The sequence below is a fragment of the Thermobia domestica genome, chromosome 17, assembly GCF_964235325.1.
Source record: "Thermobia domestica chromosome 17, izTheDome1.hap1.1, whole genome shotgun sequence".
Taxonomy (NCBI): domain Eukaryota; kingdom Metazoa; phylum Arthropoda; class Insecta; order Zygentoma; family Lepismatidae; genus Thermobia; species Thermobia domestica.
In genome coordinates, this window is record NC_137470.1 from 36,373,793 (window position 1) to 36,445,881 (window position 72,089).

General features: G+C 36.7%; 1 protein-coding gene and 1 long non-coding RNA gene across 2 annotated transcripts; both read right to left on the bottom strand.

The window, feature by feature from the left end:
* Window positions 1-254: 254 nt before the first annotated feature.
* LOC145673912 (uncharacterized) lies at window positions 255-10,029 on the bottom strand. Its single transcript, XR_014128845.1, has 2 exons — window positions 9,633-10,029; window positions 255-5,478 (listed from the first exon to the last, which is right to left on the bottom strand). It is a non-coding gene; the product is annotated as an uncharacterized LOC145673912 (long non-coding RNA).
* Window positions 10,030-27,623: 17,594 nt separating this feature from the next.
* Window positions 27,624-38,410, bottom strand: LOC145673913 (uncharacterized). Its single transcript, XM_081743727.1, has 3 exons — window positions 36,319-38,410; window positions 34,430-34,584; window positions 27,624-31,018 (listed from the first exon to the last, which is right to left on the bottom strand). The coding sequence occupies exons 1-3, from the start codon at window positions 36,386-36,388 to the stop codon at window positions 30,623-30,625; spliced, it is 621 nt and encodes a 206-aa protein (XP_081599853.1). The 5' UTR covers window positions 36,389-38,410; the 3' UTR covers window positions 27,624-30,622.
* Between the last annotated feature and the right edge of the window lie 33,679 nt (window positions 38,411-72,089).

The window sequence follows — 72,089 nt, forward strand, 5'->3', positions numbered from 1 at the left end:
AAAAAAAAACTCTCACCTAAAACTGTCTTTTTATGCTTGCTCTTTCCTATCTATTGGTTTACGTTAACGTCACGTAAAATTTGAGTTTTATGTTGCGATAATCTGTAGAGCAGTTATAGTTGTTTTTTGCAATCCGCAAGCTCTGCGAATATTGTTATGTAATGAGGCACCTAGATTATAATAAAGATCCTTTATTCGAGTACCGAAGTAAATCATGATCAGGGGACAGGACCGATTGTAAAAAAGAATCAAAATTATCACAGTTCCTTTTATTTCACATTAGCACTACACACTTATTATATAACAAAAGCACTTTTAAAAAATATAGTTTTAAACTTACTTTTTACATATTACTGTTGGCTTTACTTTCCTTTATTCAATTTTACAGATACAAAATCTTTACATTATCTTTGATTATTTCCACCTGAAATTAAGATTGCAATACATATATAAATCTTGTTACAAAGGACACAAATCTGTAAAATCTACAAAGAAATATGTATACCAGGGTTGACTAAAACGAGGGTTTTTATTGAAAAGAACAAAAAACCAGGTTTTTTTGGTTTAAATAATTTACTCTATGTATTTATAATAGATATGGACAGAAATTAGTTTGTTTCGCCTCGGTGTTAATATGCAACAACAAGGTTATGCTGGAAGAGGTCACATAAGCTTAAAGCGGAATCCAAACCGCTTCTCGACTTACATCCAAGAGAAATTGTCCATTTGGACACGAAACCGGGACTAACTGGTTACAAATGCGATTGCCGACTCACTCACTAATGACTCCTGATAAAAATACGTTGTACTGATCTTTACATAGGCCTACTTGTTAATACAATTGTCAAGAGTCATTTCAGAAGGACAAAAAGATAAACAGTTACACACGTAAAAACATTATACCAGAATTATATATAAAAATCGGGAAACTCCCGCCTTCGCCATTGGGAAAATCCTGTTATTACTTTAAATGTATTTGTATGTGTAAAATTTTAAGGTCAACGTATCATAATTACTCCGCTAAATCTGAGGTATTAAATTACAAAATTGGTATGTAAATATCATTCAATAAAATTAAAACAAAGTCAAATCCAAGTCGATGTTGGAAGCTACGTAGGCAGTTGATAAATTTTGCCAACTTCTTTCAATATAATTAAGCAACCTTGGCTTCTTTATTAAACAACAGGCATTCATTCAAGTAGAAATATATAATTTGATTTCATTTTATGCCTAGGCTTAACATCCGTATAAAATACCAAGGTTATCACGGAGAAGACTTTCGCTTAAGGAACACCTCAAATCGCTACTTGAAAGATGGGTTGTGGTTCGACCGAGAATTGAAAACGGGACCCCCTGATTAAAAAGTGAAAAGTAGATAAAAGTAATGCGGATAGTTTGATATGTGGAAACGTCACCATGGAGTTCACACGATGTAAAGCATTTTTCGTTTTTTTTTTTTGGTTTAAACCAATTGTTTTTTCTTTAAAAAAAAAAACAAAAAAAAACAGCTGGTTTAAACCAGCCAACCTTGGCAAAAACCATGGGTTTTTATTGAAAAAACAAAAAACTTTTTTTTGGTTTAAATAATTTACTCTAAATATTTATATTACATATGAGCAGAAATAAGTTTATTTCGCCTTGGTGTTATTATGCAGCAACGGGGTTATGCTGGAAGAAATCACATAAGCTTAAAGCGGAATTCAAACCGCTTCTCGGCTTACAACGGAAAGAAATTGTTTTCCATTCGGACTTGAAACCGGGACTAATTGGTCACAAATGCGATGAGTCTGCCGGCTTTTACGAAGGACTCCGGATTTTAAAAAACTTTGTACTGATCTTTACATACCTGTACATTCAAGAGTCGTTTCAGAAGGACAAAAAGGTACACAGTTGCACTATTGAAACGATTACACAGAATTATATATAAATCGGGAAATTCTTGCCTTAGCCATTGGGAAAATCCCGTTATTACTTTAAATGTAAAGTAATAATGAAAAATCCCATTATTGCTTGGCATATAAAATTTTATGGTCAACGTATCATAAGCAGTACGCTAAAACTGAGGTATTAAATTACAAATTTAGTATGCAGATATCACTCAATTAAATTAAAACTGAAAGTCCAATCCCAGCTAATATTTGGAAGCTATAGGCAGTCGATAAATTTTTGCCAATTTCTACCTATACATTTAAGCAACCTTGGCTTCTTTATAAAACAACAGACATTCAGGCATACAATTTGGTTTCGTTATGTGTTTAGGCTTAGCATCCTAATGTAATACTGAGGTAAGAAGACTTTCGATTAAGTGACAACCGAACATCTACTTGGTTTACACTTGAAAGAAGGGTTGTGGTTCGACCGAGAATTGAACATGGGACGCCTTGATTAAAAGGTGAAAAGGAGATAAAACTAATGCACATGATTTGATATGTGGAAACGTCACCATTAAGCCCATACGATTTAAGGCCTTTTTCGTTGTTGTTGTTGTTTTTTTTTTTTTTTTGCTTAAACCAGTTTTTTTTTTTTAAAAAAAAACAGCTACTTCAATATTTTAAAGATATATAGCGTACAAAATACTGTATAACACTAAAAATCTATACTAATCAGTAGAAAATCGTTTAGAAAAAAAAATCAATACCTACAATATGAGAAGCAATGAAGAGAAAAATGTATACAGTGACGGGGACAAATATCCTTACTGCTGACGTCCCCATTAAACAACCAATTATCAATCAAAAACATATAAATTAATAATGAAGCTTTATTTATTTTTTAAGTAATATATTAGGTAGTCTAAAAAGCATTAAGCTTTCGGCACCGAGATCCCTAAAATCTCAGGATATATGAGTTGCAGTGGATCAGGCCTAACAATTTGACAGCTCACATTTGAAACTATAGATGGGTAAAAACTGTTGGAATTCTTATAATCAGGCGTAAGGCATAACACCGTGAAAATGAGTGAATTTTCCTCAGAACTGTGGTACATTTTAACGTTTTATTTCGATAGAAGTTCAAATGCTGAATGAAGAAATTTAATTGCTTATGGTCAAGATCTCTTATCAAAAGCAAATCAAAAGATGGTTCAATCGCCTTCGTTCTGGAAATTAGGCCAGCCAAGATGCTCCTCGCAGTGGGCGGTAGATCCCGGCAAAAGTGAATTGTATTTTTTTGGCAAAAGTCGAGCAAGATCGGCATGTAAGTAGTCATGACATCGCAATCATTTTGGATTATATTTACATGTCTCGGTATCCTTCCCGGTGATCCCGGCCCGCAGCTGAATGGGTTGAATTTGGAAGTTAATGCGATCGGAGTTTCACTGTGGATTTCAGCGACCGCGAAAACTGAAATCAACACTAATATCGGTCATTTTCTACTACTTTTACATGTCCCGGTAAACGCTTGCCGTGAGACCACCCCCGCTGTTCGAATTTAGAAGAAAGAAAAAAAAAACGCTTCGTCTGGTTCCCAGGTCACATACAGTCACACACATAGACTAACAAGCAAAGTCTTTATCTTATTTATATTAGATTATACATTTGGAAATATCAGAGAGCATTAATAAAATTAAACTGATCAAAGCACTAAATATTTAGTAACACTTGTGTTAGTTTTTTTATTAATATTAGAAAAATAAGAGGTAGAGCTTTAATAGTTTTCATTTTAAAGAACATTTTTAATTTGTAGTTAAATGACAAGTGGAGAAAGACATTTTATTTATTTCTATTAATATGTATACTACAAAAAGAAAGGAAATGGAACCTTTTTTTTTTCTTAGAGAGCACAATTGAGTAGTTACAACAAAATTGATCGAAGGCAAAAAAAAAAAAAAAAAACGTTAAGGATGGTTTTCACATCTTTTTCCTCAATAGTACTCTTTTCTATAGATCTCCTTATTAAATACACATTTTAAGCCGATTTTGAAACTAGACACGGGCTGAGAAACACGATGGGAGAAAGTAATTATAATCGCACTAAGGTTCTCATTTGAATATAAGTTTTGAAGTACATATTTGGAGGTGGTTTTATTGTGGTTGTTCTTATGTGAGCTTTACCCCACCCCGAAAGAAAATAAAAAAAGACGACTAGGTATTTTGGGGAAAATTCCAACAACCACGGTGGCAAATTTCACATGACCGCACATGAATGTTAAACTGTGCGTTTGTTGAGATTAGAACATCGAGCATCACGACCTGCTGCTGCTGGGTAGAACGATAAGCTCGACCTGTACTGTTGACAATTAACGCAATTATATCTAACAATTTACAAGAAACTGCTGCAACTGGTCAACAAACAGTGTACCGTATACAACGCTGACAACGACAGCGCATACATCATTAACAAAATCGAGACAACTTGGCTGTGAGTTTTTAATACCTCCTCCATATAGGCAGGACTTGGAACAGACAGATTATTATTTATTTTGATTTCTGCGGAACACTCTGAATGATGCCAAGTTAGCTTTAAAAGAGACTTGGGAAAACGACGTGTCACAATTTTATGACCAGAAACTATGGAACCACAAAGATAAAATTATGATGAGGAATGTTTTTTCATAAATCACAATAAATATCTTCTCAATCGTGGCCTTCAAAGGCTCAATACTTTTTAGACAACCAGATAAATTTAATGTTTTGTCTTATTCGGCTTCTTTAAATTAATCAGTCAAAATAAATACACAAAGGTTTTTATGATTGTATAGTTACGTACCCGTTACAAAAATAACTTATGGCACAGAATAAAACTGAAAACTATGCAGTGTCGTTTAAAAAGACGTTCTGCTCATCAATCTGTCTAAAAATCTTATTCTTACTCACAAGCGGAAGTAAAACAAATAACTTTGAAACTTGTTCAGTTGTTCTATAACATTTGTTCTAATTCTAAAATTTCTGTGCAGAAAATTACAGAAAAAAAGACTAAAAAACTGTACACATCATAGTTAACATATTTTCTACATTTACAAAATAAAAAAAAAAACATTATTGAAAACTACTACATTTGCACTGTACCTTTAATAAAAACGCCAATTAAAACCGTTAACGTCTTCTTTAAATGAAGGTCCAGCGGATGACCCTGGCTCGACTCCTAGCAGGATCTCAAGTGTTTCGAATCCCACGTTAAGCTTGTTGGACAACATCGTGTTCGTTGGTTTTCTCGGGGCACTCCTGTTTCCTTCCACATCTCATTCCACCAACTTCTCCATCATCATTTACTTGCTTAACTCAATTGCCTTAGCTTAAATAGTATAATCGTGGGAGTTAAACTGAAAAAAAAATATATTTTCCCCCACTTTAAGCTGTAGGTCCAAATGTGTCATATATTCTCACTGCTGAACGAAACCCTAAATCCCCATTCAACGCAACTAAATTAGAACATGAATTGACTACATTTTGAGCCTCCTTCGCTGCTTCTATACATCAAGCATTCTTCGCTGCTTCTAACCACCGAGAATTCTTCGCTGCCTCTATCCATTTTTGACACCTGTCAAAATAAAGAGACAACAAAAATATGGTAAGTGCTTAAAAAGTCATGGTAAGTGGCTTATTACAAATACTTTTGTTACTTGTAATATCATTACAATATCGGAATATGAAACAAGCCAAAACTTGCTATTATCACTTTAACTTATCACACAAAATGTACCCTGTTTAACTGTTCCAACTTATAAGATTATTGATCTACTTTTGACTCTCTTTGTTGATCTGAGTACCCGAAGAAAATAATTAAAGACATCAATCTCCATTCCAATTGATATATACGAGATGCGCCTCGTAAATATCCAGATAATCCAAACACATCAGTTACAAACACGCAACTATGCCAAAGGAAGCGTACACTTGTTAGTGGAAGCTTCAAATTTCAGCTATTCTCTCGTCATGTTTTCAAGATATCGGACGGTTCACAAGCTCACCAAACACATCAGCCAAAATTTAGACCTAACTTAGTTTCAAGTAAGTTTCACATTTTTTGCCCCATTCAAGGGAATCATACTCGATAAAATATTTTTTCCACTACTAGGAATAACTGGTACATAGGTCTCCGCTCATCCCGATAATAGGCGTATATCATCACTTTTCTTCGGAAAAGTTAATAGATCTAAAATTACAACAAGATGCTCGAAAGTATCAGGGACTAGTGAACAAAAATAGGGCTCCCGGAATATAGAAGCTTAAAGCCGGATAGTAAATGAATGTTGCCACCTACAATATTAGAGGACTACATAATATCTAATTTCGAAGTAATGATTAGCATTACCAGTACTATAATGAGAAAAACATGCTGGGTATGATTTGCTTATGCTCATAATACGAAAAAGAAATTAATTACAATGACCACTACTGGCTTCAAATATTTAATACGAATATTCTTATAATCCCACAAAAAAGTTGAATTTACACGTGCAATATTTTACTCACAATGTAATCTAAGTCGCGTAACAATTGAGGTGAACAAGACAGAGCTCAATCATAAGCGTCGTGGTGGCAATCACAAGTGGAGAATTCCCTTACAAAAGGATCACAACATCCCAATTTTACCATCTTGTAACACGTACTCTTCAGAAATCAATCCTAGTGAAGACAGCATACTTTTTAATATTCCACGATTATGCTCTGAAGCTAAGAGACAGTGATGATAGTGACAGAAATAGTGAAACGAAAAATGTGAAGGTGGGAAGAAACAGGACCACATCAAGAAAATCCACGCACACGGCGTTTGTCCATTACAAACCTCACTTGGCGGGAGGTAGGATTGAGCCAGGAACCCCACATGTCAATAGTGAGCGCTATACCAGTGCCACCAAAGCTCTATATATTTAATATGTGCTTGCAGCAGATAGTCTCAGCAGGTTACGTACGATGTGGCAACAGAAAAACACTTTTCAGCTTCAAATATCTATCGTTTCTAATTTTGCTTAATATATAGCAATAAGATACACAACAAACGTAACTTAAAATTTAGCTTGTTGAAGTTTGGCGCCCAATCAGCAGCAAGCCTCTGTGAGACGTGGATTTACAGGTGGAATCCACAACCACAATGAGGTATTCAAATTTTATAATGTCTCTCACAGAGAATCGAATCATGACCATGTAACTAACAGATCAAAGGAGAAGGCTAGTTTAGGTTATTTCCTATTCTCATTGTTCTTATTTGTTTGTTATTACTATACATTGCAGAATGAAGATGCCTTTCTCTAAATTCTAATTTATAATATTAAAAAAGGTGCATCACGAAATATGAATTGCAAAATCACTGTCATATTTTGTACATATAATGCAGAAATAGTTTTTACTACGTGTTTTTTTGCTTCAGAGTATACTATCCATTTCAGCAACTGGGCTACATGATACAAGCATCTATAACTTAACGTTAAATCAGAACCATATGAACTCACATCAGCAATCGAACCTGGACCTCTCGCGCCGAAGTTGCGTACGCTAACCGTATGGGCAGAATTAAATCCGATATACATAATTTGTAAGATACAAACTGATATACAGGTAATAAACATTAGACATCCATACGTTATGATCAATAATAGTTATTGCTTTCAAATATTTATTTTCTTTAAGTTGCCACTACATAACAGTTGTACTACATTATAATGAGAAAACAGGTTGACTTTATCGTTCCTGGATACCGTTTGGTCTTCAGACGTGTGAAGTTTAATTATACTGTTTGGAGCAAAGTGATAAGATGTGATCAAGATAAAAAAAAAGAAAGAAAATTTCCCATACATCTTACCAGCGTTCCCTACTAATCTAGTGGCTAACGTAATCTTTGGTGCATGTGCTCTCAGGTTCGATTCCATGTAAGAGCACTGAAATCTGAACGCATCATGGTGGTTCCGATTTCACCTTAAACTGTAGGTCCAAGTCTCATATAGCTTCGGTCTGAAAAGGTACGTTCAATTTTAACAAAGAAACGCTCAACACTAGAGAAGCACGAATTCAACTACTAGAATCTTGTAGTAATGATCTAACATTGGAAAGAAAATTGTTGCTTTTATTTATTAAAGTTTAACGTTAAGGTCAAGATGAAATCTGAACCACCACAGAGTGATCAATTTCAAGGCTAATCCGCCCAGAAATTGAACACAAAACTCTGTGAAAAAAAAAAAGTGTGCATACCAGATACTAGTCCACCTGGGAAGAAAAAAAAAATGTGAAGTTTGTAACTACCGATATATTATCTTCATATATGCACATTTTAATTTTTCACGCTCACAGAGACTTAAAGTGAATTCGATAAAATCCATATAGGTTCAGGTGAGTTATTTTTCTTATTGAGGTTTATTAAACCCTAATAAATACTACGTTTTAGTCCTCAATGCTGGTGTAGTGGCTAGCGCGTTCCCGTGTTTGATTCCTGGCTGAATCACAAAAATGTATTTCTACCATTCACTTTCATTAATCATCGGTCTCTTTAAGAGAATATTCGTCGGGTATTAAACTAAAATAATATTTTTAAACACGGCATTTTCTCGGCAAAGTTTGGTTCATAGTGATTAGAAGATTGGAACTAGGAGAATTATTTCTTGACGCAGCACGGGATCATAATAACCTGAAGAAATGAAGGCTGGAAAATAGTACGGAGAGTTATGACTCTAAAGGTACTGGGATGTGAGTTATTTACATTCAGTTTTGATTCAAATACATCAGTTTATCATACCTAAATTATAAGCAAGACTTTTTTTTTTGTCATACATATATAAAGTGTCTCAATTTATAACGGCCGCCTCAGATCCGTCGGCGGCGGGAGCTCATGTGGTCCGGATTCCACGTTAATCAGCAGGTCCACGTCTCATATAGCCTCGCTGCTGAACGGGACGTTAAACTCAAAATCAACTCAACTCAGATCCGTCGGCGGCCTAATTGAAAACACGCTTCAACTGCTTATCGATAAGTAGAGCCGCTTTGAAAATGTAGAGTAGAAGCGTTACGAAAGTTAGGACTGATTTTTTTAAAAATTGAATGTAATTTCTTCTCCAGCGTGCATTAGCGCCTAGCTTGTATCACGGAGCAAATCTCGTGCAATTAGTTCTTTAGGGAATTTGAGTAATGTTGCTCAAAAATACTGTTTATAGCTATAATGATTTTGTGCTCCTAAAGTAAACCAAATTAAGATTCTCTATTGGTACACCTATTCTTAACTTGCACTTTGAAGATGAAAGGGCCTGTTTTATATTTCCACACCTTTAAGCTTACATTTACACTAATCTTTATTCTACTGTGCCTTACACAACCATAGGGTTAACTTTACAATGCCCGCTCCAGCTAGTACAGTCACTTAGAAAAGAGAAATTATACTCTATTAATTTTACAAAAATAGGTCAAAACATGCCTAATCTTAAGCTAACCCATTTCTACTCTCACTGTACTTATCTTCTAACTTACTCTACCCTACCCTTCTACTATATCCTTTTAACGCGTGCCTACTTATCGATGCGCCGCTGGAGCGTGTATTGTAGAGTGTACCCAAACTGCTTAAAGCACACAGAACTGAAATCAACAAAATTTTGATAAAAGTTATTAGGATTAATTTTGTGAATACCGTACTGGTTATTGACTATAACCTCACAACAACAAATATAAATCCATGTATCTAATTACAAGTATTAAACTACAACTGCTTACCTTGCAATGTTCTTCGGGAACCGAAAAACCATAGTTTCTGGAAAAGTGCTGGTACATCCAAGCTGGTACATCGCAGCATTTTCTTCCTGTAAAATAGTGATCCCTTGACATACGATCTATACGCTGATGAAAGTCTTGCGCAGCGCTTTGATTCATTAGGCCCTATGAAATAAAATAAATTCCACGAGACGCTTACACACACACAAAATCCACGACCAGTTATTGTTCTGAAGTCGAAAAATTGTATTAAAATATTAAATTGTTCGCACTAATTATCTTAAGTCGCGGCACAAGTCACAATCAAAACTAGCACTTGACGCAAAAATAGCACTTGTATAAAATAAAATTAGTATACGAAACGGGAGTTCTACAGTAAACCAAACCGTAATCACATACAGGATTTGCTATTCCCGCTAAAACGATAAAGATGGATGGCTACCTTCTGAAACAAGAGAATAGCGGTATGCGAGAGTGAGCAACACTAGCGACAAAAAATCTCACATGAACAAAATCTGAACTAAAACAGTATTCATCCGGGTTCCATTTGAGTTTCCTGGGGCTGGTGTACACTATTTATTGTGCACTCCATTTGTAGACTTCGAGTGTGCATCCTCGAAGTGTGCACTATGCACTTTTGGACACGGCCATAGTGTGTGATGACGACATAAATTTAAAAAGATATTTTTTTGTTATGCCTATTCTTATTTTTTGGCAAATTTATATTTTGCATTCAAAAGGCTGAAATTTTGCACACTCGTTCAGTGCACCCCTTAGTATTTTTCAGATGTTTTCAGATCTCTGCGTGAAAACAGGGGGGTCCAGAGGGGAAAATGTAAAAAAATAAATAAATAAATAAATAACAAAATAGCTTTTTCCGCGATTCAGATGGAGACATACGAATGGTACCGTTTGAAAGGCTGTTCTATTCTAAAGAGAATGACGTACGAACCATGATCCTAGGATGAATAGGGATGTTTCAGGAAACTGTCACCTGATATCCTCTTTTATACTGGAATCTGGGATATTTGGGGGATATTATTTTTCGCGGGCTTACTTTTGCACCTAGAAGATTGAAATTTTGCACATTTATTCAATGCACCCCTTAGTATTTTTCAGTGTTTCAGATCTCTACCTTAAAACAGGGGGTTGGTCCAGAGAGGTAAAAACTAAAAAGGATATTTTTAACAGAAAATCCCTTTTTTCGTGATTTTTCCGCCCCAGATACACGATGGAGACATTTGAATGGTACAATTGAAAATCTTTTTTATTCTGAAGAGAATAATGTACAAATCACGACCCTAGGATAAATAGAGATGTCTGAGTAAATTTTTATATTACATGCGGGTTATTTGGGGCATTGTGGGGATGTTCTTAGCTCATTGTTAAATATTTTCCCCGCCCTCAGTATTCAAGATAGCTTGAAATTTTATACACACATTTAGTACAACCCTTAGTATTTCCCAGTTGATTTTGAGATATGTACGTTAACACAAGAGAGTCCAGAGGGGATGAAAATTTGAAAAAAAAAATCAGAAAAATCCCGTTCTCTCTATTTCCCGCTTCAGGGACATGATAGGGAAATGTGAATGATACCGTTTCAAAGGCTGTTCTATTCTGAAGAGAATGAGGTATGAACCATGATCCTAGGATAAATAGGGATAATGATGTAGCTGCTTGACTGAAAGTTCATAATTTCCTTTAAAAAAAAAAGCCAAAATTTAAAAGAGTTAAGAAACATTGTTTGGGATTAACAGAGGTTAACAACTGGAGATTAATTCAAAATTCAACCCTAATACTTTCATTTAAATGGCATAATTAGCATTTAATACTAATTCCTAATGCTTTTTCTTCAGTTTGCGACTTGTAACTTACGAGGAGAAAGGTTTGATTTAAATCAAAAAATCGATTTAAATAAAAAAATCAACAAAAATGTTTTTTTTTTAAATCATGATTTTTTCCACCCTGTTTTGAAATGAGGAGAACGAAATAACATTCAAGAGACATTTTAGATTGCTCTCCAGTAAAATTATAAAAATGAAGAACGCCACTTAGCCCCTTCACCGACGGTACACTTAACTGGCTCATATTAGCTTCACTATCCTAAACAACTCAAACTAGACAACAAAGCACTGAACTAAGCAACGGTTATTCGTTTGTTATGATTGGCTGAGTCCATTCTGACCAGCCAATCAGTGTTCTGAGGTGTGCGATAAAAATGGCAAGGTCATTTTCAGAGAGGAAAAGATGGCAGGCAGGAAAAAACAATATATAAATACGTAACATATACACGTAAGAAAGCATTTTCAAATATATTACACAAACTTACCTCCTGCATGTATTAGTTGAAGAACTTCTAGCCTTGTAGACGAATTATTAGTATTGGAACTTTCAAGAAACAAATTGACTATACTACACAATTTTTCAAACCAACATTCTTATACTTCTATTTCATTTTCATGGAATACTTACACTCTGTAAAGAAAAAATAGCGACACCTCAATTCTTAAACTAACTTACACAGAAAACCATAGTTGCAGCCCGTTAGAAGAGGAATAGAAGGAAATGAAGAGTGGGATAGTTCATTTGCGTTATCTGTGACACCTGTGGTGTAGGACATCGCTTGTCAATTGTTTGTGTATCACTAGTATTTTCGATAGATGGCACTGAGTGCGTCTCGTAAATTATTGTAGTAAGAATTCTGCATTGCATTTGTAATGTGTAGGCTGAGGTAAATAGCATTTTATGATTGTTCTTTGCTTTCTCATTGTTTGGACAGTGTGTCAAGTGGCAAAAGTTTTGTTGTGCAGTGTTGTTTGTGTGTGATATTGTTGCTACATGTGGACTGTAAACAAATAAGATGGGTAAGAAATGTGAGTTGTGGCAAATCACTAAAAGAATTGATGGAATTCTGAAAATCCATCATTCTACGGCAGGAAGAGTAATTCACAAGTGCAAACAGCATAACAAATCGTCCCTTCGTCAACAGTGTGAAAGAAAAAAGAAAGCATCACCCAGAGCAGATTGCTAAATGAAATCAATAGCACCGCAGATTTAATGAGTGATTTCCCAAAAAATCGCTTTTGTAGTTTGACATGATCTTGGAACTGCAGTTACTTGTACAACTGTATTGTCTTGACTGTATGAAGAGGATATTACAAAGAAAAAACCGCGTAGAAAGTCGAAACTGACAAAACACAGAGGACTTCAACATGTAGTTTTGTGAGTCGATATACAACTTGGACTTATGACAACTGAAAGCATGTCGTTTTCTTCATTGAAAAGAAGTTTAGAATAGTGGGAAACGATAGTGGTGTGAAGTTGTGGATACGAACAAGCAAGGAACTTGACAAGGATTTTGTTTAAGAGATTCAAATATTCAGTTACTGAGTGATGATATGGGCATGGTTCACCGTTAAAGACGTCAGAACGACGGATGGATATATGTGAAGGATCGTTTGATGCACGAAAATATCATCAAATTCTGGCACGTAAAGTTCTTACAACAGCTAAAGATGACTTTTCTGAAGAAGATATGGACTACTTCCTTTCCCAGGACGATAATGCTTCATGTCACCGAGCCAAAATTGTTAATACGTGGTTCAAGAATATGACTATTTAGAGACTCGTGTGGCCTACAAACTCACCCGACATGAATCCAGTTGAAAATTTGTGGATCAATATGAGTAGAAATTTCAATAGACAACTATCTCAAATAGAATGGAATTCAAGGAACAGATAATCCCTGTGTTATTCCGTGATATCGAGGTTGCATTTTGCAATAGCTTTGTTACCAATGCGGGAAGCCCATGGTGCACATACAAAATACTAGTTTGGTGTGTCGTACTTCTCGATGTTTGCACACAATATGTCTTACCCTAAAGAAATTCCATTTCTTGTTTTCTGCTATTGTTGTTGATCTTTTTCAGTTTTATGAATTACTCTTCCTACAAACGATTTTGCTCAAAACACACATAGCTACTTATATATGCATATAAATTCACCAAATTCATGTCAAAAGCCTGAAACTCTGACGCAAGTATTAAGAATGAACTGCTCATTAGGAATATGCCTTGTAATATTATCAGGAATTCATGTAAAAATTCATATTGATTAAAGTATGTTGAGAAAACCATATTAGAGCAAGTGTCGCTATTTTTTCTTTACAGAGTGTAAAACAGATAGCTCCTTCAGAATCAGAAGATCTCATTCATTATTTTGATTCAATATATGTATTCGGTTCATACAGGAGAGTAGGAGGGGAAGAAACTCTTGAGAGTAGGACACATTCCGCCACGGTTTCCTCACCAAAATTGGAATATGTATCAGGTTACTCTTGGAGAGAACCTATGCACATGCGAGGATTGGAACGTTAAGTTTTCCCGACTTTCTGAGTACAAGCATACAACAATATGGAAGTTAGTTGAGTGCCTGCGCCAGGACTGCACGGCAGTGGAGACAATGATCCTGCAGTGTGAAAGGGGGCAAGTGCCGAAAAAGAAGCGAGTGTATGTTGATTTGCACAATAGGCTGAGCTGAGGAATTTGTATTTAGATTACATTGACGGAAACAAATCCCTTGAAGCCTTTTTACGTACAGTCGCTCATAATTTGAGATTTTAAACATGACAGAGTACAAAGTTAAGGTACCACGTGGTTATTGTTGTTGCACGTAAGAGTAATTTATTAGCCTATAGTACAACGAACCTAAAGTTCATTCAACGAACCTTCTGATCCTGATGTAAACATTGCAGAATTGTATTACTCCGCCAGTCGTCGGATGATTGGCTATCGGTCAGCGCTTCTTTCGAGAAGCACGTGCTTGAACCCTGTCGATGTTTTACTTATTCTCCGCATTTGACCATATTGTTAACTGTGATTCGCGCTAAAGTTGGGTCAAAACCACTTTCAATGCATGCATATTCTCTTTTATTGCATTAATTCAATTTAGTTCTTAGATAAAGTTTTGTTTCTGTTGTCTAATTCTAAGGAATTCTGGTAATGAGCCTTATAAGCAAGGACTATTTTCTTCTGCCGCACGGGTGTTCTAAGGCTCTCTAACCAATAAAATCAAACAATCACCACGTGTATTTGTTTACATGAGGTACTGAACGTTTCTTGAATAAACTTTAACTGTGGATTTGCATTATACGAAATTAGACAATACAAAATTATATAATAGTGTAGTTATTATTATTGCATTTAAGTTATTCTCTTATAGTATTGTGAATTTGACTACATGATTTGCATTATAAAAATAATAATGTATTGTTGTTACTGTTGTTTCACGTAAATTATGTCCTGTATATAGCATAATGTCGATCCAGAAATAATAGAAAATGAAATAAAAGAAGTACCACAATATTCGTTTAAGTTGTGTAGTATAGGCAATTTCGTTCTCGAATGTTCCAGTACTAAAGGCTAGAAGTTCTTCAGCTAATACATGCAGGAGGTAAGTTTGCCTAATATATTTAAAATGCTTTCTTACCGTATATGTTACGTGTTTATATACTGTTTTTCCTCCATGCTATTTTTTCCGCCTGTCATTTTTACCGCGATTCGTGTTCAGAACCAGTTTCTGAGATCCTGTTATATTTAGATGCAACTCAATCTTGTTTTTGTAGTGTCTGATGATCAGTTAGTTGGCGAAATTGCTACACAGTTATTATTATTATTATTATTATTATTATTATTATTATTATTATTATTATTATTATTATTATTTTTGAAAAAAAAAAAGAAACGTTGCTTCGTTCAGTAATTTGTTTCCTAGTTCGACGTTATAAGGAAATTGAAGTTTCTGATAAGTCTCCTCTATAAAGCCCTGTCCTGGAATTCTTTCCCTGTTCGATTTTCTTAAAGCCATTCTTAACCATGTCCATTCATTTCCTCCTTGGTCTCCCTCTACATATCTTCCCATCCACTTCCACTGCCATCACTCTTCTGACCATATAGTCATTAGTCGTTTGTTCTTCCACATCGTGTGCAGATGGTAAAATATTTTATCTAGTTCTTAAAATGGACTTCCCTTCCAGATACCTTCTGTTAAATATCTAGGAATACTGCACGCAGAATATGAATTGTTATGGGTAGCATAGTAGCTAATGAATTGTTATGGGTATCTTGTGGTAAAGTGAATTGTTATAGGTGTCTTTCAAATATCTAGAATCAATATTATTCTAAGGCCGTCAAAACCTGAGCTCTGACAGATCTAACATTGTGTAAGTTGACGACAGTGTTGCGAACTGTCATAGCAAGAAGAATCAAAGTGACCACTTGACAGAACGACGAAGGAATCCAATTACTTTATCACTGATTGAATCAGATTATAAGTTGGAATATTTACAAACTAGATATATAAAAAATAATCTTACTTCACTTTACTCCTCAACATTCCAGCACAACGTAGTTCCACTAGGCCTAATGTTATTGCCACAATAATGAATATTTCTTTCTTTTTCTACTTATTGACACAACTCGGTCCTTTTGACAAGTTTGCTACATAAATAGAAGTGGGGTTATATGGAACAACAACCGGTCCACCTCCCTGTCGCCGCAGAGTGTATGTTTTCGTGGAAATGAAAGCAAACAGGGTAGCGAGTCTGTACTAAACTAACTAACTCTATGACCTATGGAACCCGGAGGTTCAATGCCGCGTTCACAAAAGCTCTTCACTGACTTCTATCCTTAGCTAACTGCATGCAGTTTCTACTTTGTATTCCAATCTCTGCGAGATCCATCTTAATATTGTAGCGAGTCTGCACGGCTCTTCTAAAGTTCACGGGCAATGAACCGTGATTTGGAATATCAGGCTGAATTTAGTAATGTTTTTTGTAGGAAATTTGCTGATATCGGAAAAATGTACATAGTCTATATATCACAGAGACCGTTATAATGAGCTTTTCATAAGGACTGATTTAGAAATTGAGTAGTTGGAAAGTAACGAACATGATCCAGCTATGTTTATCTTTTCCTAGAAGACATTATTTTCACCAATATATGAAGGGGAGGATACGTTTAGACCCACAAAAATACATTTGGAAACACTAGGTTGTTTCCATGGTAACAGGACAGTGATGTCGCATTTATACACTCATTACTGTGAAAGATTTGGGTTGTCAGGTTGTCTTGATTTCTTGTGCTATCATCTCAGTGCAATGGTGTGAATATTGTGGTGTAATCATTGTTATTTTCTTTCATCAGTGGAACATAGTTTGTATTCGTATTATTCACATAGTCCTAAAATATAAATTTAGTGTGTATATGTGTATGTGTTTATGAACACAATGCCTGAAGTGCGGAAAGGGGGTGCCCTTGACAAATCAGGCACGGGAATTTGTGTTTAATCTTAGGGAATATTTGGAAAAAGAACGCAATGACGGTCCTTTATTGCCACTGAATAAAGTGATTGAAATAGTAGATTCAGTTCTATACATTAGCCCTACAACTGTGAAAAGAATCACTAAAGAGAAGTGCCCGAAAGACCTCACTGAACTGACGGAAACTTTATCCACCCTAGGAAAAAAGCGTAGGATTTCTACAGTAAATGGAATTAAATTGTCTACAACTGAAACCCATTCTCTAACGTAAGTAGTTTCCATTAAATATATATATATAACAATATGGGTTTTACGCAGAGTCGTTCTGACGCGTGTTTAGTGTCATACTAAAGAGTTGAGTTGATTTTGAGTTTAACGTCTCTTTCAGCAGCGAGGTTATATGAGACGTGGACCTACTGATTAACGTGGAATCCGTACCACATGAGCTCCCGCCGGGAATCAAACCGGGGTCTCCCATACCAAGGGGCGTACGCTAACCGCTTAGCCACGAAGAAGCTCATGCTAAAGAGTTCGACTAAGATATGTTTCCATGCAGTATGACGCTAATCATACGTCAAAACGATTCTGCATAAGGCCATATGTAATTAGAAGTAACGGTTGTAAACGTTAACGATTTTGTGAACTATCTTAACGCAATACTAATTTGATTGTTTCTTTTGACTAATACTTTTGTCAGGAATAATGTTAAATAATATTTTTGTTGCAATACATAGGTGAAACTTTTCCCACAAAATGTGCCCCTTCTTATATTGTATTGTTACAGAAGATAAACGTGGTAACCACGCTTGATCGCACGTGAGAGTTGTCAGAGCTGCTCTTAGCGCGGCCTTACTCTAACAGACGAAAACCATCCATATTGACGAAGAAATGAAATGTCAACTAAAAGCAGGGAATTCGTGTTATTATTCAGTTGAAAATATTTTGTCGTCGCGAATTCTGTCGAGGAATTTGAAGCTTAAAATATATAAAACGATAATCATGACTGTTGTTCTGTATGGTTGTGAAAGATGGTCGCTTACTTTAAGGGAGAAACAAAGACTGAAAATATTTGAGAATAAGATCCTGAAGCGAATATTCGGACTCAAGAGGAACGGGAATGAAGAATGGCGGAAATTCATAACGAGGAACTACATAATTTATACCGCTCACCAAACATTGTTAGGACCATCAAATCTAGAAAGCTCAGGTGGGCAGGTCATGTAGCCAGAATGGAAGAATGTAGAAACGCTTTCAAAGTTTTAACTGGAAGTCCAATCGGAAAACGAACATTAGGAAGAACTAGGCGAAGATGGGAGGATAATATTAAGATGGATCTTGCAGAAACAGGAATACAAAGTAGAAACTGGATCCAGTTTGCTACGGACAGAAGTCAATGGAGAGCTTTTGTGAATGCGGCATTGAAGCTCCGGATTCGATAGGCCATAAAGTTAGTTTTTAATTTAGTTAGCATTAGAGCTTAAGACATACCGGAAAAACATAGTAAATTGATGAATTTAATACGCCACTTTAATATTTTGTAGACTAAATTTATTTATGTTATACGCAATATCTCTTACGTAAATGTCGAAAGATGAAAGAAGAAAGAAAAAGATACTTCACAACAATCAATTCATGCTCTATACCAGAGTTTCTTAAATTTTTTCCCATTTGGAACCACCCTTCATAGTTCCAATGTTCTGCAGATCACGCAGCTCTTGTCTTTTTCCACAACCAAATTAACCATTAAAAAAAAAAAAAACATATATCAATATATCAGTGTACTTGTATTACATATTTTCTATTTCAAGTGTACCCATGCTGCTGCTGCTGCCAATGTGTATTTCCGGTACCTCCCTTGAAAGAGGGAGGACAAGTTACTGTCTCCAATATCTTTTAATAGGTGGATGCGTCTCGCACCCTTTCTGCAGTCATCGATTCACTTATAGCTCACGGACCACAATTAAAAGACCGCTTCCCTGCAGGATACTTATCATAATATATCAAAAACAAAATAAAATAATTTTTAACACATATCGTATTAATATATTGTACCAAAATTTAAGTTTCGGTACAAATCAACACACAAAACGCATTGCTATAAAGATGCATTTCTCTATGTTTATATTTTCTCTGCGATTCAATGTGAGAGACTTGAGCACGAACAAAGTTTGACGAGCCTCGAGTGATCATAGAGAAGAAATGGCACACAACAGTTTACAACCACCATCAGTTCAAGAAAACTATGAAAGAAACAGTGATTTTGGCTCATCTATATTTACAAGCATTTTCACAGATTTACATGCATTATTCACAGTACACCACACACGGCAGATCATTTCGAGAAAAGATTGATCTGGGGAAGCAGGAAATTGGTGATCACTAGTGGGTGTTGTAGTTGCGGGGAGAGCAACGATTGAAAGACAAAACAGTTTTTGAGTAACGGTCGTATGAAAGAAGGATGTGTTAAAGTGCTCTCGTAGGGGGAAAAAAAACTGTGTTACAATATCACTTCAAAGTTAGAAGAAAGTGCAATGGACGTGTATAGATGATTTCAGAACAATAAATCGCACTTCCCGATAATCTAGTAGTTAACGCGTGTGCCTTTTGGTTTGATTCCAGCAAGAATAGTACAAAAAAAAAAATAAATAATTCCATAGTCATTCGTTTCCATTAATCACCCATGTCCTTTAGCCTAAAGAACACAACCCTGGGACGTCAAACTAAAATTGCATTTCAACAAGAAATCCGCAATTCCAGGTAACGCTTTGAAACATCCCTTCTTAATATCACCGATCAGAAAACACGAGCTCTCTTGTCTCCAGAAGTCATGTACAATCCGCGGCAAAAAACCTGCAACATTAGGATGTAAGTTTATTGTGAAACTACGCCTAACAGCACAGGGAATGAATATAACGTCTAAGTGGAACGAATCACGCCAGGATAAACCTCGGCCTCCTCCCGTGCACACTTATTTTGGAGCAAAAGACTTCGTCATTTCACAATGAACTTATATGCTCATGTTGCAGGTTTTTTGCCGCGGATTGTACATCTACATTTCCCACATATTTTTTTGTTACCTAATGTGGTTGGGAGTATGATGATAAACTTGGAGAAGGTATTTTTTCGCTCTACTCGAATGTCGTGAGAGAGTTCCTTTTCTGGTATTTTTATTATTCCTTATGTTTTTAACCTCTGTGACCAAGGCTGTAGAGAAGTATTTATATTCATTCTATATTCTTCAGAGCTAATCCTGAAGTTTTGTAAGATCTTTTTGATTTTCTTTTCAGATTCCGCAACAAGCGCCATATCATATGCAAACCATATACATATTTATTGAACACTGAATATACAAACATTTACAAATACCTTAACATTAAAACTTTCACGGTAAAACATTACTACAAAATGAAAGTGTGAACCAAAAGAGTGTTTTCTGTTCATTTATTGTGTAGGTGGATAACATAATAGTTTTACATATAAGCAAATATTTACGATAAAACTTCATTAAGGTATTTTGTAGTGAGAAGAAAACATGATCCAAAATACTGTCATTAACTCCATTAACTACTGAAAGCGATTTACTTACATTGATTACTCTATGGACTGTTATCATTATAATTCCATTGAAATACGTATCCTAAGAAAACGGAAGGAATGGATTCAAATACCTTCCATGAAACTATTTTCTCACGTGCGAAAAACGGATATTTTACCCAGTCCTCACATAAAACATCGCCGAAAGGCTAAGGTGCAGTGTTATTACCCGAATTTAATTCTATGATTTGGACATGTACAGTCATGTCCAAAATGATTGTCGCATATCTATAACTGCCTTGTTGTGAACACATAATTTGATAATTATTTTGCAAGGCACTTTTAATACTCTTACTATGAGTATGATCGGGAAATGTATATTTGTGGTAAATTTCATAGGAAAAGAATTATAAATACGAAAATTAGAATGAGTAAACCAAAATGTTGCTAAATGGACAAGAAAGCTTTTTTTTTCGTTATATTGTTCTTATTTACTGCTCTTTTAAGTTGAAAGTTACCACATACATGTCTTTACCAATTATACACATACTAACATTATAGGAAATACCGGCGAAATCGTCATCAAATCATATTTATACACATGCATAAATGCATATATACATATTTATAGACATGCGACAATCATTTTGGACATGACTGTAGAAAGATAAGCCGTAAGTCTGGCAATATTTTCATAACCGAAACAGCAGGCGAGTGTATACGCCGTGATTGATAGGAAGTATAAGGTCAAACTGGTGAAAGAAGTAGTGTGGCAAGCGAACTATTTAATACGGAGGTCACCTCTTCGTCAATATCGTCAGTCAATTTTTACTGGCAGTGACGATGAATGCTCAACAACGTCTGATACCTGAACTTAGTGTATGAGTTCAAACTCAGCTATAACCCTGTGGCAGCAACACAGCACAACAACTCGTTGGTTGCAGAAATTTCGTGCATATCATAAAAATGTCAAAGATCGGCTAAGGACCGGCCGCCTCAAGGTAACAGATTCTGAGGTTATACGACACACCACTAAGGAAAATCCATCCACCGGACACGACTATTGTCAAACTAACTCTGCATGTCCGGATTCACTGTAGTGAGTCACTTCCACGAACTAGTAAAATCCACCAGGAGCTGTCGTATTGTGTCGTATGGTTTGATCCCAGCTCACTTGTTAGGCTTACGCCGTGTGCACCAACGAAGTTCAACTGTTGAACGAGGGTCATAACCAAGCTCAGTGAAAATGTCTGTTGCACCAACAACGTTCAAGGTTAAGCTTCGGTCAAATGGTGGTTAAACTTGGTTTTAGGTTGAACGGCCGAATTTGGGGGTTTAAACTTCGTTGATCCAAGTCAATCTGTAGTATTAGTGGAATTTGTTATTGTAGTGCAGACGATGTCCGAAAGTGATCTTGAGGATTTAGAATATTTAGAGGAGATTTGGCCTCAAAGAGTAATGAAAGATCATTGTAATCCATTTGAAATGTTTCGCGAGGAAGATTTTCGAAAAAGATTCCGGTTGAATAAAACTTTAGTGTTAATGTTGTTGGGGAAATTTGAAGAGCAGTTAAGTTTCCCAACCAAAAGAAACAATTGTGTTTCGCCTTTAAATTGATTGCTAATTACGTTGCGTTTTTATGCAACTGGAACCTTCCAACTAGTGGAAAGTGATATGTCTGGCGTTGATCGTTCCACGGTATGCAGAATTGTGCATAAATGTACAAGAGCAGGTGAATACATTAAGTTCCCGAGTACAGAAGCTGAAAAACAACAAGTTATGGGAATATTCTTTAACATTCGTGGTTTCACTGGTGTTCTAGGTGCAATAGATTGCACGCACATAGCAATTCAATCACCTGGAGGATCTGACGCCGAATTATTTAGGAACAGAAAAGGTTTCTTTTCTATAAATGTTCAAACAGTGAGCGACACACAGCTGCGTATAAGAAATATTGTTGCGCGGTGGTTTGGCTCTGCATACGATAGCACCATATTTCGTAGTTCAGCCTTGTACGCCGCTTTTGAAAATGGTGATATTGCAGGTGGCTTTCTTTTGGGTGACAGTGCCTACCCATGAAAGAGGTACTTGTTGACTCCCATTCTAGAGCCAAGAAATCGCAATGAAGAACGATATAACGATGAACACAAAAAACGCACAATACGATGGAGAGGCAGTATGGAGTTTGGAAACGACGAATTCCAATTCTAGCAAATAGGATTCGTGTCCAGCTTCGTAATGTGCTCCCCATAATAGTTGCAACAGCTGTGTTACATAACATATGTATTGATGCTGGAGAAGACCTTCCACCAAATGACAATGACGAAGACTACGTGCAAGTGCAAGAGGAGATTCAGGAATTTGGTGTTCCGCCTCTTATTTTCAATGAAGGCGATACAGCTGCCAGAGAATCAGTTATTCTCACACATTTTTCGGGAAGGGTATAGAGCACTGAGCCCCTACATATACGTTAGTAGCCAGTTTGGTTCCTTTTTTCATCAAATATCAATACTCAATTCACATAGTATTGCCGAACGAGCTAGCGCGAGTCAAGGCGGGTTAGAGCCCTGCAGGGCACGTTATTTTCTTCTATTATTATAGCTAAATGGAGATGCAGTCAGGTTCTAAACCCTTAACATACCTGCCATGATTTACTGAACCTAACTTAACCTAAGATAGGATCTAGTTTTCAGATCCACCTTAAAAATTCAATATAAATTTCTGTAACTTACCTGAATGACTTCCTAACTTATTTGAGGAGGATAGCGGAGCTTGCCCCTATTATTTAAGAAATTTATTTATTGGTAATGTTATTTTATGTGAGCGTTAGTTATTTTTATATTTTTTAATTATTTTAGTAATTGAATAAATAACACTTAACACGAGACACATAGTGTAAATGATTGCCTCAGGGTTCACCATCCAGAAGACAAGTCATGTGAATTACGGCGAAAGTTAACTAGACAATGATCAAAACATTATTAACTTAAAAGTTTCAGACGGTATTGCCGAGCAAGCGACAGGGAGTGAAAACGGGTTAGAACCCTTCAGGGCAAGTTTTCGTCCATTATTATAAACATAAACTATACTGTAGTTTGATAAATTGATAGTTTTTTCTATAGTTGATTTTCGTCGTAATTCAAGTAACTTGTCCTCTGGATGGTCAGGGGGGCACCTGAAATATACACTTCTGCCGAACATATACGGAGAAAATTAAGGTTGTCATTTGCGTTTTATAGTGTCAGCAATTTGTTATATGATGTTCCTTGGATATAATTGAATTTAAATTTAATGCTTCTTTCAGCACCGAGGCTATGGGAGATGTGGAACCTACAGCATAACGAACGATCCGAACTATATGAGCTTACACCGTGAATCGAACCCGGGTCTTCTGTGCCAAATATTATGTTGATATTCCTTAGTAATGATTAGTAAGGGTAAAAGAATTTCGCTAACCGAAACGGTTCAAGTTTATATCACACATTATTTGATGTTCCGTTGCAGTGCTCCAATTATAAGTGTATAGAAATCACGTAAACAAATCAGTAATCGGAGCAGTGAATCGAAACAACCCAAAACAATATACAGTTAAATATTACCTAGTACTGTACTAGTACAGAATATGCACATCCTCCAGAAAAGATAGACATTTGTAAAAACGTTAAGGTGAAAAATAGCACTAGACCCAACCTAGCTGTAAGTCTGAAATTGAACGGAAATCTTCCATATTTCAGTTTCTTTCCTACAGGATATGCTTATGTTACGATCTTTAATGACAGAAGATCAATGGTTATTTTTAATTAATCTTCTTTGTTAAAGTAATTATTCTAATAAGCAGTTTAGTTGCATAGCAAGTCAATACGAAACTATTTAATATACTTCATGCATTTCCTCGGCTTCGTATGGCTCTGAAGAATAATTATGATTGATTTCGTTTCTTTTGCTTGATTGATTGATTATTGTTAAACTTCCTTCTCTGCAACAAAGCTATATGAGACGTGAACCTAGAGTTTAATCTAGAATCGGAACCACTCTTTCAATGCTCTCCCACCGAAAATCGAACCCGGGACCCTTTACACCAAAGGCGCGCGTACTAGCCACTAGTCCAGCGGGGAGGGTATAGCTTCTTTTACGCCAACTCTGATTCATTATTGTAAAATTCTGTGAGTAAAGGTTGAATTTTTACCCAATCCGTTCGTGATTATTTTATTATTAATTTGATAGAAACTGTATTTGTGAAATATAAGGATGAGCCCCATTTTCCATAGAACATGGTTCCAGTGGATAATTCAGTGAAACATAAACTATTTTAAAACCCGTGAAGCGTTGTTGTTTAAAATCATATTAGTTAGGTCAAAGGTCATCAGCTTGGTCCATGTTTCACACATTCTCGCAACTGAAACGAGACTCTATAAACTTGAATATATCTTTTTTTTTTTTTAAACTGCATTTACTTTTAGTACATTTTTAAAGGTGGAGTTTCATTTCTCAGTACCTAGTAACTTTAGGAAGACTTAACTGGTATGCAAGGATGTACACTCATGTCCAAAATGATTGTCGCGTATCTATAACTGTCTTCTTGTAAGAATATAATTTGATAATGATTTTGCAGGATATTTTTAATACTGATAGTGTGTATATAATCGGGAAATGTATATTTGTGGTAAATTTCATAGGAAAAGAATTATAAATATGAAAATTAGAATGAGTAAAACAAAATGTTGCTAAATGGACAAGAAAGTTTTATTTTCGTTTTATTGTTCCTATTTACTGCTCTTTTGACATGAAATTTGCTACATACATGTCTTTGCCGATTATACACATACTAACATTATAAGAGATACCGGGTGAAATCGTTATCAAATTATATTCCTACAGCAAACATATTTATAGGCATGCGACAATAATTTTGGACATGACTGCACATACTTAAAATTTCCATAGTCCATCATAGTCTTGGGTTTTCGAAAGAACGAGCGTATATGGGGTCCGTATACGCAATATTTTTATATGGCCGATCGTATACCTACCAAAAGTTAAGCATATCTACCAAAACGGGCCGTAGTCTCGGTGCAGAGACGTGGGACGTTAATTAATGATAATAATAACAAAAAAAAGTTTTAAATTATTACGTACTCAACACATCTTAAAGAAAAAACAAATCTTGGAAATATCGTTTTTTATAGTGGATATGATTTGTAACAAAAAAGAGCATTACCTCAATGATCACTGGTATTTTACGAAAAATAAATTTGACAACATATCTCATATTTCCATGACCAGCAGTTATGTGATAGAAGTATACGAGATTTGTTCTCCTTGTGGCAAGCATATAAGGAGGTTAGGGGTTTTACTATTAAAGCTAGCTTACACAAAATTAAAATGAAAGATTGCAAGGAACTTCGGAAAGTAATGGGATATTATTTACGTTTTTAAAGCAGGACCAAGCGAGGCTGAAGAAAAACTACATAACAATGTAAGACAGGGTTTTAAACAGTGCTCCCGGATTTCTGTAGAACTAAACTTACTATTAATCTGCTAATTGAACGTATGGACCAAACATTAATATAAGTCAATACCAATATTATACTGTACTTCTGAGACTAAAATTTGGAAGTTTCTTCAGATGTTATTTATATTTCTGGTACAAATATAGTGCCCTTCAACAGAATTGGTTCAAAGCTTAAAGTATGGTGAATTGGTGAAAATGAAATATTCTAGCTTAGCTCAGTGATATAACGCAATAATGAAATTATATAAATATCAATGGTATTTACAACACGCTATCCTGATAAATATAGATCTATCCTGATAAAAGTCACCCGATATTTGTTATAAATATAGGGGAACACTTGAAGAAAAGTACAAACTTTAGTTCATTCTAAGGTTAATATTGATTTATAATCATTAGACACACGATTTTTTGGTGACACGCGAAAATGCGAAATTTATCAGTTTATATGAAAATGTTGTATACGTAAAATAATATTTCTCACTATTTCTTAGGCTCAGTAAGGCTCGCGCTTAAGACGCTAAATTCTGTCGAATTAGCGAAATTTGCAACAAGTCTGTATATTCCACAAAATTTACGCAAAAGTGACAATTTGTCGATTTATTCGTTATTTCTCCACTTCTGCATATTTGACCGTGAGTAAACGCTAGTAATTCGTCATTTCCAGGATTATTGTAGAAGATGTACTTGATTTAATTGATTATTTAAAAAATGTGGAAAGTGATGCGCAGAGCGTTCATTATCACAATTTGTCGGAAGGTAGTATCAAGTCTGTGCATTGTTAGGCTACATTTGTCAAAGAACATTGTGCTTCCACTTCTTACTTGATAACGTGCTTCGAAAATTCCTGCATCTCTTTGGCCCATAAAGTTATTCCAAAAGTAAATGAACTGATTCCGAATATAAACTTGCACAACTTATATTTAGGAAACCAAAAAATAAGTAGCTAAAAAGTAAATTGAGGGCCGAAAAAAAGTTCAAGGGAGTTGGTGGGGTGGCATGCAGCAACAAATTGGCTTACATGCTTATAAAGGGTCCAGCTGGTGAGATCTTTAAGACATTGACATCATTATTTTATCTTTCCCAGCTCAAACTTGCTAAAGCTGATGGTAAGTTCTCTAGCAATGTTATGAAAATTCCCATTTTTAATATAGAGCACCATCATTTTTGTATACAGTTAGAAAATGAGCTCCAAATGGTATCTACTGATAAAGTACATGTAGATAAGTGGATGAAGTGTTGCGGGGTATGTTAGATGAACATGCAGAATTCGGTGGAAAGTGTCTCCAGCTAATGTACAGATTAGTTTCGAATGTTGATGTGGAGAGGGCTCTCTCTTCTTACAATGACATACCTACCGACAAAAAGACAAATTTAACACCAGAAAACATTGAAACAATGCTTACGTGTTATTTGCAGAAGTAAACTGTGAACGTTATTTTTCTTTTTATTAATGTTTTGTGTGTTTTTTTTAAATGATACTTTTATTCAATGAGGATGTGTAGCTTTTTTAAAAAAAAAACAAATATTGTTTAATATAGTCATGCATGAGCCCATGATTAATGAGTGGAAATTAAGCTAGAATAAAGGTAACTAATTCTAATTGCCAAGGAAAATAAGTGTTCTTACACTGAATTTTTATTCACCGATTTTATTCCGCTTTACACATGATTTACAAAACTTGTTGATTTTTTTTTTAAATCACAAAGTACGGAGGAGTAAATGACCCCATATTTTTGACCGATTTCATATGCAAGCATTGGTAAACGTGTGATATCCTATATAAACATACACAACATACTTTCTCAAAGGAAATACTTTTTACCTAAGAACCAAGATTTTTCACACCTTTGGGGGTGAGGAACTGATGGAGGGGGCAGAAGAAGAAAAGTTTAGTTATCGTTCTCGAATGATTTTAAATCAAAGCAGTGGTGATCATTGTAACGTCTAAAAAAAATGTTGCATATTGAATATTTTTTTCCTTTTAGGACGGTTAGCTTGGATTTTTAATCGGGAAGGAGGAGGATAACCTATAGTACGGGAGTAAATTCGTCCTTCATTCTGAATGGTTTTAATATCAAGCACTAAGAAATGTGGGGAAGCCCCAAAATACATACATATAATACTATTAAAATCGAATATTACTTACGTAAGTTACAATGAATTTTTCAATTGGGAGGAGGGGGAGCAGTGTTGTCCTAAAGTATGGGAGTAAATTCATCATTTATTTGATTTAACAATCACTAGATACAGCTCAGAGGCCATTTAATACTGGATATCTAGCAACAATAACAATGGAAAGGACTTGGGACGGTATCGGCCAGGGCCTCGTTAGTAGGTGCCATCCCGACATTTGCCTGGTAAGACTGAGGAAAGCCCTAAAACCCGTCAGGATGGAGGGCAACGGGAATCAAACCTACGACCTTCCGGATATAAAGCCAAAGCTCTACCAGTTGAGCTACTTCTCTCGGTGTTCCATCCAGGGGTATTGAGTTGAAAGCGTCAAGAAATACGCATTTTCCCGTCAAAATCAAACTTTTTTAAAACGGCAATTATAGCAGAACAGATTTTTAAGAGGGAGTAAATACATTTCTTGATTCTTTGTAAATTTCAGTCTCAAGCTGTGGTCATCCCAATGCTCTAGAGAAACTATACGCTATGCTTTGTCAAAATCGAATAAATATGACGTAAGTTATAAGGAAAATTGATTATGTCCATAATACTGAAATTTGCAACATGGGGTTGAATTTACCCCTCCTCCATTGTTCTTAATGGATTGTAACACCGAACTGTGGTTCTATGGGAACGTTGAAGGAATCCACATTCCACATTTCATTAAAATCTATTAAGTTTTACGAGAATTATCGTGAAACAAACAAACACATACAGACAAATGCCGAGCGAGCCGATAACGCTCGATTCAATAAAATAATGAATTAAGTATACTTAGCATATATATTCCAACTCACCCACCCCGTGCCGCCTTCTGGTATATCTTATCTTCCTATGCCATCGGGATCCACTGCTCGCTTCCGTGGGGCAATCACAAAAACGTGCGTTGGATTCCTGAAGTCTACATGGTAATGGTAAACTAAAAAAAGCTTAGTCAAGTTTTTCTAGTTTACCATTACCAACATGTAGAGTTCAGGAACGCAAAGTACGTTTCTGTGATTGTCCCATCGAATGGAGCAGTTTATCCCGAAGACATAGGAAGATAAATCAGAAGGCACGAGGTGAGTGGAACATATGTTTTTAGTTCATATGCCCTATTGCATTTGTCATTGTTTATCAGCATTCTTAGCATTCGATTTCAGTACAAACATAATGCAATCGTGGTAAATTAAGAGTTGAATGGTGCATCTCAATAGGACTTAAAAACATTCACTAGGTGAAAACCTACATGGATTGTCTTCCAGTGTTTTGGAATGTGAATTTCTCGTTCAATAGGCAGTAAACAGACGTGTTCATTAATGTTCAGAGTGTAATTATGGCAATGCTAAGAGAAATGCTTAATATGCGAGAGATGCCAGATTCTGTGAATCTTAAACTTTGATAAACCACAAGATCAGTGATATCACAAGGATTCTTTTGGAAGGGGGGAGGAGACTACCAACAACTCTAAAATTGAATTTAGTATTTTAGGTTTATCTTTAATCAAGAACATAGTAAAATTTGCGTTCTTTTGGGGCAAAATAATTTTGATACTGTTTTACTCCTGTATATTTTTGGCATCATAGTCATTCTTTTTATTGTTACGTAAATGGACATTGTAACATTTTACAGACTAGTTAAGACATAAACACACAATTTTGCTTTTTCTATTTTAATTAAGCAGTTTCTCAAAGTAACTACTTTTAGAGAAGCTTCTTTTTCAGCAGTTTTTTCTACTTTTGTTCTGCGAAAGTAGTATTACAAGGTTAAAAAAAAAGTCTTTAAAGTCACCTGTCTTAAATTTGCTGCGTGAGCTACATTTTCAGGTACCTACTTATATAGTAACAAAAGAATGATCAAGGATCAGTGAAGATGCCGAACTGTTGGTGTGTGAGTTTTACTTTTCTGTTGCATTTGAATACAAATTCGTCAATAGTGCAATTCCGTACATCTTCTTACTATTATATTTTTTAAAAGTATGTAATGTATTTTCTGCATGAAATTTGAGAGTGCTTTCCCCTTCCCCCTAAATAGGGCATAGTGACGCCACTGCACAAAACTATGATTGTGGTTTTATAATTTTTGTGTCATTTTTCACTAGACAACAAGTCAATTTGTAAATGATAATACAAACATAAAGCTAAACAGTAATATTTTGGGAATCCTTTTGCTATCTTAACATATAAAAAGCAATAAAGGTGCCTGAATCATCAGTGAACTTATACTCCACCCTGAATACTAAAGGAAATAAACCGTACATCAAATGCATGAAGGAAGCAGTACATGTAAATTAAAAGAGAATCTGTTGCTTGAAATACAGGAAATATTGAAAAATATTGATATTTCGTTAAGATTTGCTCTTTTATGTATCAAATAATAAATATCCATCTCATAACATATTAACAAAACTTTAATTATTTAAAAATTTTCTTGAACAGCAGATTTAAATGCGAGAATTACATTTTATGCCTTCATCAATCATTTTTTTTCTTTTTCTTGCTTTAATTGCGTTAACTTAATTTGCTCTCGAAGAAGCTTAACTATTAAAGCATGCTCGCGTACCATAAGTTTGTGTTTCCGTACCATGAGAGCGTGTTTCTTCTCATAGTATCTTCTCTTTGCTTCTGCAGCTTCCTGTACCTGTTTCGTTGATGCCGATGGTGTACAAATTTTTGGCTTTTTTGTCTTCGGAGTGTTTTCCCACACATTTTTATAATGGGAAAGTGGTACTACAGAGTTCGGTGTGCTCGTAGGTTGAATAGCAGATGTGTTGTCTTGCTCTGAAAACCGAGGTTCTTCACTATTAACTACTACAAGCGTAGATCTATCGCAATACACATCATGCTGACCACAGTCTGGGAAGTCTAGGGTTACCTGAAAGAAAATGAGAAAGAATTTTACATTTATGTACGCTTTAATTTCTATTACAACTGTTCTAACTCATCCCTACTGACTGATCCCTCTCTACACATGCACACACACACATATATATATATATATATATATATATATATATATATCCATTTCTGGTTTTTCAGTAATGAGGACATACCGTCTCTGGTTTTTCAGTGATCAAGACAATATTTAAATAGCCGGCATGTTGAGTCAAAATCATAATAAAACATCCCGCCTCTGCTTTTTTCACCACTTCGAACACTGTATGTATATACACATGTGAAAAGGGGAAAAAGTAGGCCCTTAAGATTTTTATAAAGTAGCTCCTTAAGATATTGAGAATAAATACGCATATCTCCCACATACTCATAATTTAAAAGCAAACAGAACGGAAACACAACAAAACTTTGTACTTATAAAAGTATTTGGTTTCTATCATAGATTCTATCTAGCGCACAAGAAGCAAAATATCCCCAACGGCTGAAGTTTTAAGCTGCAATTATTGTGGAGACTTCGAAATTGCTTCTTTAACATGACTTCGTGATAGAAAACATGGTTTACACTGTATCTACATAAGCATTAGTACTGTGAATTTTTATCCACTTATCTACAACCTGTTAAAGAACTACTTGAAATTCAAATTTCCTTTAAATTAATTACGTAAGTATACGAAACTAGGTAATAGCTGAAGGGTCCAAGTGTTCAAATAACGTAACGACCCTAATTTTAAATTATCTTTGGCACTTCAACTTGCATGCGTTCTAGGAAGAAACTATGCCGCTAGGAGAACAAAACTATTTATCAGTATACTTCCAACAGTAGTTTTATGCACATATATAATACGTTTCCTTAAGTTGATGTTATTAGTTTTCTAAAAAACACTTGTTCAACTTTATAATTTTCAGTTCGGAAAAACCGACAAAATACCTATATATCGTATTAACATAAGATTAAAATGCTGCTTTTTATTTTATTTTATTTTTTTTAATCACTCCAAACTAAATCAGTAATTGTCAAGTTTGCAATTCCTACCTTTTTCAGGTCACACCGAAGTTCCGACTTGTTAACTGCGTCCTTTAGGAAGAAAATACTACATAAACGTTAGTTTCGATTTATTTTTTATTATTGTTCATTTAAAACACTACATTTTTACAATTAAAAACGTACAACTGAAAAGTCTGTGGTTTATTTGCCGGAAAGTACTTCCACAAAGGTTAGAGCATAGTTTTACCTCTTAGCGGCTCATAATATTATAAGGAAAATACAAAACTAAGGTGTATAAAAAGTAATTTTACATTGAGTTTTACGTCTTTGGTTCTTTATTTTTAAGAATAAGACGCAGGTATAAATACTTTTGATACATTCTTTATTTAAGAGGATAAATTGTAATAAAACCTGAAAATGCTAGCAATTGGAAATTCGCTAATAATCGTTTACGTTTGGACTGAAGTGGTTATATAAAAATACGCAAAAGAATGGGCAAGGCCAGATTAAGACTATCGAGATCCGTGGAGCAGGCTCCATTAAGAAAAAAACATCTAATCTACAGACGACAGCTTCAAAAAGGAACATTGTGGGTTATGTAGTAATAAACACTTAACAAAAACTAAATATTTTGCATTCATAATTAAAGTCTTTGGGGCCCCCCTTCACCGATTGCTTCAACCGCTCCGCCTTTAATTGGGGCCTGTTAATAGGATATACGATTTGTCGGTATTTCCGAAGTGAATGTCAAGAACTGAAATTACTGACGACACTGTAGGGGGAAGCGGGTGGGTTGCCAAGCGGCCTCCTCCTGATACCCTAGACGTTTATTATCTTGTAGATGACATAATATAAAACTATTTTCGGTATTCAGAAGAATAATTGCAACCCCCTTCCCAAATGTATGTCTCTTCTCTTGCACACATCCCAAGAAATTAAAGCTGCTCTCATTACTGATTTGGAGCTGGTGGGTTTTAATCATTAAGACGAAATATTAATAAAAGCGACTCACGGCAGTGACGTAGCCAAGGAGTGGCTCCATTGGGTCCAGAACCTTTCCAAATATTTTGGTGAAACAAGTAAAATACTACAAATAGATTAAATAGCAATTTTAACATCAACTTTCTAAAGTGTTGCCTGGCATAAGCGTAGAACGTAATCTGAATGATTTTATTTATTTATTTATTTTCTTGAAAGTGTCACCAGTTAGGGAAGATGAATTTTTAAAAATAATCAGATAAGCTAGCTAATTAGTAACTACTGTAATTACAGCGAATTGAACACATTAACATATTTTCTCGCGCTCGTGCGGGACTCTGCGGGTTGCTAGTTTTAAATATTACTTTATTGTGAATCTTTAAAAAAAAATCCTGATGACCGTGGTGGCTCAGTAGTAGAGCGTTCACCTCTGGTGCATAGGGCCCTTGGTTCAACCCCAGCTCGTACCAAGTGAGCTTTGTGGTGGACAAACACTGTGTACGTCGGTTTTCTCTGCGTTCTCCCGTTTCCTCCTACTTTCTTCATTCCATCATTTCATTCATCTTCATCACCAACTCCTTTACACCTCCTCCAACCGTGGGACCTTTGCCGCTCCGTAAATTCTGCCGCCCTGTGCTGGAGCACAGAACAGCACTTACCTAAATACGGGCCTGGGTGCATGGTGAAACGACAAGAGGTCACTGAGACGTAGCGTCGGTACGTGTACATATGAATGCTTGTGGAATGCATGAGAGAAGTGATTGAAAACGTACTTTCATTACAGAATATGAAAATTTATTTTTTATCTCATTTGTAAAAGAAACTACTAAAACTAGACCTGAATATGGTACTTGAATGCTCGTCGTCAAAGTAATTACGTTACCTGTACTTATAACTGCAAACCAAGCTTACGAAAACCAATTTTTTTTTTTACTTCCAAAAATCGTAGGTTTCGAAATTTGACTTGGTTGCTAAGCAGTGGTATCATACAAAAAGCAGTCATCGTAAATCATTCAGGACCTAACATTTGCGTAATCTACTATAGTTTGGAATTAAGATCCGAGGTTGTCATAAGATGTATAAAAGAAAACAAAAATCGGAGTAATTAGATTGCATAGTTTGAATTAATGAAAATGTAAGAAAGACGCACACGCCCTTGTTATGGAGATCGTTGTAACAGCTTCTAGAATAACTCCTATACTGTACATTTATTTATTTATTTATTTTTTCAGTAGGATCATTTAAATTAATTGAAATACATTCTTATGGAAAGAATCTCGGACGGATGAGATTTATTCAAGCAAGTATTGTAATGTTCTTCAAAGATGTGCGGCATCATTGTCCACCTACATATACTGAAAGTGAAATTTCACCCTCAATTTATAGGTGAACTTACCCTACAAATGTAATACATGAAGTACCAATTACCTCGCAAGAGACAACATCAGAGCTAGGCACATCAATAGAGTCTTGTGTACGTGCACCAATAGGGGCAGTTGCTTCAACGGGAACATCAATACAGCCTTGTGCATCTACACCAGAGTCGGTTGAACCTACAGTGCACAGCACAGCTACATCGGAACCTGTAAGGAAAAATAATGTACTAATACTTTTGTGGACATAAAGCAACTAAAAATTTATAATATAAACTCGAGTTTACAAAATAAATAGATAAAGAATGACAAGAGTATCTTCATTTGTGATACAACTTCACCAAATTAAAGATATGTGATTGCTAAACTAGCGACTCGAGCATTGAAGTCTCTACTTTCTGAAGACGGTATGAAAGAAATAGAGTTTGACAACACTAATGCTCCATATGGTAAAAAGCAAATGAAGTAATGAATACCAAATTTAGCAACAGCTGCAAGTCCTGTAATTACAATATTATTGTACTTTACGCAGTAAACCTGCTCACCATGTCAAGGTGTCCAATCAAGGCGCACGATGTGCACTGCCCTTTTCTCTTACCTCTGGAGCATAATTGTGGGGCGTTACTTAATAATAATAATAATAAAAATTACTGAGTGTAACTATAACCAGAGGAAATCCATATATATTCGACTGTAGTAGGTTTATTCCTGTCTATGCTGACAGTAATCTCATATTAGTTGTGCATCGTTAAGCAAACAATAGATCATGGGTCGGAGAAGTCACGCGGTCTGAAAGGTTCATTGGTCACGTTTCCAAGGGATTGAATTCGGGTGAGGTTTTAAATTACAAGAATCCGAAGAATTAGAGCCACGTAGGGAACGTTGTTTTCTTCCATTACTAAAGCTAAATGGAGATGGCTCATTGTTCTAAACCCTTGTCAACGTGAATCTCGTTTATTCCCCACTAGTACTAGTGTATTATTACCAATAACCTACTAATATTGCTACTAACCTACCTTTTAGCGATGTAATTGGGTGTATACGACTCATACTTACCTAATATTTTTATAGTCCAGAGTGCACGCACCTTAAATTCAAGAAAGGGGTTCTACTGTTCTACTCGAGCAGGCTGTTCTACCAAATAAAAATTTATGCGTAAAATACGGTGTGAAACATTTTTCGTGAAGAAATGAGTGTGTGAATATAAGTAATTACTATCAGTGCACAGCATATTGAAATGAATTTTGAGTGATAGCAAAAGTATTGTGTGTGTGTGTGCTCTTCCCTATCCTCTTTTCTACGCAAACCCTCCGTCGCTGACGCGCCTGCCTCCTACAGACGCACCCCATCGCTACCGCTCGGGCCTCCCTGTTGCGCTCCTGCTCTTACTCGGTTAAGTAGCATTCGTGCTTTTTAGTGGCCACCTAGCACATACTGGCATAGGATTTATGCACCGTAACTTTTATTCCATACTGTATTTATACTTTGCCCTCCTGAAGTCAATCTGACAATGGTAATTACTGTCCTCATTTAGAGCATGCTGTGCTAAAAGAAATACAAAGCTTTATCCTAACCTGAAAATGTAAGAAATGTCAAAATTTGGTAGAACCGTCTGCTCGAGTAATGCCCAAGAACGAGCGAAAATGGAAGTGTATACAATATATTGTTTCAAACAGTTCACCTTATACCTACCAAAAATATTACTATTACATCACTGCTAACTTCTTATGAAAGTTCGTAGCAATCTTCTATTTTACGCATTTTCATGATCTCGAATCTTGGTTCCCTTCTGCTACATAATAGCCAAGGATAATGTATGATATTTCAGCACGAACCAATTGTACAAATTTTATTATGCCCTATTATTATTATTATGCTATTGTGCCCTATTTAAGCTATTGAACTGAATCCTACTTTCTGAAAATATAAAATAAAAGTACTTACACATTTCTCTTCTGGAAATTCCATCCGAATCGAATGGATTCGGAAGAGGCGTCATTTGTTTCCCAAGCATTCCAACTAGCTTCTCTTCTATCAAACTTAATTTTTTCGGCTGCGCAGAACCACCACCCGTCTAATAATGATCCTTACGATCTTCTGTCAGATTTTTCCTCGCTCTCTTCTTCATATTGTCGTAACAATTTTTAATTTCTTTCACATTCCGTTTGACAACATTTGGATTGTAGTTGAATTCCTCTACAATCTCCGACCACATTTTTTCTTTCGCTTTTATGGAATTCCCATCAGTCCGTTTACATTCAACAATGTCTTTGTATTTTTCAACTAGCGAAATTCGTGTTCGGAAAAATTTTTTGTTCGTGGTTTCATTATTTTTTTCATCACAATTACCACTGAAATTAGAGAACTTTATGCACACACTCTCGAAAGTCGAAAAGACCGGCACGCGCTATGCTTTCTTCATTTGTTACTTTGTTGAACGATGATTAGAGACAAAAGACGACAACCAATCAGAATCGATTTTACAAATTGACCGAAGTTTACTTAAACGAGATCTACTGAACCTCGAATTTCAACGGTGCAACAAAAATCCTGGAACCACGTTTAAACTTTGAAGTTCAATGTTGAACGTGTTTAAGTGAAGGCTCGTTTAAACTTCGTTGGTGCACACGGCCGTTAGAGGAGAGTAGATGTGTGCCGAGAGCTGCTGCCAAATATATGTAGTTTCTGTTTCCTGGAACGGATTTTCACATGCGACGAAAAGGTGTGTTTTCCGTTATCCAAATATGCAAAAATAGGGGTTGAGCAACGGCCACTTCCAGGAGCGGCTGTCAAGAGCATAAAGTTATGCTCTGTACGTTCGGCAAATGTGAGGATGCACGAGGCCACGGTAACACATGCTGTTGATGGTGTTGGCGTCGTGGTTCCAGAAAAAGGAGAGAAAAATTGTATGAGATGTATATTAAAACGAATTAATTACAGTGGATGACACCGTACGAACTGAACAGAGTGATTACAAAATCCTGTTGATGAGTGCACTTATAGAAGAACGGATCGTAATGAGCACGTGGGCTCACAAACGACCGCATACAGGAAAATCAATTAGAGATATTCGGTATGATCTCACTGTAAGGTTTCAGAAACTTTCTCTTTCAAAATCAACAATTTTATAGTGGGAGAGAAGGCTCTTTGAATGGTTGCATAAAAGATAAGCCCCACTCAGGACGACCATCAACACGACCGGAAACGCGTGTGGAGGCTGCAGCGTTTGTTGAGCGTTCACCAAAGAAGTCCATTCGTAAGCAGTTACAGGAATTGGGTGTTTCATACTCGTACAAAAACATTCGAAGAAGGATTTGCAGTTAAAGGCACTTAAATTTTATTTTCTAAATGAATTGAGCGATAGTGGCATGTGAAAACGTCAGCAGGCTTGCGGGCGAATGCTCGATGTGTTCATATTCATGTTGAATACATTAATACTAAACTCAGTTCACTCTGCTTTGCATTCCGTAGGTTGCAAGGTAGTTTGTGCAAGGAAGCTGTCATGTCCTTATACTACAGCAAAGTTTTTTTCAATAATAAACTATAGTGTTATATTTTGGGGGAATTCGAGAATAAGTGCTAGTACATTCCGAATATAGATAAAAATTATTAGAATAATGTTTAGCATGCCTGAACGATCCTCATGTAAAAATATTTTAAAAAAATATAAATTATTGACATTACCTAGTTTATATATATATATATCGCACAATTATGTATGTAATCGAGCACAAGGATTTATTTACATTAGCTAATACGATTCATTCATACAATACTAGGCAGAATTGTAATATGTATATTATCCAACAGAATTATGCAAATTTTAGCAAAACTGTGTATATGAATTGTATAAAATTGGTTTGGGTACAAAACCTCGCGGCGACAACCTCGCGGACCAAAACCTCGCCTGGCCAAAACCTCGCCTCCCAAAACCTCGCGGCCCAAAATCTCGCCGGGCCGAAACCTCGCCTGGCCAAAACCTCGCGGGACAAAATCTCGCCGGGCCAAAACCCCGCCTGGCCAAAACCTCGCCGCCCAAAACCTCGCGGGCAAAAACCTCGTCTGACCAAAACCTCGCGGGCCAAAATCTCGCCGGGCCAAAACCTCGCCTTGCCAAAACCTCGCGCCCCAAAATATCGCCATACCCAAAATCTCGCCTGACCAAAATGTAAATGTTCCAACAGATGAATTGGATGACGGTATAAAAGACGCTGTTTCAGAAAAAGTATCACGGGTATTTGACCAAGTCTCGCGATACCATATGAAAATTCTATTTCTGTATTAGAGGATTTCAATGTGAAGATAGAGCGACAGAATGTTTTTAAACTGGGTATAGGGAAAGAAAGTCTGCATAAGGAAAGCAATGACAACTAACGGGGTTAGTTTCGTGAACTTTGGAGCATCCAAAAACTTAAAATTTCAACAAAAATCTAATAATATTTATGAAAGTATGAAATAATATATGAGCTTTTATGACGTGCCTTGATTATGTCCTGTAGGTTAAAGGAGACGTAGATGACCAGGATGAAAGAAATGATCGAATAAAGAAAGTGGGAGGAAACGGGAATAACCTGAGAAAGCCCATGCACACGATGTTTTTTGTATCTTCTTCTTCTTCTTCTTCTTCTTCTTCTTATTATTATTATTATTAGTAGTAGTAGTAGTAGTAGTAGTAGTAGTGGTAGTAGTAGTATTTGTAATGTTGAATTGCATATTAAGAAACTCATTGGGTAAATTTTAAAGAAAAGTTTCATTCGCGGCGAGGTTTTGGCCACGCGAGGTTTTGGGTGGCGAGGTTTTGGCCCGGCGAGATTTTGGGCGGCGAGGTTTTGGCCCGGCGAGATTTTGTCCCGCGAGGTTTTGGCCCGGCGAGATTTTGTCCCGCGAGGTTTTGGGCGGCGAGGTTTTGGCCACGCGAGGTTTTGGCCCGGCGAGATTTTGTCCCGCGAGGTTTTGGCCGGCGAGATTTTGGGCGGCGATGTTTCGGCCGCGAGATTTTGTCCGTATCCCTATAAAATTATATAACAAATTACCAACAAAGTATAAGGACATCAACGAAAAACGGATATTTAGAAATACTCTGTTAGAATTATTGTTAGAAAAAAGCTATTACTATGTGGAAACTTACCTTACTGATAATATATAAAGAATGTAAATCATATCTGACAACTGTAATGCTTAATTGAGGATTGTCCTCATTTGTAAGCTATGAACAGGCAAATAAATATGAATATGAATATGAATATGAATATGGTGCCAGATATAAATCCAGAAAGAAAACAGGTTCTTCACTAACTTATTGATGAGATAGCCTAAGAAATAAAAGATCGCTTCTTGCTAACATCTTTACTAAGTCTATCATTTCTAAGTTTCAATATTTGGTATCTGCGCAAATCCGCCTTTATAAGCTTTTTCTTCCAACCCTGCAGCTCATTTTCAGAATTTTTCCCTAAATAACTGAATACCAAACTGTTTCTTTATACCAGGGGCGGATCCAGGGGGGGGGCGATCGCCCCAGAAGAGGAAACTTTCTTATTTTATATATATAAATAAAACTCATCCCAAAGTTTGGAGCCCTTAAAACTAGCAGTATGACAACCCACCGCCCCCCCCCAGAAGTCAGTCCTGGATCCGCCCCTGCTTCATACTAGCCCTTGGATCAATATTTAGATGAAGCTCTATAGGTGACGAACCTAATGAAGCTGAAATGGACTGTTGAGTTACGTGACTGTTCGCGGAACATACATCGGGCAATCTGTATGTTTTTCAGCGCAGAATACATGAAAAGATCGTGAAATGTTCGAATTCTCACGTTTCACAAGGCTCGACTTCGGAGACAATGCTTGATTTTAACACCACATTTAGCCATAGCTTCCTTGAATTCATTGGAAATAAAATCTTCAGGAAAATGACCAGTACAACAGATTCCGACCTACTTCAAAATGTCATAGATAAATTTTCCTCTTGGTATAAAACATGGCTCTTAAAAGTAAATCCCAATAGGAGTAAATTCATGACATTTTTCCCTAAAGAAAAATATTGTACACACTTCATACAACAAAAATGATTTGCCCATCACGAGAGTCAATAGTCATAAGGATCTTGGAGTTACTTTTGACACAAAACTAACTTTCACAGAACATATAAACACTATCACTAAGCATTCTGTACGTCTTCTAGGACTTTTGTACATATTAACAGAAATATGGAACATCACTTCCTTAGCAACGTTCTACAAGGAAATAATTTCTCCTAAATTGGAATATTGTTCACCTATATGGACAAGGTAACTCCTATCCCGGCTAAACTCAGTTCCAAATTTCTTCTTGGCAATAGTACGTTTCAGAGTACCTCTTACACGTGCGAAGACAAAGCACGACGAACACTATATATTCAACTATCTGACATTCGTCACAAAATCAGTGATCTCAAATATCTCTACAAACTCGACACATGGCCAGTTCAAATCCAAAACGTTACTCTCAGAATTGTATTTCCGAATTCCATTCAAACACGTAAAACACATCTTTTTCATATAGTACGACCTATACTGTCAATAGTTCAAAGTTCTCTGTTCTACAGGCTTTCTAAGTTATACAATGAAATACAGGGTGGGTTGATTTAAATCAGTTTGATTTAAATCAAGATTTCAATCATGATTTTAATAAAGATTTAAATCACTTGATTTTTTTAATTAAATATCGTTGATTTAAATCAAATTCCGAAATAAATTAATTTAAAGAGAAAATAAGTAAAATCCCGTTTCTGTATTGTTATTTGGATTATGGAAGATAATAATCTTAATACAATGAGACCCAAATGTCTGTACAGCACAGTATGAAAACGAGTGTCATGCAGAGGATGATCAGGGAAAATCCCGTTTTGAACGGGTAATGAGTGAATCCTGCTTTCTTCTTTCAGTAACATAGGGTCTTTAAACCGTTAACTATTCCAATGGGGAAATCACCATGGACATTTAAGTCGAAAATTATTTTGTGTCCACGTCTATTTGTGTTTCCAGATAATAGTGGCGCATTTAGAGGGGTCCGGTCCCCTCTCCGAAAAAATATTAAAACTTTTAGGCAAAATTTATGTACTAAATAGGGGAGAGTAGCAAAAATCGCACCACTTTTTACATAAATCGTTTTAATTCGAAACTTTTGAAGGAATTTATTTATACATTTTTTTGATCGTATTGAACTTTATAGTTTTCCAATTCTTTTACAGTGATTTCATAACGATATCTTATCGTTACCATGATAAAAATGATGATATTTTAGACGCCTGAGATTGGTGCGATTTACGCAACACGTTTCCCAAATCGCACCATGTGAAGCCAAAATCGCACCGCCATTTGAATACACGCAAATTTTACAGTAATGCATAGGGGTAAAACAAATCATCATTTCCATGGAATATCGCATTATTTTGTTTATGTTATATTAAGATGAGGTATAATACATCTTTAAAAAGAAAAAAAATACCCCCATGTAAATAACCGAGCACAGAAATAACACCTTAGAAATAAGCTAAGTAGAAATGCAACCTAGAAGTAAAACAAATTAATATATATATGACATATCACATTCTTTTATCTCAGTGTTATTAATACGAGGAAGAATATATCATTAAAGAATAAATATCCATATTGTTGATCCAATGAGGAATATTGTTCATAATCCTATGAAATGTAAATTATGTATAATTATGGAAAACAGACAACTACACCTTATGTGCATAAAAATCACACTGGAATGCACGTTCATCTCCTGAAACACCCGCACAAGACTCATGTATCCAGACTTTACACAAAACCCTCTGTACCATATCTTCGACTAAATTTTGTTGACAAATGACGCAAAACTAATCTTGTTCATTGATTTCAATAATCACATTTGAAACTGCGAATATGTAGCTCGGAGCGTCGTAATTTGGATGTATCTACTTTTGAATACACTTTTTGGTGTTAAGGTTTCCTGAAGCACATACAGACCTAGCTGACAGTTCAGAAAGATTAGATCTCTGCACACGTTTGGATACTTTTGATTACCTTTGCCGTTATTCTTCAAAAATTTTTTTTGTAAGGACTTGATTAGAGTACTTCTGTCCTTTGTGGTTGCTAGATTGCCTTCTTCTATCTACTAAAACGTGATCAATTTGATTGTGTTTTCCCGTCTGGAGATGTCCAAGTGTATTTATGAACGTCGCGATGTGGGAATTTTGTACTCTTCACGATTAGGTTTTTGGATGATGCAAAGTTCACGAGTCTACACCGTTGTCATTACTTTCCTTATGCAGACTTTCGTTCCCTATAATCGGTTTGAAAATATCCTCTCGTCCTACTTTCGCATTGAAATCCCCCAGTAGAATTTTCATATGGTATCGCGGGAGTTGGTCAAATATCCGTTCCACTTCTTCCTAAAAACTGTCTTTTATATCGTCATCCTTATCTTCAGTTGGGACATGTACATTTAAAACAATAATATCACACCACAGTCCCTTAAGAGTAATAAAAGAAAGTCTGTCAGTAACAAATTCAACCCGTTTAATTGCTGGTAATATACGTTTATGAACGAAAAACCCTGTTCCTAACTGGTGATTTTTACTTCCTTCCCCGTAAAAGAACGTAAAATTTCCGGAATTCTCAGATCCATTTCCTTCCCACCTAACTTCCTGAACTCCTACTACGTCCATCCTGTATTTCTCTAACTCCCTCGTTACGGATTTTAACGCGCCTGCCCTATAAAGACTCCTAATATTCCATGTTCCAAATCTCATGTCCATTTTCTTTTGCATAGGTCGTGCCAAGTTATCAGTCCTTGTCCGAGGCTTTTGTGAATATTTCTGAACAAGTGCTTTTTTTTTACAGGATGAGGTCGTTAGCCCTACCCAAACCCCCAAGCTGGAGGACCACTCCTAGTCGGCTGTCCGCGATTGCTTATTCAGTATATTCGCAGCTAACCTCTATATCTAGAGGCCTTCTCCTCGATCCGCAACCTGAGGACGCGCCATGCCGTGGTGACAGGAACCCACGTTACACGGCTTGACGAATATCTGGTAACTTAAATATAAACAACTATGTAGTTACTTTCCACATACTTTTAAATTCTTGTAGACTTATTCTCCCAAAACTGCGTGTACTTTTCTACTTTGTGCTATTATTTTACACTATAGGTGACTGAAATATTGCAACACTGTAGAGGTCCTCATAACGCCTGCAATTCTGTAGAAGAATGTTAATAGTGTGTGAATGTGTAACATTAGATTATCCAGATATGTTATTGGTACCGGTGCCCTTTACATCTTGCAGGTGATGTTGGCACCAGGATCCAATAAATATAGTACGGCACCATACGTATTTCCCAAGAAACTGTCAGAAATAGAGACAAAAATGTTTTCCCACCGCAAATATCAATAAAATTCATGCATTTTGATCTCACTCTCGTTCTTGTATCCCTCTTAGGTATTATGCACATTTGGTTCCAACAAGTCGGTCTCCCAACTCGGAGCTAACAAGTACGCAAATACGCGTATAGGTGTGCGTGTGTGTGTGTGTGTGTGTGTGTGTGTGTAGACCTGAAAAAAGATTAGTTGTGAGTTAGAGTTAAAAGAGAGAAGCTGTAATTAGTCTTCGCTGTTTTTCACTTCATATTTGTAATAGTGTGTATGTGATTGTGTGCGCTTGATCCGTTGGATGGCTAGATCTGTGAATAAGTGTTATTTTCAGACGTTTTTATTAAAATAGGTAAGTAAAAAAATATATTATTAAAAATATTACGGTCTATGATTATCCCTGAAAGAATAAAACAATATAGTAGTAGGGGTCCCCGTATATTGAGCCGAGTCAGCAAAAATTTTCTCGATTCTGATTGGCTGAGAGAGGTCACGTGACGTTAGGCCCCGCCCACGCGGGAAATTCAAATTTTCAGGTCACGTGGTATGACGTCATGAGTCACCCTGCGGGGAAATCCCTCATTCTCTTTTATGACCGGGATTTTTGAAATTTGTTCCCTTTTACGGGTAAGATGTGTGATTCTGATTGGTTGACAGATATCACGTGATTTTAGACCCTGCGATATTTGAAATTCGTTCCCTTTTACGGGTAAGATGAATCCTTTGGTACCACGATGCTGATTGGCTGATAGAGGTCACGTGATCTTAGGCTCTGCGATTTTTTAAAATTCGTTCCCTTTTATGGGTAAGATGAGTGGTTTGGTACCTTGAATTTGATTGGTTGATAGCGGTCACATGATCTTAGACCCTGGGATTTTGAAATTTGGGTATCCTCTTTGATGAGTACTTTGGTACTACGATACTGATTGGCTGATAGAGGTTACATGATCTTAGACCCGCTACAAGGTGAACAGAATACGTGGGAAAACCCCTCACTCATTTGTTTCATTTTATGTGTAAGATGAATGGTTTGGTATCACGATGCTGATTGGTTGATAGAGGTCACGTGATCTTAGGTTGTAGGATATTTAAAATTCGTTCCCTTTTATGGGTAAGATGAGTCCTTTGATAACTGATTCTGATTGGCCGACAGAGGTCACATGATTTTAGACCCGGCACACGGTGAACAGAATACGTGGGAAAACCCCTCACTCATTTGTTTCCATTTTACGGGTAAGATGAATGTTTTGGTACCACGATGTTGATTGGTTGATAGAAGTCGCATAATCTTACCCCCACCCCCAATGCTAGAAATTCAGAGCGATATGTCGGTGATCACCCTAGACCTGGATTTTAGAATTTAGTCCCCTTTTTATGGTTATGCGTAAAGTTCCCATGAAGGGTTCAACCTCCTCCTTAAATAACCCTTTTTTTTTTGGTATCATGATATTGTACTGAAGTTTACATTAAATATTATCATTTTCTTTGACAGATAAGATGATTACCAGCTTTCTTACCTTGATGGAGATCCTGTCCTTGAATTAGTAGCCTATGTCTCTGGAAGTAACAATGGTGAAAGAGGGGTGTCGCTTGTAGATTTCTTATAACACATTGTTGTGTGTTTAAGCGATTTATTGCTCAGTAAGCGCTTCATTAATGGAAACAGTGTTGCCAGATTTTTTCTTACCGAAACTGCTCCGATTCTTTTCGAAACGGTTCCGCAGAGTGCAAGAAATTTTAAACTAAAATTTTTTCGAACTAAAAAAAAAATTTGTAAACAAAAAATTTTCAAACAAAAAATTTTCGAACTAAAAATTTTGAAACAAAAATTTCAAAAAAAATTTCGAACTAAAAAATTTAAACTAAAAACTTTCGAACTAAAAATTTTTAAAAAATTTTTGGAACCAATTTTTAAAAACAAGTTTCGAACTAAAGATGTAAACCGCATTTAAAAATTTTCAAATCAATTTTTTCGAACTAAATTAAAAATCAAATTTAGGACTAAATTTTCAAATCAATTTTTTCGAATAAAATCGTGTAAACCAAATTTTGGATATATTTTCCACCTTAAATTTTTCAAGATTACCATGATTTGAAAATAAGTGTTGAGGGTTTCAAGAAATAATAAAACACATTTTTTTCAACTTGTTGTATTTTAACGAAAGGTATGTGGTCTTCTCATACAATTTATTAACATAATAAATACAGGATCTAGTTAATGAATATGTTGGACGTGTCATCATCTTCGAATCTTGTAGACGTATCCTGTAAAGAAAAAGAAGAAACAACGGATTACTTTAAGAATTTCTTTTTTCTGAAACAATAAAAACGAGTCAATATTGATAAGAGAGAAATAAAACTTACTCGTAAAAGATGGATGTGTTTAGGCTCATCTTCCTCCTCGGGTACCACCATTTCAAACACTGATGGATGTTTATGAACTCTTCTGGGTACTGCATTTTTTGGTGTTGCTCCTTTATGGTCAAGATTCCCCCTTCGGTACGAGATGACACCATTTCTTACACTGATGGTGTTGGTGATGATTTATGAACTCTTCTGGGTACTGCGTTTTTTTTCTTCTTGGTGTTGGTTTTGTGATTAAGGAGTGGAAAAAAAGGAAAAGGAAAAAAGAAATTATGGCCTTATTGGGTGTTTACAGTTTTTTCTTCTTCATCTTCTTTTTCCAGTTCCATCTTCTGTTTTTTAACATACCCGTACGGAACCGTATCATAAGAATTGAGTTCTTTAAATCGACGTTTTGTGTACTGGATACTGTACATTTTTTCTTCTTTGTGTGTGACGATGGTATGGTCTTTGGTCCTGCATATTTTATGGGGGATAGTGATGGTGACTTGTCCACGGCATTGATTTGTAATCATTTCTTTTAGCGTGTTGAAATTTAATTGCTGTCCTGCACCATAGTTTAATGTAAATCCTCTAATTTTACATATGTGGCTGGTGACGTTGGTGTCTGGATTGTATATTTCTAAGCTGTAATTTTTCGGCCCTCCACTAACAAATGTCTTGATGTATGCTCGTTGGCCATAAGACTCCATCTCATCCGATAAGCATCCCAAGTACGTTGAAGGTTCAATGGTTGGCTCCCCGGGCTTTTCTGTAAATATCACAGAATCCGTGTCGAAATATAAAACACGTTCCTGCAACATTTCCAGGTACTTGTACAGTTCCAGACGTGCCTGACATGTTGTAAATGCACCTAACACGACATTGGTGTTTCGGGTTTGAACAGGCACATGTTCATTGTACTCCCAGAACGCATATAACATCGTATCATTGATGGGTACAATTTGATGGAGTTTAATGTCGGGGGAAGTGAGTTTTTCATAAAATTCTTCCGGCCGATCAATAATTGTGGTCTGGCTAAAGTTTGAACGTTGCGAAAGTTTTCCCCGAAGAGCGTTAACACAAAGCTTAGATAAACTTCTTCGTGCAGGATTATTTTCAATTTTGGTCAGATCCAATGCAATACCTTCACGCTCTAGGACGTTTTGTATGAATTTTGTTTTGTCTTCTTCGGTCACACAGGAACTGGGCCAGCCAGACGCTTCCATTTTCGATTTCAAAAATGTATTGATATATTCCGTGAACAAGCCACCTGTTTTCGTGATGGGATCATATTGTTCAATGCCATAATCCCAAATTTCAAAGATTTCCACCGGTTGATATCCTAATTCTATTGCTTTCTGTATTTCATATGATACCCATGTTCCAGTGAGGCATCGCTCCTGGTCGTTGTGCGTACACGTTGCTGTAGGGTCTGGGTTCATTTCTTCGGCACACGCAGCACACAGTGGAAAGAGTAGTTTCTTGTTGCATCGGTAAGGCAGGAGACCATGATAAAGATGTTGACTTGGTAATATCGTCATTTTGATCAGACCATTTACTTTATTTATTGGTGGTATATTTTCATCACCCTGTAGATAAATTCTATGATGTCCTACAGGGTATTTAGCACACTTATTTATGTAAGGATAAAGCGAGACAATATCGAAATATTTTATTACTTCTCCTGCTTTTTCGTCGACTTGGTGGTACAATTTCATGCAATTGGTCCTTCCTCCAAAAAAGCTATCTCTTGGATTTAATGGTCTGCGGTTCATGTACGGGTGATTCTTCAGATACGTCGCCATTGCAGGATTTTGTTTCAAGAACTGATTAAATTCGCACTCCCACATTTCATGTACAATGTACCCCAATTCACGCAGTCTTGCATTTTTTCGTTGCGTTCGTTCATAACGGAATTCCATGGTGTCTTCTGGATTGCTGTAGATGGGCTGATTACGGCCTGTAGTAAAACATACTTTACACCCGTGATAAAAGCAGCCGGCATGCTCGTAGACGTGCTCCTCTAACGTCTCAGGATCTTGGTAGTAGCCATCAACATGGAATCCCGCAATAAACACTTCTTTTTGTCGGGCCGCATGTAAGATTTGTTTTTCTTCGGTTTTTTCAATGTAGGCCAGCCATTGCATTGCAGCGATCGATTGGGTACTTCTCCATCGATAGCCATGTGCCGGTAGAATTCCAATGGTGTTGGGTTTAAGGAAATTCCGGCGGAATACTAAATTGGAAGCACTGGCAATCGTGATCGTCTCCAAGAAGGGATTCACTTTGGTTTCTGTTTCAAATGACGTCATAAACGAAACGCATGCTTGTCGCAGTACATTGACATCTTGAATACAATACTTGATAATTTCTTTCTGAAAATCAAACGTGTCATTACGATGATCGTTGTACCACTGCATGAACTTGTTCCTGTCTTCGACGGTCATTTCATCTGCACCATAATACTTTGTTTCTGGAAGTGGTCCAATATACGATTGATTCTCCTTGGTGTTGAAGAAATGCGGGAAGTATCCTTTAGTTGCGGGTAAATTGAACGCTTTTGACAATTTACTTAATGCCATAGGTAGGAAGTTCAACGAGTCAATGAACGTCAGATTATTCAACGTTAAACTCAATATCTTGGTCCCATTTAATATGACGTCAGGTCTCCATTGGCATTGTTCTACCATGGTCTTTAGGATGAAATGTCCATCGTATCCCTTTGAGTTGTGAGCAAGACAGAAAATCCTATTTATATTGGGACGACGTTCCCGCAAGTACTGGAGAAAATCATAAACTGGATCGTCCCCCTGGAAAATATGCTGGCGCTGACCACACGTACTGCAAGACTGCTGGATATTATCGTTTTCAACACATGCGTAACATACTTGTTGTGCAACCAATAAATTTGGAACGTGTACATACGTATTATCGCCAATATTCTTGTCTTGCATAGATTCTATATCATAGAAAATCAACAAGGCTTTCTTTGCATGCATTAGTGAAGGAACACCAGGTTTCAAACACTGTCGATCGGGAAGCATAAAACATTGATGCGATCCTGGAACAATCTTCTTACAAACATTGCAAAAGATCTCATTACAATCATGAATGCGTTGTCCACTTCGTACAAAAGAATAAACTCTGTAGCATTTAGTACATTGCTTCACCATTTTGCATACAGGTTCCCCTTGATGATATATTGCATTCCGATGATTATTAAAACATTGTTCGCCGTGAAATTGACGATTGCAGTCTTTGCATAATATCGGTGTTTGGTTCTTGTCGCATAGAGGTTTCTGTAGACATTTGGAGCATGTTACAGGACAATTTTTCACATGTCTGTTACGTTCACTGTATTTTTTATGGCACGCTTCACAGTAGAACTTGGTTCAAAAACAAGCAGTTAAGGATTGAATGATGTCAAAATGTCCAGCCAAACAAATCAAATTTATGGGAGTGCGATTTTCGTCGTTGGGCCCCTCGTACATGATATCACGGCCTGTGAAACTGGTATACACTGTAATTTTATATTCTTTGAGGTATGCCTGGAATTGTCGAATTTCATTTACACTGGCACCATGATCCAAATTGACTCCTGCATTTGCACATAACGCATCGACTTCTTGGTCCACAATACATTTTGATTGATCTTGATATTGTCTGTGTCGTTTCATATCTACATTCTTGTATTTTTTCAGGCCAATAGCAATAACAAGGGCGTACGCCAGGCACCTTGAATCTTGATTTTTTACACGTACAATCCCTCGCTTGCAACGTAACAATTCTTCGTTTTGAAGTATTCCTTGCCGCAAACCGCCATAGCCACGTGGAATATCCACACGATGGAAATGAACCGTGAATGGTTCGTGCAGGAGAAACGCATTGTTACTTTGTAAAACTCTTTCGAACGAGGCTCACATCGTTTCCAGTGTCAAGTTTCGCGCTTGGCGAAAACTCACCCAAAATGGCTTATTCGTGTTACGTGGCGATATTACCGATAAACCAACCATCGCCTCATCGTCGACATTGGCTAACAAATGGTCCAGCATTGCTTGGAAACTATTATGAACATATTGGATAATATCGGTTCCTACGGGTGGTGCGTTGAATTGAACTTCGAGCATTCTGCCCTCAATGTTAAATCGTCTATAATGACGAGTGATTTCATTGCGAACAGTAAAACCCGATTCGGCCATGGTTAAAAATGAAAACAAACAAACAGGTACAATTACGGTAAAACAAATATGTAATGGGAAAAAGGAATTGAGCAGCGTGAATTTACTACAAAAGAAAAGAAGAAAGAAAAATCTTAATCATCTGATAAACAGGAAATCATAACATTCATGATAAATTCTTAACTAAGTAATTCATGTAAAGGTCCTGAGTTTGATTCCTGGCGGTGACGTTCAGAATCTCATTATGAAAGCACGTGTACTAGAAATCAAAGTTAAAAAATAAATAATTATGTTACTGAAATGAGTGTTTTATTGTCGTCAAACTCGAGACCATTACATCAGCATGTAACTGACCTATCATTCTATAGTGATAAAAAGAATGCATGAAATGAATGAATGTTTTAACAGTGCTGAGATGTGACAAAGTACGCGTAAGCATTTTTTTCCACTCATAACGACCTTTAAATGATGCGTTTGCAAGTTGAAGAGACTCATCGAACATTAATGTTACGCATACGTAATTGTCGAAACAAAATCTGTATAGCGTATTTTTTTTATTATTGTGACTAAGCGGTTAGCGTACATGGTTCGGACGTGGAAGTCCCTGGTTCAATCCTCGGTGGGTTTGCTTTCCACGTCGGGGGCATGTCAAGCCTTTTCTGTAATTTAATATTCTCACGCGTTATCATACATTCTTTTCAAAACTAAGCTAAATGCCTGACGTACACACCTCATAATACATAAACGTACATAAATCGTCTATAATGACGAGTGATTTCATTACAAACAGTAAAACCCGATTCGACCATGGTTAAAAATGAAAACAAACAAACAGGTACAATTACGGTAAAACAAATATGTAATGGGAAAAAAGGAATTGAGCAGCGTGAATTTACTACAAAAGAAAAGAAGAAAGAAAAATCTTAATCACCTGATAAACAGGAAATCATAACATTCATGATAAATTCTTAACTAAGTAATTCATGTAAAGGTCCTGAGTTTGATTCCCTGGCGGTGGCGTTCAGAATCTCATTATGAAAGCACGTGTACTAGAAATTAAAGTTTTTAAAAAATAATTATGTTACTGAAATGTGTGTTTTATTGCTGTCAAACTTGAGACCATTACATCAGCATGTAACTGACCTACCATTCTATAGTGATAAAAAGAATGCATGAATGAATGAATGTTTCAACAGTACTGAGATGTGATAAAGCACGCGTAAGCATTTTTTCTACTCACAACGACCTTTAAATGATGCGTTTGCAAGTTGAAGAGATTCACCGAACATTAACGTAACACATACGTAATTGTCAAAACAAAATCTGTATAGCGTAAATCTTTTAACCAAATATTCATGCACTCTTTTTTATTTAAGCGGTTAGCGTACATGCTTCGGATGTGGAAGGTCCTGGTTCAATCCTCGGTGGGATTTGCTTTCACACATCGGATCACTGTCAAGCTTTCTGAAATTTAATATTCTCATGCGTTATCATACATTCTTTTCAAAACTAAGCTAAATGATTGACGTACACACCTCAGGCCCAGGTTCAATCCCGGGTGATTGCTCGAATATCACGTTAAGCTGAAGGGGACGCTAATGCTTTCAAAGGGTATCGAATCATATTATTCTCAGGCATAGTTTCTGAAATTTTGTAATGTATTCTTTTCAAAACTAAGCGCACACATTTTCTGGCCATGGTTCAATTCCCGACGGGAGTTCACATTCAACATTAAGCTGAAGGGACGCTAAACCATATCATTTCTCGTGCTTACTTCTAATGTGTGGAGGTTCCTGATTCGTACTCCCACTTTCCCATTATACTAATTCCTTCATAGTCTAAATATTTCGTACTAAAAGTAAAACAGTGTATTCGTGATCCGCCCACAAATATAAAATAAAAATGATTTTGGAATCTTGTGTGAAAAATAAAATCTCACTGAACTTACCTCAAATTCAATGAACAAAAAGTCGGTGCAGTAAAACTTCTTAAATGAAGACACTTTTAAAAAACAAACCTTCTCACTCGATAGTTGAGAGCGATGTAGGATTTGAAAAATGAAATTTAGATTTTTATTTAGGTCGCTGCGAAAACGATGTCATCATCAACCAATCAGAAACGAGGAAATTTATAAAATGACATCACAACGAACCAATCAAAACGCTCGCTGCTTTTGTCATGAATCACGAACCAAAACGATGTGTAACAATCGATCGTGACGTCATTCACGTTTCTCAATAGTTACAACATCTAGTATCGCAATTCCGATGCCAATTCCCTTCTGCCAGGATCATGTCACTACTTGTCGTAACTGTGACGACATTTCATTTTCTTCATATTCCATACGAGAATGTCAATGTTTGCTTTTTTCATGAATCATGCTGACACGTTCGTAGTAAAACAAAAGTAATACGATACAACATCGGCTGACGCTTGCATTTAAATCACATGTGCGAACACACAAAAAAGTCTACCAGCATTTTATTTTAATCCACGTTACACTGCCAGATTTATTTTCTTAAAGTATAAGTGTATCATTTTCAAGAACCATGGTTCGAAACCCACCAAGCACGATTAAAACCGAATTCATTCATAGCTAAGCGGTTAGCATACACGTCTTTGGTTTGAAAGACCTGAGTTCGATTCCTGGAGAAACATTTCTTAGGATTTTTCTTAAACGGTTTAAATTTCTAGTTCGAAAATTTTAAAAGTTTAGTTCGATAAAAAGTTTGGTTTGAAAATTTTTAGATGTGATTTACATCTTTAGTTCGAAACTTTTGTTTTTAAAAAATGTTTTAGTTCGACAAAATTTTGTTTCAATTTTTTCTTAGTTCGAAATTTTTTGAAATTTTTAGTTCGAAAATTTTTTGTTTAAAACATTTTGTTTCAATTTTTTGGTTCGAAATTTTTAGTTCAATTTTTTTTGCAATTTTTGTTTCAAAAGTTTTAGTTCGAAAATTTTTTGTTTGAAATTTTTTTAGTTCGAATAATTTTTAGTTTTGAATTTTTTTTAGTTCGAAAAATTTTTAGTTTAAAATTTCTTGCACTCTGCGGAACCGTTTCGAAAAGAATCGGAGCAGTTTAGGTAAGAAAAATCTGACAACACTGTTTCTATTAATGAATCGCTTACTGAGCAATAAATCGCTTAAACTCACAACAATGTGTTATAAGAAATCTACAAGCGACAAGGATGGACCCCCTCTTTCACCATTGTTCCTTCCAGAGACATAGGCTACTAATTCAAGGACAAGATCTCCACACGTAAACATATAAGGTAAGAACCATCATATCCATAAAAGGAAATGATAATATTTAAGGTGAACTTCAGTACATATCAATAAAAGGGAAAAAAATTCCAAAATCCCGGTCTAGGGTGGATCGCCGTCATATCACTCTGAATTTCTCGCATGGGCTGCAGCTAAGATCATGTGGCCTCTGTCAGCCAATCAAATTCAAGGTACCAAACCACTCATCTTACCCCTAAAAGGGAACGAATTTTAAAAAAAAATCGCAGAGCCTAAGATCACGTGACCTCTATCAGCCAATCAGCATCGTGGTACCAAAGGATTCATCTTACCCGTAAAAGGGAACGAATTTCAAATATCGCAGGGTCTAAAATCACGTGATATCTGTCAACCAATCAGAATCACACATCTTACCCGTAAAAGGGAACAAATTTCAAAAATCCCGGTCATAAAAGAGAATGAGGGATTTCCCCGCAGGGTGACTCATGACGTCATACCACGTGACCTGAAAATTTGAATTTCCCGCGTGGGCGGGGCCTAACGTCACGTGACCTCTCTCAGCCAATCAGAATCGAGAAAATTTTTGCTGACTCGGCTCAATATACGGGGACCCCTACTACTAATATGTTATGTCTTCATTTAACTATAAATGCACTCCAGACAGTGTACTTACTTTGCGTTTCCGTATTTGATAATGAGATGAAATTCTACCGTTAAAAACACATACATATAAGCGTAACTGTATGATGTATGATGATTCTGCTAGTTGCATGTCTAATTCTGAGAAAACGATAACATGGAATTCTTGAATGTTTTCTGACTCGCATTGCAAGTAGGTTACAGCTGACTGAATGTCTGGAGACTTGTATAAAGCAGCTAGTGAATGAAAGGTCGTATCACTTATAATTTAACGTTAAAATAATATTATAAAAAGAAGATGTATTTTATGTGTTTTAATTTTGATAATATCATGCCTTCATGTCTGTCTGTTTATCTGTCTGTAGTATGTACTCGGGGCCAGCAAACATTAAAGGCGCGAACAATGACATCTTGAGTTTTACGTCACACGTTATGCCAGCTAGGCTAGGCGTGAACAATGAAATAAAATCTTTGAGTTTTACGTCCCACAATTATGCAAGATAGGCTAATGGGAAATCTTTGAATTTTACGTTCCACGGTTTGAAATCTTTGAGTTTTACGTTCCACATCTATGTCTGCTAGGTTAATGAAAATGGTGATGATGAGAAATGAATGAAATGTTGGAATGAAGAAAGTGGAAGGAAACGGGAACTCCGAGGAAATCCACGTACACGGCGTTTGTCCACAATAAAGTTCACTTGGCTGAAACAGGATTTTGAACCTGGGATCCCCATGCACCATAGGCGAACGCATTACCGCTGAACCAGCGAGGCCCCCCTGCCGAAAAGGTATCAAAATTTTTCCATGGTCTCAGAACAGGACGCAGCGAAGATATGTTTGTATTAACCATTGATAATATCATATGATAGTTTTAAATAATTTGTATATCTATCTGTCTGTGATCTGGGGTGGTCAGACAAGGAAGCCAAAAAGTAATCAAAATTTGGTCATGGTATTAGACAAAGACGTGGCGTTTTGGGGAGTTAAGCCCGGGACCCATGTACCATAGGTGAACGCTCTACCACTGAGGCACCGACACCCCATGATGAAAAGGTATCAAAATGTGATGAGAAACACCGCAACGCCCCGAGATAAGATCGAACGAGAAAAACAATGAAATGAAATCTGAGTTTTACGTCCCACGTTTATGACGATTAGGCTAATGGGAAATCTTTAAGTTTTACGTCCCACAGTTATGTCGGCTAGGCTAATGGAGACGGTGATGATGAGAAATGAATGAAATGTTGGAACGGAGAAAGAGGGAGGAAATTCACGTACACGGTGTTTGTCCACCACAAAGTTCACTTGATTGGAACAGGATTTTGAACCTAGGACCTTCCACGTACACGGTGTTTGTCCACCACAAAAGTTCACTTGTTGGGAACAGGATTTTGAGCCTGTGACCCCCACGCTCTATCACCGAACAACCGAGATCCATAAAACGAGAGAGAGAGGTCAAAGCACAACACTCATGCAGGGTCGCTGTGTTCAATGATGACACTCTGAACCCATTAGTACACCATCTAAGGGGGTTGAAGTTGGGGGTCTCCAGGGCTGATATCGAGACCCGTAAAAATAATTTAATATGATCTACATTGGTGTCAAATACACAGTTTTCGGGGCCTCTGTGTGCAATGATGATGCCCTGAACCCGTTCGTACACCATATAAGGGGGTTGAAGTTGGGGGTCTGCAGGGTTGGTATCGAGACCCGTGAAAATAATTTTAAATGATCGATGTAGGTGTCAAATACATAGTTTTCGGGGCATCTGTGTTCAATGATGATACTCTGAACCCGCTAGTACATCATCTAAGCGGGTTGAAGTTCGGGGTCTTCAGGGTTGGTATCGAGACACGGAAAAATAATTTAAAATGATCGATATTACTGTCAAATACATAGTTGTCGGGGCCGCTGTGTTCAATGATGATACTCTGAACTCAATAACACAACATCTAAGGGGGTTGAAGTTGGGGGTCTCCAGGGTTGGTATCGAGACACGTAAAAATAATTTTAAATGATCGATGTAGGTTTCAAATACATAGTTTTCGGGGCCTCTGTGTTCAATGATGATACTCTGAACTCAACAACACATTATCTAAGGGGGATGGACGCTCTTTAAATTGAGTTTCCGTATTTGCTACGGAATAAAAATATCATACTGAGTTAAGTGATAGCTTTCGTAATCATTCAAATCATACCATCGTAAGAGAGAGAGAGAGAGAGATTTCAGTTTAACGTCCCACAAATATGCCCCTTACATTGTAAAACGGACGATATTGGTGTCAAATACATATTTTTCGTGGTCGCTGAAACTCTGAAACACTAAGTATAAAATTCACGTACAGAACGTTTATACATTAGGCAACACACTTGAAACAAACTGTGAACATACATTTGTTTCACTTAGGTGGAATACGAAAAAAAAGTTACAATTCATTTTAACTACTTAAAAGGTATGCTATTTTTTCCCTTGGAAATTCTGCTTTTTCCGTATGACGAATTGCAATCTATGTGTATATAGTGTCTATATTTATTTGGAATATGGTTATAAGTAACCAGATGCATTTTTTTAGGTTGAATACAAATAAAGATACGTGTATTAGACTTTCCCTATCATTCCTGATATTATTCCTTTGTTAATTTCTTATATATAGTCCTTTTTATTTATTCATATATTCTTTTAAACATTTTTATTTATATCCCATTTAAATAATATTTATATTCTCTACTTACTATTTACATATACATATTGGAATATATATATATATATATATATATATATATATATATATATATATATATATATATATATATATATATATATATATTTACATCAGCTAATGCTTCTGGCAACAAATACTATTCGAAGCTTTCTTGCACCCACTGGAAAACGTGAAGTATATTAATATTTATTTGCATATATTGTTATTGTAGACTGTTCCCATAATGCCCACCGACTTCGATTTTACAAAATTTGAGAAATAAATTTCACTTTTTATTTAGTGGTCAATTTGAAGGCATTTTGTTATACTACCATTAAGAAACCCATATACATCATATTACGAATCAATCATTATGGAAAATCTCATGTGTGACACGCAACAGTGGTACCAATCTTTGAAAGTTTCATTTACAACTTTTTTCTTTTTTAACAGATTTTGTGAGTAATGGTGCATTCAGTATAAAGGTACAACAAGATATTCTCTTTCTCTCTCTGTCTCCCTGTGTTTGTGTGTGTGTGTGTTTGTTTGTTTGTTTCTAGTTTCCGGCGTAAGCGTGTGGATACTACCAGGTATACTTTCGTGTGTACAAATGCTAGTGTGTGTGTGTGTGGCGCGGGTATATGAACTATTAATTGGGATCGCGTAGTGGAACTTATCAATATTAGTACGTACATACAAACGGCTGTTACTTCACACGATAACTTTGGACGAATGCGAATTTTTAAATTCTGCTTTTTGCAATAAATAAGTAGAGTGATTACTCTCGAGGGAGTTCCCCTAAATGGTAGCCCCTACCATGTACAATTAAATCACAAATTGCCGCAATCGTTTGGACATTGTTTGTACAGAAATGTACAGGCCAAATTTTCGTTTGTACACTATTAGGGGCGCCGCCAGAACGAAAATAATTGGGGCTGTTTAACTGGTAGCCCCCCCCCCACCAACATGTTCTATTCAATCACTAATTATCGCAATCGTTTGTACTTCGTTTGTACAGAAATGTGCAGGCGAAATTTTCGTTTGTACACAATTAGGGGCGCCGCCAGAACAGAAAAAAATGGGGGCGGTCTAAGTGGTAGCCCCCCACCATGTCCAATTGAATCACAAATTGCCGCAATTGTTTGTACTTCGTTTGTACAGAAATGTGCAGGCGAAATGTATGTTCGCACGCAATTAGGGGCGCCGCCAGAACGAAAAAAAATTGGGGGCTGTCTAAGTGGTAGCCCCCGACCTTGTCCTATTCAATCACAAATTGTCGCAATCGTTTGTACTTCGTTTGTACAGAAATGTGCACGCGAAATTTTCGTTTGTACATAATTAAGGGCGCCGCCAGAACAGAAGAAAATGGGGGCTGTTTAAGTGGTAACCCCCACCATGTCCAATTCAATAACAAGTTGTTGCATTCGTTTGTGCATCGTTTGTACAGAAATGTGCAGGCGAAATGTTTGTTTGAACAAACTTAGGGGCGCCGCCAGAACGAAAACAAATTGGGGGGCTGTCTAAGTGGTAGCCCCCCCCCATCATGTCCAATTGAATCACAAATTGTCACAATCGTTTGTACTTCGTTTGTACAGAAATGTGCAGGCAAAATGTATGTTCGTACACAATTAGGGGCGCCGCTAGAACGAAAACAAAGTGGGGGACTGTCTAACTGGTAGCCTCAAACCAACATGTTCTATTCTATCACAAATTATCGCAATCGTTTCTACTTCGTGTGTACAGAAATGTGCAGGCAAAAGTTTCGTTTGTACACAATTAGGGGCGCCGCCAGAACAGAAAAAAGGGGGCTGTCTAAGTGGTAGCCCCCCACCATGTCCAATTCAATCACAAATTATCGCAATCGTTTGTACTTCGTTTGTACAGAAACGGGCAGGCGAAATGTTTGTTTGTTCACAATTAGGGGCGCCGCCAGAACGAAAACAAAGTGGTGGCTGTCTAAGTGGTAGCCCCCGACCATGTCCAATTCAATCAGAAATAGTCGCATTCGTCTGTACGTCGTTTGTACATGAATGTGCAGGCGAAATGTTTGTTTGTACACAATTAGGGACGCCGCCAGAACGAAAACAAAGTAGGGTGATTTCTAAGTAATACCTCCCCACCATGTCCAATTGAATCACAAATTGTCGGAATCGTTTGTACTTCGTTTGTACAGAAACGAGCAGGCGAAATGTTTGTTTGTACACAATTAGGGGCGCCGCCAGAACGAAAACTAAGTGGGGCTGTCCAAGTGGTAGCCCCCGACCATGTCCAATTCAATCACAAATTGTCGCAATCGTTTGTACGTCGTTTTTACAGAAATGTGCAGGCAAAATTTTCGTTTGTACACAATTAGGGGCGCCGCCAGAACGAAAACAAACTGGGGGCTCTCTAAGTGGTAGCTTCCCACCAACATGTCCAATTGAATCACAAAGTTTCGTAATCGTTTGTACATCGTTTGTACAGAAATATGCATGCGTAATTTTCGTTTGTACACAATTAATGGCGCCGCCAGAACGAAAACAAAGTGGGGCTATCTAAATGGTAGCCCCCACCATATCCACTTCAATCACAAATTATATCAATCGCTTGTACATCATTTGCACAGAAATGTGCAGGCGAAATTTTCGTTTGTACTCTATTAGGGGCGCCGCCAGAACGAAAACAATGTGAGGGATTGTATAAATGGTAGAAGCATTAAAAAATGTGTCACATTTATGGAGTATTTTTCTAACAGGACTTTGTTCACACTATTGTGTGGTTTGGTTTGTTCACACTATCGTGTGATTCACTATATTGATCTTATCCTAACGATGATGGAATTAAATGTTTTTTTTTGTTTTTTTATATTTATATTTATACTTACAATCATTATTGCTGAGTTAGTTTTTCACTCCTCGGCTCTTATTATTAAACTTATTCATTATTTCTTACGTGAACTGAATCCTTATGAGAAAAATGTATTTTTTTCTTTCTATCTTGCGCAGAAACCGTTATTCTCATCTCGTACAGGAAATTGATAAGTGGAAGATATAACAAATTCACAAAGTAGACTGTTAAAGGGAAAATTATAACACAGTATTTTGTTTTATTTGATCATCTTCATTAAACTCATTTTGCAGAAACTATAGAATGCATGGTGAAGTATTTTGGTGCATTCAGCATTCTGATTTACGAGTAGAGTTGCTAACTGGCCGGTATTTGCTGTAATTTTGATTAAGGCCGGTGACCGGTACAAACTTCTTATTAGACCCCTTCTGACCGGTATTTTGGAATCTGCAATCCAGAATATAACATTGAACATCGAAATTTTTCAACAGTGCCTTTACAAACACAAATTTCCGTTGTATTATACATTATCGATATTTTTTTAACGTATGGCAGTTTTTTTTATTTAACATAACAAATTTGATAACACTTATATTTTATTGTAAAAGAATTTTATTCATTTATTGAGAGTAGAAAATGACTTTTTAAAGCAATTTCCTTTGTTTGAAGTGAAGTTTATAGAATAAATTTCATTTTATGAATCAACTATTGTTACATAAAGATTAATATCCAGTATTATTCATCTGTTTCGATAATTTTAAACAAGTGACAATTGCTGGTAAATACAATAACGATCAATACAGTCTTCAGTTTCTCATTTGTACAGAGAATTTTGAGGGTGTGCCGGTAATTTTGTTTTCCTGAGTTGGCAACCTATTTACGAGGTTTTGTTTCAACTCTGCTACGTAGTGGCTCCGTACTGACACTCCGCATGCAAATAAGTATGTAAGGCTACCATACGCCCCGGTTTCTTAAAATTTGTCCCGGTGTGCAGAAATTTTCCTTCTTGTCCTGTTTTTTCTTTATTATTATTATTATTAATTACATATCAAAATTTCTGAAAAGATAATAAAATCGACTTATTCCTTTTGCTTTCAATTCCGACAATACTATAGGAACAATTGCATTCTAATCTTTATTATTATTGCAATCGTTGCTTCCCCGGATATAACATGCAATGTTTAAATCCTCCTAAGTAGCACTCTTATCACTAAAAGTAAGAATGTATACCCCGAGGTGGCAACAAATTCTTGTGACGTTGCAGACCAGCCCCGAAAACACATTTTTTTTCTGCTTCAGAAAAACAATTATGCAAATTGCTTTCTTTTAGTTCGCATTTTAGGTTAACAAAAATAAATCAGCCTATTGAAATTTTGAAACAACTTCATAAATCTGGATATTTTTCTTTATAGACATGTAGAGCATGTAAAGGTGGTATGCGTAATAATATTGAAAATGTAATTTTTGCCTAAATATTGCATGTTCACTGATTGCGTTTATATTGTATAACAGCTTCTAGCTTCTATAATAATTTTTAGCACTGTTGATTAAGTATGGACAGTGGCGTATTTACGATTTTGTTTCGGGAGGGGCTTTGCTAACTTCCGGGGGTGCTTTGCCTGAAAATATGAAAATTCTGCAAGATACTTCATATACTTTACTATAGTAAGTAAGATTTCGGTGGGGGGCTTGAGCCCGGAAGCCCTCCCCCTAAATACGCCACTGAGTATGGACTATATTAATACATTATTTTAAGTTGTATAACTAGTGCGATACTGTAGTAAAATTCGAAAGATAAAATTAATACAAAATGCAATATTTACTACTAATTTGTAAGATGTCCCGTTTTTTCTGTTTTCAAAAAGTATGGTAGCCTTAAAGTACGCTAAACCATACAAAATAAATTGTACTGTAAATAGTACCCCTCTGATAGTGCTCTCAAACGGGTCGGGTTACGGGTCGGGTTGTCGGGTCGGGTCAGTCGGGTTAGCTCGTGTCGGGTCACTCGGGTCGGGTCGTCTCATTCTTCACTTATTTTCTATAAGGAATACTATAAAGAGCTTTGTTGTGGAATTCAATTCGAAGTTGGTGAATGAATGATAAATGTGACTAATTGAAGGTGAAATAGTACTAAAATTTTAATTTTACCCTATATTAACTAATTGGTATTGTAATTGTAATTAATATTACTACTGACTTTTTTCCTTTCTGCGTTTCTATGTCAAGTTAAATGTCACATTAAGTGAAATTGAAAGGAAATATGTAGTTAACGTCCCACGTTATGCACCAACGCTAAGAGAGACAGTGATGATGAGAAATAATTGAAGTGGTTGAATGAAGAAAGTGGGAGGAAATGGGAGAACACCGAGAAAACCCATGCACATGGGGTTTGTCCACCAGAAAACTTACTTGGTACGAGCTGGAATCAATACCCATGGACCTTCGGGTCAAACATCTGCCTTTGGGCAGGACACATTATTATTATTATTATTATTATTATTATTATTATTATTATTATTATTATTATTATTATTATTATAACTTTAACAGTGCCCAAGAAAGTTCCGCTGCCTTTTCACCAACACCTTCGAACATTGGTATGTAACCTAAGACGTACCTGGAATATCAAAAATCGTCTCCATCAGCCTCGACGACCTTCTGAAAACGTTCTGGAAGGCCATGGATTCCATCGCAGTCCAACTTGGTGGGACGTGAAGTGAAGAAGGTATCAAGTGCATATTGAACCTCTACTAGCTGTTTGAATTGGCGTTCTCTAAGGTGATTGTCCAAGGAATGGAACAGGTGATAATCGGACGGTACAACGTGGAGTATGGCGGATCCAATAGTGTTTTCCATCCAAGGCGTAGAATGATGTACTGGGTCATTTTAGCCACGTGGGGCTTAGCGTTGCCTTGTAACAAGAGGACCCCTTTGCGATTCAGAACTGCTGGATCCAGACAGTACACAGTTGCATTGATGATCTGACCAGCTGGTAGCAGTTCCCGATGGACGATGCCTCGAACAGTCCACAAAATGCACAGGAGAACCTTATTCTGGCGTAGTGCTGGCTTGGGCTGTTTTTGAACCGTTTCATGGGATGCTAACCAACAATGACGGCGCCGTGGAGCTTCGTACAGGACCCACTTCCCATCACATGTCAACACCCTGTTCAGAAATTGCTCCTTCCTCAGAAGAGACACCAAAGAAACACAGGTGTCTGCTCGCGTTGCTTTCTGGCTCCAAGTCAAATCATGTAGGACCTATCAACCCAGCTTGCAGTGCTTCCCAAGTTGATGGTGGTGGTGCCGAATGGTTTCTCCACTTACACTGAAAGGTAGTACCAGTTCCTCACATGTCTGTCTTCGCCTCAATTGCTGCCCGAAGATCTTTATTTTGAACATCTGTTTGTCTTCCGGCACGTGGTGCGTCTTCGAGTGTTTCGTCACCGTCCTTAAACCGTCATACCACTGCACTCTCCGCGTAGTCACGACACCCTCACCAAAGGCCTGTCATATCTTCCGCTCCGCGGAGCAGCAATTTGAACTCGTACAGCAAACAAGCCCTTATGACGCTCTGTGAAGGCCCCATGTTCACTCAGTCCTTACGCACGTTCACGGTGTATCTGAACAGCCACAACCAAGTAGTATGTTGGATATACTTACTAGTGTTGCTCACGAGACCTGGTTTGGGGCATTCTCGTTTCGAAAATGTGTCGTGAAGGTAGTCTCGTCTGGAAAACTGCATATGTTTCTATTGAAAGAGCTCTGTATCATCTCGTACCCTTTCATGAAAATTCTGTCTCGTCTCGTCTCGTCCAACAACTGACCTTCACCTTATATCCATTCGCATTCAACTCACGGTGTGAGGGCCAATTGAACACAGACCTCTACAAAGAGACAGACCTTTCTTGGTCACCTTCAGATTATTATTATTATTATTATTATTATTATTATTATTATTATTATTATTATTATTATTATTATTATTATTATTATTGCTGGGGTAGTGATTTGACTTTCTCCGCAATAAAATACTTGCTAATTTTATATAACGTTGCAAATATCTCCTAGATAAATTAATCAAGAAAAAATAAAAGGTAATTCCCTACAGAATGATATTTCAGTGCAATTAGTTCCTTATGATTCTATCAGACAGCAACGCTGTTTTTAAATAGAAAAATCGGAATGTTAACGTGATGAAATTGTTGTTTGTTACACAGCAAACAATATTAAAAGAAGTTCTATATACATTCCTTACTAGAAAATAATGTTGTCTTCAGAACTTTTATTCTTTTAGCCTTCAGAACTTGTCTTCAGAACTCAGTCAAATTTTATTTTGATTTTCGAAGTTGAATGCCTAAATTTTAACATTGGAAATTTGGGTGTGGAGTAAAATAAAGAAGGTTAGCAGGGTAGAGAGGAAAACGAATTAGGAAATGCTGAAAAAATGCAAGAGACGAGAGCAATATTAGACGATATAAGGAAGCGAAAAAATGGACGGATCACAAGTTTCGATCTTGCTAAGGGATTGCATTCTGAGAGATGTAGTAAAGGGGGTGATATCAGGAGAGCGAGAGTGTGTAAGAAGGTAGCAATTGATAGATTGTAATAAGGAGGGTGGTACTTTATGTTGGGTTGCGAGGCAGATATTAGCGGGAAATCGCAAAAATGGAAGCTTCTTACCTAGTTCACAGAAACTGGCCTGTTTATTAATGGCAGAACACTGAGGAGGAGGAGGAGGATAATTATACTACAAATAAAAAAGCCGAAACAATGGTTTATGCATAAGAATTGGTCAGCATTTTTTTTTCTGGTGGCAGTTTTGTAAGGTTCTAGCTCTCTCAAACTGATTAGATTGTAAGGTCAGGTCACTCGGGTCGGTTGTCGGGTTAGGTCACTTCGGGTTGGTTCACTCGGGTCACTTTGGGTCGGGCCAATCGGGTCAGCTCTGGTCGGGTTGTCGGTCGGGTCAGTCAATTCGGGTCACGGGTGGGGTCGGGTCGGTCTTCAACACATATAATTTCCACGAAAATTACAATATACCACGGTTTATACCTCACTGGACTTCCAATAAAACATTTTCAATGATGTGTTCACCATGTCACCATTTTTGTATGAGGAAATTTCTAGAGGGATTTTGTGGGAATTTGATGGAGTGTAGATTCCTGTGTGTGTGTGTGTGTGTGTGTGTGTGTGTGTGTGTGTGTGTGTGTGTGTGTGTGTGTGTGTGTGATACGTTACAGGATACAAGATGTCGAGGAAGTGTGTAATAAACCGGACAATTTCTGTTATGTATGTGGGGAGCTGATATTTAAATCACAACGTCGATGTTTTACTCCACTTGTGAGGAAGTGTTATCAGTTATATTTTGGTTGCTGTGTAGGAGACCAAGATAAGAACTGGGTTCCTCACTGCATTTGTTGTACTTGCGTGAAACGTCTGACTGGGTGGGCAAATGGTGGACGAAACATGAACTTCGCAGTACCGATGATCTGGAGGGAACGAAAAGATCATTCTTCAGACTGCTACTTTTGTATGACACAGATAAAAGAAATAAGCAGTAAATCTAACCACACAGTACAGTACCCTAATTTGCCATAAGCAATTAGGCCAGTTCCACACAGTGCAGAATTACCTGTACCAGTACCTCTTCCTCATCTTACGGTAAATGAGGATTACGTACTTGAGGCAACTATTGAAGTTCCAAATGAAGATGATGATCCTACTTATGTAGGAAGCACATCTACATTGGATCCCCATCTGATAACTCCGGGTGAACTAAATGACCTCGTACGGGATTTAAAACTCTCCAAGACACAGACAGAACTTCTTGATACTAAACTTAAGGCTGGAATCTGCTCCATCGTGACACTAAAGTATGTATTTTTCGAAACCTTCATACAGAGTTTCAAAACTATTATTCTCAAGAAAATGATTTAGTGTATTGTAATAATGTCTGTGCTGTGATGGATACACTTGGACATGCACATAAGTACAGAGTGGAGATTGCTTATTGACTCTTCGAAAACTAGTTTTAAGGCTGTCCTTTTGCACAATGGCAACAAATTTCCTTCAGTGCCTTTGGCTTATGCAACTAATATGAAGGAAACCTATGAAAACATCGAAATAGTGTTAGAAAACATTCAGTATGAGAAATACAAGTGGACCGTTTGCTGTGATTTACGCCATTTCTTTGTTAATGGGTTTGCAGCTTGGTTATAGGAAATGTTGTTTCCTCTGCGAATGGGACAGCAGGAACAAAGCGGAACATTACATCAAGAAGGAATGGCCAACGCATGTATTAACTCCTGGACAGAAGAATGCTGTTTATTCCTCACTGGTGAGCCCTGATTAGATAATTCTACCTCCTCTTCACATAAAGTTGGGGCTCTTCAAAAACTTTGTTAGGGCAATGGACAAAAGTAATGCAGGATCTTGTTACCTCAAGGAAAAAATTCCTCGGGTTAGTGAAGCTAGGGAGTTTTGCAGACACCCAAATAAGATGTTTGATTCGTGACCAAAAATTTGAGGATCTCTTAACTCTGGTTGAGAAAGTAGCTTGGTGTCCATTTAAATGTTTAACAGAGAATTTTTAGGAAACAAGAAAGCCCCAAATTACCGTGAAATTGTGAGTGATTTCCGGCAATCATTCAATGAAATGGGTTGCAACATGTCACTTAAAGTTCACTTTCTAGACTCCCACCTGCATTTCTTTCCTGAAAACTTTGGTGCTGTTAGTGATGAGTATGGGGAACATTTTCATCAGGACAATTCCTCCATGGAGAAGAGATACCAGTGACGGTGAAGTTCAAAAATGCTAGCTGATTACTGTTGGACACTTAAAAGAGATGTTCTAGAAACCAAACACAGAAGAAAGTAAACAACTAAAACATATTAGTTGAGGTAAGTAAGTGTCCATTTATTAAGAAGATACCACTCACTTCTATTGTATTATTTATTAAGTAGATATAAAATGCTGACACGGTGTATACATCATTGAAAATATGTTTTATTTCAAATCCAATAAGATATAAAGCGTGCTTATATTGTAATGGAAGTTATATGTAATTTTATCTGCAATAATGAATATTGTAAAATGAACAGTACACATAGCATATTTTTATATAAATATGTTTATTTCTCTAGATAGAATAATGCTACTTAGAGGGCTTACTAAGTACAAATCAAGCTAACATACAATATAATTTGTGTGTTTATATACCTAACGTACCCAAGGTACAAGTGTGAAAATGGTTTTTAAAAAAAGAAAAAAGAAAAAGAAAAGAAATTTGAGGGGAAATTTTCCGAAAACACCTCTGTCACGGAAAAACTGAGGGTGATAGAGAAAAACTGATTGCAGATTCGAATTCTACGTGAAAAGGTCTATTAGAATCAGGTATTTTCTTCCGTGTGCCAGAGAAAAAGATTTTTTTTTCGACTAGTGTAATAGGTACCATTTTCAAACTCAGCAACCGTTATTCAAACCGGTTAACGTTGATCGCAGATATTAAAAATACTCACATCCGTATATTATTTAATACAAACGAAAATTTTACTTGCACATTTCTGCACAAACGATGTATAAACGATCGCGACAATTTGTGGTTCAATCGAACATGGTGGGGCTAGCACTTAGACAACTCCCCTTTTTTTCATTCTGTCCACGCACCTGATAGCGTAGAAAAAAAAACTTTCGCCTGCGTATTACTGCTCAAACGATGTACAAACAATTAAGATAATTTTCTTTTGAATCGGAGTAGGGAGGTGCTACCAATTAGGCAGCCTATACTTTGTTATCGTTTTGGCGCGCTCGCAATTGTGTACAAACGAAAATTTCGCCTGCAAATTTCTGTACAAAACCGTAATAAACAAGAGCGACAGTTTGTGGTTGAATTCGACATGGTGGGAGGGCTATCAATTAGGGATGGCCGGATCCGGATCTGGCCGGATCCGAAGATCCGGATCTGATTGGGTCCGGATCCTTTGGATCCGGATCTCGGATCTGGATCCGGATCTCGGATTTCGGATCTGGATCCGGATCTCAGATTTCGGATCTGGATCCGGATCTCGGATCTGGATCCGGATCTCGGATTTCGGATCTGGATCCGTATCTCGGATTTCGGATCTGGATCCGGATCTCGGATTTCGGATCTGGATCCGTATCTCGGATTTCGGATCTGGATCCGGATCTCGGATTTCGGATCTGGATCCGGATCTCGGATTTCGGATCTGGATCCGGATCTGGATTCGGATCTCGGATCTTGATTCTTATCCAAACCCACATCCCATCCAAATTATGATAAACATGAATATCTAAAATTCGCCGAAAGTAATTTCACGAAGTCCTGACAGTGAAGAAGAGAACAGAAAATTAAGACGAATATTGACAAGTCTATTTGTTTCCTTCATTCTACTCTAAAGATCAAATGTTTGGCTTACTTAAGAAAAAAAATGATCCGGATGAGAGCTCAAATGTCGAATCTAGTTCCACTCGGTTGCAGGACCGAGATGAATATTTAAAATTCCTATTGACAGTTAAGAAAACATAAACAGTTAAGACAAGTATTGACTACTTTTTACGTAAATTTATCTTGCTCAGTCTGCTCAAAATATCAAATGTATACCCTACAATTAGATTTAATAATTATTTAGTAAATCACAATATGAGCACCGAGAATAAACTATGAATTTTAGTGCCTCTTATCTAGATTTGAAATTTCGGATTCATACATAGAATCAGGCTGAAATATAAATATTTGAGATCTGGAAACCGAAACATGTGCTAGTACCAAGATCGTAGCCGTTTGTACAGTGGCGTATTTACGATTTTGTTTCGGGGGGAGGCTTTGCTAACTTTCGGGGGGAGGCTTTGCCTGAAAATGTGAAAATTCTGCAAGATATTTCATATAGTTTACTATAGTAAGTAAGATTTCGGGGGGGGGGGGCTTAAGCCCGGAAGCCTCTCCTCTAAATACGCCATTGCGTTTGTACCTAGGTAATGCGAGCGGAAGGCACTTGCACTAATTCCGCATGTAGTTTGAGGAACACGAGAAATTAAAAACAGATAAATATTCTTTTTCAGGAGTAAGTCGCGCTTTAACATGACTTTTCATGAGTGTTGTGTTCAAATATGAAAACTGTAATGACAACTTGTTTGAAATAAAAACCTTTTCATTTTTAACAATAAAATTAGGTACTTTCACATTGGAGAAAAATTAGCAAGGCACGTACCACTGATTAGGGTGCTGATTCTTATGGAAGCTTTCACTTGAATCGGAAGATTTCTGCATGTTAGTATCGGATTGCCACAATTCACCTTGCTGAAAGACGTGGTTTATCAGGAGGTCGGGCAAGATTCTTTTGAACGTAGCCTGTAGACTGCTTCTAGTCTCAATTATTCCCATATAACAAGACTAGCCATATACATAGTTGGTTCGAAATAAGTTAAAATATCACTAATTGACCTTAAGGGGATAATCGTGATTTAAATATTCGTAAATCAGAAGAGATGTGAAAGTTAAGCGGTAAAATAAATCCGATAATTCCGGAATAAAGAGATTTATATGCAACCTAATGATAGCAATAAAACTCTTTTTGTAACATTTTCAAACCTAAAATTAACAGTTATCTTCTTGAAGAGGGTTTACGGCAACATAGAATATTACAAATCCAATTATTATAAGTAGTACCTCTGACAGCCCTGCATTTCACATCACCATCGCCCTTCATCCTGACAAGTGGGCAATTCACTTACCCACAATGACTTTTCAGGCGTTCCAGTGACATCAATATCTCAGTTTGGGTTTGGGATCATGCTTCGGTGAACCTTGACTATCACCATCAGCAGCTATTAGAGAATCAGAACTTATTTCTGTATTAGATAATGTGGGTAACTATAGCTTTTCGTCTATAGAAGTCGGAGAGTGTATGGTATTATCGCAGGAAATATTTGATACATAAAACTTAGATTGTCAGTATTTAGGAGCAACTTTTAAAATAATCAGTTACTGTAAATGTGCTACAGATTAGCCGAGAAAACCCGACAGCCATAGTCGAGTGGTCTGCGGCATTAGGCTGTGGATCCTTTTACTGTACATGTCTTGCATTCAAATCCCGCTTCAAATGAACGTAAGCCCGATGGTAGGAACCAAAGGACTGTCGTGCCAAGAATTTAATTTGTTTTAATTATCATAAATGCCTTCTTTATTATTAAATTTTATCCAATATTTTCTTTTCAACCAGTTTGCGAAACTCAGAGCTAGCTACTTGTTTTCTTTTTAATCCATATTCATAGTTAGCACAACTAGTCACTAAGGAAAAACAATCATTTCAATAAAATTCGCCTCGCGTCTTTCGTAGCTCTAAGTTATTTTCAGCTTTTTTTTTTTTTTTTTTTTTTTTTTTAAGCTGAATGGCGTTTTATCACTTTCCCCTCGCTTTCCCATTTTTTTTTTCTAGTTTTACCTATGTTTCTTTGCACGGATATTGTGCCTATATGCACGTGCTTAATGTGTTCGTTTACAAAAGCGGGCCATTTCCCTGCCACTATAGAAAGTAGAGTGCCCTGTATCAGAGAAATATTAATTGACGTATGTAAGTGAATATATCTGTGATGAAGTCATAATTTGTCAGTTTTTGCATCGCTTATAGTTTCCTCATCCTCATTAATCTCTTCACCCCCGCTTCCTGAATTCCAGTTCTGGTATTATTTCTTGAGCAAGGCCTATGTAATGGGAGACTGATGTCTCATGTAGGCTTATTAACTATATCATCAGCAATAAAGAAAGTAGGGTTTAATTTGCACTAATTTTAGAACATTACGTTAATTAAATAATAATAATAATAATAATACGGAATGAGCTCAGGCTACTTGTTAGGATTCTTGCTTCGCAATTGGATTATACCGAGTTCGAATTCGGAGACCAGCTATCCTGACTGAGGATTTTCCAGGGTTGTTCCTCAGTTATACTGGGCAAATGCTAGGTTAGTACCTTGATCTAAGGCTCTGGAGACCTTCCTTCCATTCCTTTCCCAATGTTTTCATCTGTTGATTATTACAGTGTAAAGTGGCCTCTGAGGATGTATCTGGTAGCTTATAGTAAATAAACAATAACGACTTAATATATCTTCACGAAACGTGTGGGTTAATTTAACTATAGCCTTACAGTCACAATAGATAGCTAAAGTTTTAATATTAATTTCCTGACTTTTAAATGTTATTTTCATATTGTTTCAGCTTTCAATTATCTCATGTATGTTCCACCGAGAATTGAACCTGAGATCACATGAACAAATGCGAATATGTTAAATATTTTTGAACACTAATATACAAAACACAAAACGCTTCAATGATACGATGCATGGATATGTTTTGGTTACGTCCTGCAATGTATGATTAAAGAAACGTGGAGGGTGAAGAAGAAATAACAGAAATCTCTTTTATATTTACTCCTACAACAAACTCCTGACCTCAGAAGGGCAAGCCATAAGTTAGGTAATGAAGTCGTACAACGAACACTTTTATTAATACTAATAATACTACACAACCATATCGCTCTCCTGAAATTCTCGTGTGTATGTTTAAAGATCTACTGTTGTTCCACGCCAACCAGTCTATATTTTTTGTTGTACCTTCGAAGTGAAAGATTTGTTGATGGTTGGACTCTAGTGAGTCAGAAACTACTATTAATAAAGAGTTTGTTTTGTCCAGTATTCCTGCGATTAGAAGGGTCTTATTTAAAAGATATTTCATTTGTATATGAGAAAATAAGAAAGTTTATATAAGAAAGTAAATATTGCAAGGTTAAAATAACATAAAGAACAAAGGTAGCACAAACGTGTTATGGAAACATTTAAAAGCACAGCATCCTACTATATTAGTGAATCCGAAAAAAGTTTTGACGAATTTTAGATATTCAATATTATCATCACAATTTCAGATGTAGGTTTGGATACGAATCAATATCTGAGATTCGGATCCAGATCCGAGATCCGAATTTCGGATCTAGATCCGAGATCCGAGTTTCGGATCCAGATCCGAGATCCGGACCCAGATCCGAGATCCGGACCCAGATCCGAGATCCGAGATCCGGACCCAGATCCGAGATCCGAGTTCCGGATCCAGATCCGAGATCCGAGTTCCGGATCCAGATCCGAGATCCGGATCTGAGTTTCGGATCCGAGATCCGGATCTAGGTCCGGATCCGGCAAGATCCGGATCCGGATCTCACTGGATCCGGGATATCCGGATCCGAAAATTTTTGGCCATCCCTACTATCAATTAGAGAGCCCATAGTTTGTTATCGTTTTCGCGGGGCCACATTTATGTGCAAATGAAAATTTCAGCTGCACATTTATGTACAAAGGCGTACAAACAAGTGCGACAGT

Bases quoted from the DNA above. Each gene is read 5' to 3' on its own strand.
- LOC145673913 (XM_081743727.1), bottom strand. From the start codon at position 36,388: ATGCTTGGGAAACAAATGACGCCTCTTCCGAATCCATTCGATTCGGAT. The intron at 34,585-36,318 runs GTAAGTACTTTT...TTTTCCTTACAG, and splicing joins AATTTCCAGAAGAGAAATGT to GTTCCGATGTAGCTGTGCTG. The intron at 31,019-34,429 runs GTAATTGGTACT...ATTTTCTTTCAG, and splicing joins CTGATGTTGTCTCTTGCGAG to GTAACCCTAGACTTCCCAGA.